This window comes from Peromyscus leucopus, chromosome 17 (assembly GCF_004664715.2).
Source record: "Peromyscus leucopus breed LL Stock chromosome 17, UCI_PerLeu_2.1, whole genome shotgun sequence".
Classification (NCBI taxonomy): Eukaryota; Metazoa; Chordata; class Mammalia; order Rodentia; family Cricetidae; genus Peromyscus; species Peromyscus leucopus.
The window spans coordinates 51261895-51323112 of NC_051077.1; the positions used below are offsets into that span (position 1 = coordinate 51261895).

At 44.3% G+C, this 61218-nt stretch overlaps 1 protein-coding gene across 5 annotated transcripts; it reads right to left on the reverse strand.

The window, feature by feature from the left end:
- Nucleotides 1-21420: 21420 nt before the first annotated feature.
- On the reverse strand, nucleotides 21421-55433 carry Slc18a1 (solute carrier family 18 member A1). 5 transcript variants are annotated; one of them, XM_028883836.2, is made up of 18 exons: nucleotides 55409-55433; nucleotides 50740-50841; nucleotides 49093-50624; nucleotides 47138-47405; nucleotides 45485-45839; nucleotides 44241-44299; nucleotides 39984-40067; nucleotides 38995-39087; nucleotides 37393-37482; nucleotides 37115-37158; nucleotides 34618-34678; nucleotides 34448-34543; nucleotides 27930-28008; nucleotides 26755-26806; nucleotides 24644-24707; nucleotides 24254-24373; nucleotides 23896-24029; nucleotides 21421-22617 (listed from the first exon to the last, which is right to left on the reverse strand). In XM_028883836.2, the coding sequence occupies exons 4-18, from the start codon at nucleotides 47259-47261 to the stop codon at nucleotides 22507-22509; spliced, it is 1566 nt and encodes a 521-aa protein (XP_028739669.1). In that variant the 5' UTR covers nucleotides 47262-47405; nucleotides 49093-50624; nucleotides 50740-50841; nucleotides 55409-55433; the 3' UTR covers nucleotides 21421-22506. The 5 variants fall into 5 exon arrangements, with proteins under 5 accessions (XP_028739669.1, XP_037067679.1, XP_037067677.1 ...); XM_037211784.1 differs by having other exon boundaries at nucleotides 21447-22617; nucleotides 50531-50624; XM_037211782.1 differs by having other exon boundaries at nucleotides 21447-22617; nucleotides 47138-47433; nucleotides 50531-50624.
- Nucleotides 55434-61218: the final 5785 nt, after the last annotated feature.

Sequence of the window (61218 nt, forward strand, 5' to 3'; positions counted from 1 at the left end):
CCAAGCACACGGTGCTGACACTCACGTGGCAGCTGGGGAGGGTCTTCATGGTGAAGCCTTAATATAGCCAGCCAGAGAAAGCATGACAGAGAGCTCTCTTTTTTTAACTGAATCACTCCAAAATAACCCATTAAGTCCTCTCTCTAATCCACTAATCTATGAACTGATGAGTTCACTAATCCATTAATTAACTTGTCAGCTAATCCATGGACTAATCTATCCATGAAGCAGAGCCCTCATGGCACAGTTGCCTCTTAAAGGTGCTACCTGATCTCAGCAGTTCACAATGGGGGTCAGATTTTAACGTGAGGTGCTTTGAGAGGGTGAGGGGGAAAGGCATTCAAACCTTAGCAGCTGGACTCTCTGAGTGAGAGCTCACTATTTCTCCTTGTAGGTGTATGGGTGGTTCAGCCATCACAGCAGCTGATGGCGATATATGTGTGAGATTGTCAGACCCAATTACTTAACCCAGTGAGACGGCTGTGCCCTCACTGGGGAGAAGGGTCCCACTGCATTTTCTATCTTTAAGTGGCTGTTAGTTACCTATAGAAGGAAATCAGTAAAGCCTTCCTTGATGATGGAGGCTTCACTGCAAATATATCCTGAAGAGCAGGCAACTCAGAGCAGCAAAGACGAGACATTTTAAAAGGAGACTGAACTGGCAGGTAAAATGGTCAACAGCAAAGAAGCCTTGGTAATCTGTCTACCCCACTGATGACTAAATACTCCCAGGAATCAGAGAAAAAAAGAAAAAAGAAAATGGACTCTGCTGTCCATCATAATGTAAGTTTTCTAGCCTGCTTCTGAAAATCTCTCTAAGGGTCCAGGCCATAGAGATTTGGAACAGATTCCCTGTAATCAAGAACCCCAAAGGACCTAATGGTGCCAGAGACCAACAAGCTTGCTGGATGGTTATAAGCCAGTAGCCAGCTTGCCACTCCCTGCTACACACAGTCTTGGCTCTGTGACACAGCTTTCTGGTGGCCATGATGATCCTGTCACCAAACATGCAGCCCAACCCACTTGATCTGAGTCCAGAAATGCCTCAAGAAAAACAAACCACCACCCTAGAAAGGAATCACATAGCTTTGCACTTGGGTTAACTCATCCTTGCTTTATTGAACTTCTAGCCAAGATCACTTTAACAGACTCACAGACAGTATTACTAGGAAGCTTTTGTTCTCAATACCAGAGTACCATACCCCCACTCAGTAATGCTGATGCAAAGTTTGGCAAGGAGAATCCCCTACATGGCCACTCCAAACCACATTCAGGCCCTGTAAGCAGTGTTTCTAGGAATGGTTTGCTCAATACTCCAAAATTCACTTTTCTTGTGTCTTGTCTATGAGTACCATGAAGGTGTGGTAGAAATGTCTGGAATTACAAGACTAGTTTGAACCTATTCTTCCAGGTCTGTTGAGCTTTAAGGCCACACTGTTCCCAGCATTTGGGCAAATCCAAGCCCATTTCCACAGCCCCTCTATGTCCTTCTCTGCCTACTGAGAGAAAAAGGCAAACCTTTTTTAAGTCCATCCAGCTTTTGAAAAGTGCATTCGTGTCCAAAGCCCTGGCCAAAAGCTCTTCAGAACTAAGAGACATGGGCAGCAACGAAGAGCCCTGCCTTCATTGCTGTTATTTTCCCTTCTCTCAGCCAGCCTTACACACTGCCACTGTATAAAGTGGGGGCTTTGGAGCCAGATGTATACAGTGCTCCAAGGTATGGTTGAGGGGAAGGTTTTATTGTAGATATGAGGGAGAGCACAGCCAGAGGCATCTGGAACAGTCCAGAGCAAGGAGAGAAAGGAATAGACTAAACATGGCCAGGAGACGGAACAGGACCATGAAAGGAGAGAGAGTGAGAGAGGACCAAGAGAAAGAGGCAAGAAAGAGGAAGATGGTCAAGGGAGAGGGGACCAAGAGGTGCAAGAGAGCACATGGCTGAAATGGCAGGGCTATGCAGGAATGAGAAGCTGGGGGAAGGGAAGCCCATGAAGCGGAGAGGTTTAGGGAACGGGAAGAGGTGAGAAGAGCCTAGTGGAGCCCCAGGTGCTGAGTGAGTCAGCATGCTAACAGGCACCATTTTCTTTTGGACCTGACAAGTATCCTGGAAGTTCAAGCCTCCCTGTGCTGGTTCGTTGCCTGTCAACTTGACACAAGCTAGAATCACCTGGGAAGAGGGAGCCTCAACGGGAAGAGGGAACTCCATCAGATCGCCAGGAGGCAAGTCTATTTCTTCATTAATTAAGATGAATGGGGGAGTGTCCAGTTCACTGCGAGTGCTGCCATCCCTGGACAGGTGCTCCTGGGTGGTCTAAGAAAGCAGGCTAATAACCCAAATCCAGAAAGACAGTCATGGTATGTACTCACTCATAAGTGGATTCTAGATATAAAATAAAGAACAATCAGACCACAGCCCATAGAACCATGGAGGCTATATATATAGTATGGAGGTCCCTAGGACGACTGTGGCTTATAATAAATTTCGGTTTTACTCAATTATTGAAAAAAAAATAGCCAAATGAATGGAAACACATGAACTATGACCAAAGGCTGAGGGGCCCCCAGCTGGATCAGGTCCTCTGAATAGGTGAGACAGTTGATTGGCTTGATCAGTTTGGGAGGCAACTAGGCAGTGGGACCAAGTCCTGTGCTCATTGCATGAGTTGGCTGTTTGAACCCTGGGGCTTATGCAGGGATGCTTGGCTCAGTCTGGGAGGAAGGGACTGGACCTGCCTGGACTGAGTCTACTAGGTTGATCGCAATCCTCGGGGGAGGCTTTACCCTGGAGGAGGTGGGATTGGGAGGTGGGCTGGGGGTAAGGGGAGGAGGTGGGAGGGGGGAGAATAGGGGAACCCGTGGCTGATATGTAGAACTGAATGGTATTGTAAAATAAAATAAAAGAAAAAAATAAAAAAGAATAAATGACCAATTTTCAGTGTTGTATTAAAAAAGAAAGAAAGAAAAAGAAAGCAGGCTAAGCAAGCCCTTAAGCAGTTTACCCCATGGCTTCTGCCTCAGTTCCCCTCTCAAGTCTCTGCCCTGACTTCCCAGCATGATGAACTGTAAGACAAAACAAACTCTTTCCTCCCCAAGTTGCCTTTGGTCACGGTGTTTACCACAGCAATGGAAAGCAAGCTACGGCACTCCTCTCGCCCCATCCATAATTCCCAGGAAGAACTTACGCTGCTCTCTTCACTAGGAAAAGCTTTAGAGACATCATCCTTGCAGAAAGGTTAAAATCAAAGCTCCTAAAACTAACAACATGCTGTTTATTATAAGCATAAGTGCTAACCTCAGCAAAATGTTGCCAGGCAGGATGTGTTGCTGTGTGCAGGATGGCCAACTGTCTGCAAGGGCCTGAGACGGAGTCATCTGCTGTTAGGTTCCTGTTAGGAGGTCAGTGGATTATAGGGAGGGCTTTCTAAGAACACTGGCAGGCCCAGTTTCCCTTCTAATGGGAAATGTATGACTTGCCTGGGCTTAGTCTCTGCTGACTTCCCTCTTGCCAAGCCAATAAAAATGAAAACATTCCTCAGCTGGGATCTGGGGAGCTCAGGTTGTCTAGCACTGTACTAAAGAGAAACCAGGCTAGCCACAGTGAGGAAACTTGACATTGATGAACCCAGGCAGAGCCACATGTTACACAAAACAAAAACCTTCTTCCCAAGCTAAAGAACTCATCATCAGGAACCCCCTTCTCGGGAGTGAGAAGGAAACAAAACAAAAAAGTCAATTGAAGTTCCACATCTAGGGTAGTATGGAAGTCTGGGAGACTTCACACAGACACACTCACCTTCATTTTCCCTGGAGGAAAGCTGAGACTCAGAGGTGATCCCTCCCTGTGACTATTGGCAGGGCTGGAACTGACCCCCAGGTCTGTTTACCTCCTCCCCAGGACTCAAAGCCTTCAGGCAATGCCTTGTCCAGGGCTTCATAAGAGCCCCAGGGTCATTCAAGCAAGGCAGAGCCGTGGTCTAGGATTTGAGAGTTGCAACCAACTGAAGTTCATGAACAATGCCTGGAGTTCATACCCTCATTTCTCCTGTGGCTGTTTGACTTGTAAATCTGTTTGTCTTTTTTCTGTCTTTTCCTACCCACTGGCTACATAGTGAATTCTAAGCTACAGAATAGGGAGTTTTAGGCCCTGTCTTTAAAAAATCAAAAATAAAATAAAAGTACAAATATAACCACATTAAGGCGACAGTGAAACATTTAAGTCATCCAGGGAAGGTGGTTCCAGGGCTTCTCCTGGGATACCAACACCCTCTGGTGCTTGAGTTTCCCCTCTGTCAGGAAAGCACTCCATCCTCATCATCTGAAAAGAATAAATCCGAGTTCCCACATCTCTACCTAAGTCCTTTTGCTTGATGATGCTTCTCTTTGGAAAGGGTTATGGGGACCACTGCACATTTTTAACCCTCCTTCATCCTCGCCGTGGCTGAAGTAGACTTTCAAGACACTCCTCAATGTCGTGGATCTTGCCGATCTTCTTTCTTCTTGGCCTTTTGTTCAGTGTTACTGGGCCCGGCTTCCCTGGACCATCTTCTTTCTGTCCCCAACAGCCTCCATTTCTTCCTGATCTATCCTTGCAGCTTTGTGCAGATCTATCCATCCTGCTTTGGGTCTTGAGCATCACACTGGTCTCTAACTTAAGGTCTCTCCTCTCCGGGACCAAAGGCATCAGCATAGTGTCCATCACTCAGATGGAGGCAGGAGGCTGTACAGTCTGACACCTCTTTCTCTTCTGAGCTCTCCGTATTCAGTTTACAAAGTTTTACAAAGTTGCCTTCTTTGGGTCACCTCCTCTCTCACCCTTGCATGTCCCTTTTTGTTATTTACATTAAGACACCTAGCTTGTCTTCCCGATCATATAGTGAGAGATCTTTACAAAGGTCCAAAGTCAGATGTGGTAGCTCATGCCTGTAATCCTGGCACTCAGGAAGCTGAGATGAGAGAATTGCTGTGAATTCAAGATCAGCCTGGACTAACAGTGAATTCTAAGCTACTGAATTTTAGGCCCTGTCTCAAAAAAACCAAAAATAAAATAAAAGTACAAATATAACCACATTAAGGCAACAGTGAAGCATTTAAGTCATCCTGGGAAGGTGGTTCCGGGGCTCCTCCTGGGACACCAACATCCTACGGTGCTTGAGTTTCTTATATAAAATAATATTCCCATATAATCCACACATATTCTCCTGCATTCTTTAAACCATCTCTAAATTACTGTGACGATTAATATGGAGGGGGAACTCAACAGAATGCAGAGTTGCTGAGGAGACAGGCCTCTGGGCTTGCCTGTGAGGGAGCTGCTATAGTAAGTGAATTGGATGAGGAGACCTACCCTAAGGGTGCGCAGCACCATTCCATGGGCTGTAACCCAAGGCTGCATGAGAAGCAGAAAGCTGGCTGAGCACCACCATTCACTTCTCTCTGCTTTCTGACAGCAGATGTCATGTGACCAGCTGCCTCAAGTTCCTGCCACCATGACTGCCCCATCATGACCATGACGAACCATGTCCTCAAACTGAGACGCAGTGAACTCTTCCTTGACTTTGTCTTTATCACACGTTTTATCATAGCAGCAGACAAGTAACTAACGTGTAATTATTTACACTGATACAATGTAAACATTGTGAGAGTAATTGTTATACTATACTGCTTAGAGAAAATGGCAAGAAAAATACATCTGCGTGCCCAGTACAGATCCAAACTTCACAAGCTCTAACTCCGTGGCACTCTCCATTGTCAGTTGAGCTGGTGAATGGGATGCACAGACCTCCATATGGAGGGTCAACTGTAAACCAAACTGACTGCATTTAGGCCCGAACTTCGTGGGTTAGAGTCAAGCCTCTTTGGAAAGGAAATTTGCTGCTTCCAACATTTCAAGCCACTTTAGGTCCATGCAACCTGACACCACTGCTCCCTCCCACTGCCTTTGCTCCTCAGCTCTCCTTCGTGAGAGTCATACACCTACCTATACTTCGTGATCCAATGTCCCTCTATCCAGGTGTCTCCCCACCTGCACCGTCTTCCTCCCCGATCAACCACTGGTCTTATGTGAAATGTCAGGGGCTGATATGTGGGCACAAGTGTGTGGAGGGCAGAAGACAAATTTTGGTTTTTGACACAGGGTCTCTTGGTGGCCAAGTAGGTTCACTTAGCTGGACAGAAAGCCCCAGGGATCCTCCTGTCTGTCCCTACCTCTCCATTGGTGAGATTACACACACACACACACACACACACACACACACACACTCACGCACGCATGCACGCACACATGCACGCACGCATACATACATGCACCATGCCCCCGAATTTTTACAAGGGTTCTGAGGATCAAACTCAGGTCCTCACGTTATGACAGGGCTATCTGCTCAGCTCCATTCTTGTTCTTCTAGAATGCAACTGTGTCTAGCATGGTAACTGATACACCATAAGAGCTTCATGAAAGATAAGGATGACCATGGAAGTCCACAAATGAGGGATTAGTAAGTATAAACTGATGTTTCCAGGACTTTCTGGAAGGAATGAAAGTGAGAGATGGGAGAAGGCCAAGACAGAGAACACACTAGCCTGCTTACATCAGGGAATCATTCACTGACTTTAAACGGCAGGATCTGGCAAAACAGAGGTCAGAAGTCACAGCCAGCCAACGGCAGGGCCTGTGGTGACCTGTAAGGTCAAAACTGAAAAGTGACAGCAGACAATTGATAAAAACAACAGCCACTTTATAAATTTCCCTCAGGCCGTTTGTCAAATAACAGTTTCACAGGGTTGGTAGACTGGGGTTTTGAAAGTCAAGAGAGCTTTTTCCAAGAAGTCAGATTTAACAGTGTGGTTAGGGTGCCACCCAATGGATTTACACAGAATGAGTAAAGACTCCCAGTGAAGGTAATCCCAGCCTTCCAACCAAACTGAGTTCCAGCCTGAACTACAACAACAACAACAACAACAAAAAAAAAAAAAAAAAAAAAAAAAAAAAAAAAAAAAAAAAAAGCAACACAAAAAAACCAGCCAAACAACAAACAAAGTATAGCTAAAACAATCCCGAATCATAAAAGAACTGAGGAGACAGTGCTAGCCCTGGTTACAAGTTGTAAACAGACATGCTGGTCCATGGGATCAAATCGAAGACCCAGACATAAATCTACCTATGGACACCTGGTTTTCTAGAAAGAAACCAGAAACATACTCTGGAAAAAACACAGCATCATTAACAAATGCTGATCAAACTACAGCTGCATGCAGAAGCATGCAAATCAATCCATACTTAGCACCTTGCACAAAGCTCAAGTCCAAATGGATCAAAGACCTTAACATAAAACCAGATACACTGGGCCTGATAGAAGACAAAGAGGGAAATAGCCTTGAATGCTTCAGCACAGGAAAAGACTTTCTGAATAGAGCACTGTTAGCACAGAGGCTAAGGTCAACAATCAATACAAGGGACCTCATGAAGATGAAAAGCTTCTGCACAGCAAAGGGCACCACCATCCCAACAAAGCAGCAGCCTATAGAGTGGAAAATGATGTTTACCAACTGCATATGTGATAGAGGACTAATATCCAAATATATAAAGAACTCAAAGAACTAGTTATCAAGAAAACAAATAACCCAACTAAAAAATGGGTTAGAGATCTAAAAAGAGAATTCTCAAAGGAGGAAACTCAAATAGCTGAAAACACAGTTAAAGAAATGTTCAACATCCTTAACCATCAGGGGAATTCAAATCAAAACTACTCTGAGATTTCAACTTACACTTGTCAGAATGGCTAAGATCAATAAAAACAAGTGACAGTTTGTGCTGTTGAGGATGTGGAACACTCATCCATTGCTGGTGGGAGTACAAACATGCACAGCCACTATGGAAATCAGTTCCCCAGAAAGATAGGAATTGATCCATGTCAAGATCCAGCTATACCACTCTTGAACACATACCCAAAGGATGCTTCATCCTACTACAGAGATACTTGCTCAACCACATTTCTTGCTGCTTTATTGATAATAGCCAGAAATTAGAAACAACCTAGATGTCTCTCAATAGAAGAATGAATAAAGAAAATGTTGTACATTTACACAGTGGAGTATTACTTAGCTATTAAAAAAGAGACATAATGAAATTTGCAGGTAAGTGGATGGAACTGGAAAAAAATCATCCTAAGTGAGGTATCCTACACCCTGAAAGACAAATATTGTATGTATTCATTTATATATGGATAGTAGCTATGAAGTCAATGATAACCAAGCTACATCCAAAGAACCACAGAGGTTAGGCATAAAGTAAGCAATGGGAAATAGAATAGATAGTTATGGATGGATGGGGGGACTGGAATAAGAGGATCACGTAAGGAGGGCGAGGAGAGAAGGGGATGAAGGAGGAGTTAGGGGGAGAGATAAATTAAGGGACATTTGAGGGGTAGTATGGAAACTTAATACAGCAGAAACTTCCTGAATTATATACATATATGAAGATGATCTAGAAGAGATCACCAAGTAATGGGGGAGACAGAATCCCAACTGGCCATCTTTTGACACCAAATGAAGCTTCCAGTACCAGAATTGGGTTACACCTAGTTGATTTGTTGGCCAAAGGGGTCCCATGGGAATCTGCAAACAACCCAGGTGATTGCCAAGACTGTAGGTTGCTCTCCTGAAACTGAAGCCAAGGCCCCATTGCTGAAGGCAACACCTGTACAACTCAATGAACATGGAGAAGTCAAGCTGGTGCCTACATGGAGCCTTCACCGCTGTGTTCTAGCACCTTTGGTACAGGAAGTTACTTTTCACACTTCCAACAGAGAAATGTAAATACCAAGCCAGACACAAACCCTTTGATCTACAATGGTTTTCTGCCTGCAACATATGCTAGGGCAACGGGGCACAAAGCTTGTGGGAGTCACCAACCAATATCTGATTTGACTTAAGGCCTATTCCATGACATGGAACCCATACCCAACACTGTTTGGGTGACTAAGAAGCTGAGACTAGATAGCCCAGAGACATAGGGTAAAACCAAATATTATTATTATAAAAAAATAGCAATAAAATGACTCCTGATGACATTCTGCTATAGTGATCCATGCCCTACACAGCCATCATCAGAGAAGGTACCTCCTGTGGAAAATAGGAAAAAAAAAAAAAAGACAAAGACCCACAGCCAGACATTATGAGGAGAGTGGTGGAGCACTCAGCCCTACATGGAATTTCTCCATCAGACCCTCCCCTCAGGGATCAGGGAACCCTTAAAGAGGTGACAGAAAGACTAACAGACAGAGTGGATATAGGACACGAAGAAAACAAGACCCTCTAAATCAACATGAACTCAGAGACTGGTGCAGCATGCGCAGAGCCCGCACGGTTCTGCACCAGATGGGGTCCTAGAGCTAAAAGGAGAAATGGACACATCACCCCAGCCCAGACCCAGAAGTCATCTCTAATTGATAACCACTTGCAAATGAAAATTGAGCTTCCTCCAAGGGAGTCTCACTGGGAAAACAAACCTCTCTTAAGGGTAGATCACATGGCCAGCAGTAGATGGCCAATAGAAAATGAAGTCAAAGGGATCTTTGGAGGTTCCTTGTCTCCTAATGTCATGTATAAGGCTTTTCCTTTTTAAAATTTTTTTCTTATTTTTAATTTTATTTATATTTATTTATTTTTCTCTTTTTACCCTACAGGTACTTTATATATATAAAACAGCTTCCAGTTTAGTGGGGTTTTGTTTGTTTGTCTTGGGGTTTTTTGTTTGTTTGTTTGTTTGTTTGTTTGTTTGAGGCAGGGTTTCTCTGTGTAGCCCTGGCTGTCCAGGAACTTTCTGTGTAGACCAGCCTGGCAGGTCCACCTGCCTCTCCCTCCTGAGTGTTGGGATTAAAGTCGTTCACCCCCATGCCTGACCAGTTTAGTGTTTTTATAGAATTTCCAAGTGTGCAAAAAAGTAGTGGATCTGTTTCTTGTGCTTTTTCTTGGGCTCTTTTCCTTCTGTGTGTTTATTTTGTCCTATTCCAATGTGTTAGTTTTCATCTTAATCTTCTATTTTATCATTATCCCTTAAAAGCCTGTTTGTTTTCTAATGAACAGAATGGGAGTAGATCCAGCTGGGAGAGGAGGTGGGGAGGGGCTGGGAGGAGTAGAGGGAGGGAAAACTATAATCACGAGATATTATGTAAGAAAATAGTATATATTCAATAAAAGGAAAAATGCCAAAAATAAGTAAATTAATTAATTAAATGAAGCCAAACCAAAATGTACAAGTTTATAATTCACTGGTTTTTCTTAAGCTTTCATCTTATTTATATGCATGCGTGCGTGCGTGCGTGCGTGCGTGCGTGCGTGCGTGCGTGTGTGTGTGTGTGTGTGTGTGTGTGTGTGTGTTTCTGTTGCTGCTATAACAAATTCTACAAACTTTGTGGCTTAGAAACAATACATTTTAAAAAATAAATTCTTGCTGTTCTGTAGAATAGAAATTCAAAATAAATGTCACTGGGCAAACATCCAAGAGATGGCTGGTGTTCTCCTGCAGGATAAGAGTTTGGGGAACCTGTGTCCTCACTTTTTCCAGCTTCTTGAGACCTCCATAATCCACAGCTCACAGTTTCTTCCACCTTCAGAATCCTCTGACCTTTCTCTGGCTATACTTCAGACTCCCACCTCAGCTGGGATAGGTTCTCTTCCATTAAAGTGTCTAGATAGAGTCCATCTCAAAAAAAAAAAAAAAAATCCAGAATAATAGTTCCATCCCATGACTCATAATCTCACCAGCAAAATCTCTTTTACCACAAAAAAATGTATTATATTCTCAGCTTCCGGGGATTTTGATGTTGTTGTTGGGGATCTCTCCTGGAGCTGTCTCCTCCAAACCCTGCCCCTAAGAAATCCCGCCAAACATAGGCTCCACCCCCAGAGGGTATTTAAGATCTGGCCCAAGACTTCCCCTCTTGGTTCCGTTTCATGGCTTCTCCTCTTCCTCTGGGATCACCCAGCAATGCTCTGCTCAGATTAAACCTGGATTTGCTAATCCAGCCTGGTCTGACTTGTTGCATCAGTGGTGGTGCTGCTGGGGGATTTAAACTTTTCAGTTGTTGGGGATCAGGCAACTATTCGCCGGGATGGCTCTCTGACACACTGTCAGGCCCAGAGAAGTTGCTCAGAGTCCAGGTTCCTCCCACCTTGCCTGGCTTGTCTCCTGAGCACAGGGACACGCTCACTCTGAACTCACTTATCTGACCAAGGGGAGAAGTCTTAACCCCACCACCACCACCATCAAATAACCCCAGAAGATTAACTGCCAAGATAAGAGATGCTATCATCTCCACACCTAGGACACCTGCCTGGACAGCTTTTCCAGTTTTTCTTCTTTCCACACATGGATGCACTCACTCTACCACTGAGCTACACCTCCGACTTCTCCTCCCCCTTGACTTTTCATCTGCTCTTCTGAGGGCAATTCCTGGCGATTGCTTAAGAGCCTTTATCTACCCACCGGCCAACCTTTGTTCCTCTGTACATTCCTTTCCCTATCTCTCCCACAGCTTGCTGACAACACCCTCCAGAGGATTCCAAGCCTTTTCTACCCAAGTCCCCTTTCTTCTCCGTAGCTGAGGAATTATGAAAGCCACAAGCATCAGAACTTTTAGGAGAGATTAATCCTTTGTTCTGGTCTTGCCCAGTGCATACACTCCCTTATCTGCTCCTTGCAGCAACTGAGGGCAGCCAGGGTGGGTTTGGTTACCGAGACTTAGACATAAAGGCATCTGCTCAGGCACTTCAAGGGCTAAATCTGGTTTGCCCAGGCCCCTGTGTGTATGTGTAACTTAGTCATCTCCTAAAAGGAATGTGCCAGAAACAATCGCTTTGTTACCCAGTGATGTCACCTAGCCAAATCTGCATCCCCACCCTAAGAACAGGATTTCTCCTGAAATGAAAGCCCAAAGGTAGACTAACCAAAAGCACCTGGATCCAAGACGGTTGTCAGAGAGGCCACCAAACAACCTACAATTCCATTATGCTCTAATTTCCATGCTAAGTGACATGCCCGGGACATTTGTTTGAAGAGAGCCTGGTGCAGCAAATGTTGGCAGTTACTTTCTGCTCGTCCGTTCGCCTCTAACTCCTTTCGATCCGACCAGCACTGAGTGGGTGGGAGCAACTCGCGCTGCACTGACATCATGCACCAGCTGCCACACTGAGCTACGTGACACCCAGTCAGCTCCTTTTTGGAACTGTGCTAGGGAGAAGACAACCTGCAGAAAACAAAACCCCACCCATTTGTTTGAGGAACTGGGAGGAGGGCAGGGCTATGGCCACTGAAAGAAAGAAACATCTGGACAAGGTAGGAGCAAAGAATGCCCACAGAGATCTCTGCTCTAAAGACAGAAGCTGGCTTCTGCCTGTAATCCCAGCATTCAGAAGGTAGAAACAAGAACTCTGAAAGTTTGAGGCCATCCTGGGCTATATAGTGAGATCCAGACCAGCCTGCTCTATGTGACAAAATACTCCCCAACAAAAAAATATTTTTTTACTTAAAACTTGTAAGCATAAAAAAATAAGCATGTGTAAACTCCACAATAATCATAATAAATAATAAACCTTCAATAAATGAGCTACATCCAGTTGATCAGAGGGATTTGTCTGGCTTCCTTTTTGGATGCCTTTTTCAATTTAGTGTGGAGTCTACTGTCCTCTTCTGGAAAGAATGGGAATTGAACCTTTGAACTTTGTGCTCGTGGAAGTCTGAGGCCAATTTCACTGTGAGAGTGAGCTAGAACAGGCAGGTGGCTCCAGACAACGGAGACGCGAGATGGAAACAGATGAAGGTGGCAGCATCGTTCGTCTTTCTCAAAATAGGAGGAAAGGTTTCAATGGCCCGTTTAAACTTGAATAATGATTCATCTAAAAAATGGAACTGAGGTGGCGATTTGGTTCATAAAGTATTAGATGGAGATCTGAGTTCAGATGACGAGAACCCAAAAGCTGCATGCCTGTAATCACTGAGCTAGAGAGACGCAAAGGTGGACTTCCGGGCCTTGCTGGTCAGACATTCTACAGTGTTCTCCAGATTCACTCTTTCTCCAAAAATAAGGTGGAAATCAATTAAAGAAGGCACCCGATGTGAACTTCTAGCTCCCACAAACATGTACATACACATGTACATGCAAATGTAGCCATATACATAGGAAAAACCTCTACTAAATGTCATTCATGAGCAGACCGCATTTATAAGGATCCTGGCTTAATAAGGAGGGGACTCAGACTTGGGAGTCGTGTTGGTCTGAGTTCAACACAGGCTCTGCTCTTTGCTGTGTGAGAAGCAACGATCTGAAATCAAGTTCATCATTTAACATCCAGACTCAGTTTTTCCTCTGCAAAATGGTACCATCATGCCAAACCCAGTGGAATAAAGTGAAAGGCCATTTAGAGTACCACACATCATGAATTTCCTCTTGAGATATGTAGTTAAGGAAAATTATTAAAACCCTCAGGAAAAAAAGATGAAAAGGAATCTAAGTTGAAAAATGCGTGAGATCTTTGAAAGTCAGCACAACTCATTAGTAGGGATAGAATTAAGATTCTTGTAGGAGTGACTGAGTAACTAGGAAGAAACATGAGAAAAAAAATGTGTTTTCTTTCATCAGAATATATATATATATATTAAATTTATCTCCAAATTAATCAAGTATACACTTAAAACCTACACATGTTGAATGTGCTACACTCCAAATTAAAAGAAAGTGATAAGGAGAGAAGACTAGAGAGAGAAAAGAAAGGAAAGGAAAACACTGGGGTGGGGTGGGGCAATCTTAGCTGTGGTGTCAAGACAATGATCTCAGCTTGCTCACCCTGCCCCACCACACCCTTTCTAAGTGTCCTTGCACCATCTGTGGACCCTGGAAGAGACAGCCTCATGCAGAAGCTATGCAGAATCTCTGCTGGGGCAGCTGTGGGCAGAGTCAAAGCAGCCGAACGTGTAACTTGACACAGGGAAAGGGAAGGTTGGTGGAGAGAGATGGCAGCCCCTGAAGGAAACACCAAGATTCCAGCAAAACAAAACGTGGTTGAAGAAAATTCCACCCCCAGTTCAGCGGTGAGAAATAATCAAGCAAATAAGTATCATTTAATTTAGAAAGTCAAGATAAAACTGTATTTGAAAGCTGAAGGACAGGAAAGGGGCCAGCCAAGATATTTAATGTCCATCTACCATTAAAAGGAAACTGTAGATTATATCAAATTGCTATCAAATCAAGAAAAAGCTGGGCAACTTCCATACTATAATAATCCTGCTGCAGTATCACAACAATAGTAATAATAGTAATAGATAAGAATATGAAAATAGAGGATGGCAGCAACTGATGGGAGCAGATACAGACATCCACAGCCAAACATTAGGTGGAACTTGGGGAACCCCTCAGATGATGGGGAGGAAGGATTCTAGGAGCCAGAGGGTCAAGGACACCACAAGAAAATGGCCCACAGAATCAACTAAGCAGGGCTCATAGGGGCTCCCAGAGACTGAAGCGACGATCAGGGAGCCTGCCTGGGTGTGTGCTAGGTCCTCTACATATATGTTCCGGTTTGTGTAGCTTGGTGTTCCTGTGGGACTCCTAACAGTGGGAGTGGGGTGTGTCTCTGAGCATTTCACCTGCTCTTGGGACCCTTTTCCTCCTACTGGGATGCCTCGTTCATCCTTGATATGAGGGTTTATGCCTAGTCTCATGGTAATTTGTTATGCTGGGCGGTCTGTTCTTTTCTGACGGGAAATGGGGAAGTGGATCTGGAGGAGAGGAGATGGGGCAATGGGGAACTGGAAGGAGTGTAGGGAGGAAAAACTGCAGTTGAGAGCTGATGTATAAGAGAAGAATAAATTTTTAAAAAATAAATGAAAGAAAATAGAGGGTGGGATTCATTAGCCATAAAGAGTGGCTCAAAAACTGTTGAATTTTTGAAAGATTTTTGAAAGTGTATTTGTGTGTGTGTGTGTGTGTGTGTGTGTGTGTGTGTGTGTGTGTGTGTGTGTATGCTATAGGCATGCATGCAGGTGCCCATGGAGATCAAAGGCAGGTACTGAGGTTACAGGCGGTTATGAGCTGCCCAGGGTGGCTGCCAGGAACTGAACTTGGGTCCTTTAGAAGAGCACTCTTAAATGCTGATGCATCTCTCTAGCCCGAAGCTGTTGCAACTTTAATATGTGCCCATTGGTGGGATAGTGGCACAACTCTTTCAGTTAGTTAACTGCTCTCTGGATGGATTTGAGGACTGTTCCACAGGACAGTCTCCATGCCTAGTATTGTAAACTGAGTCAAAAACCCATGATGGCGGGGGTCTTAGGACCTAAGTGAGAGCATACTACTCCTGCATCGCTGAATTGACACAGCATCAAACCACCTTCTAAATAGCTATATTTATATGATAAACAAAGGCTACTCTCCACCTCAATTAAAGAACATTTCTGTGGTGATATTTTAATTGTGCTGAAATGTGATTTTATTTGTATGTTAATAAAGTTTGCCTGGAGATCAGAGGTCACACAGCAAGGTCACGTTGCCACAAACAGGAGTCAGGCGGTGGTAGCATACACCTTTAATCTGATCACATGGTCAAGGACACAGCCAAGTGTGGTGACATGAGCCTTTAATCCCAGTACCAACCATAGAGACCTGGAGATCTGTATAGACAGGCAGTGACAAGGAAGTGATGTGGCTGGGCTTAGAGCCAATGAGAAGGCAGAAATGGAAGGCAATAAAAGTGCAGGTTAGGCAGGAAGAAGCTCTCTCTGGGGAAGTGACGGCTACAAGATAAGGTAGTCTCTCTTTGGCTATTATCCCTGTATTTGGCTCTGTGTTTCTTATTTAATAAGACTGTTTAGAAATTCATCTACAAATTTCTCTTTGCAGTGAGTGGAGGTGAACATGGAACCCATGGCTGCACAAGATGCTAAGAATTAGGCTGTCCAGGTCTCAGCCCTAAACAACACATCTGTACCCACCTCCTTAAGGCTTAGTGATCATCTTGGAAGAGGAGGCAGAAAGAAAGAAAGATCTGGGAGACAGAGAGAAGAGCTATGAAATGCCACCTTCTAGGCATGAGATGGCCATGGTAATCATGAACTAGCAGCAACTGTGTTTACCGGCGCTAGGTCAAAACAGGACTGTTCTGGCCAACAGTCAGCTGTCCACTGGGGAGGGCGTCGTAGAACTCTATCACCTACTGTTAAACTACTGGCAACTAACAGATTCTAGAGGGGGAGGCATAGTATCTAACTGCGTGCCACCTAGTGAGCCTACCATGCAAACCCATGGTCACACAGATGACCCTCGTTAAACTCAGTCAGAAACAAAACAAAACAAAACAGTCATGAGTGGGAAAATGAGATTTGTGAGGAGGTGGGACTTGCATGGGTGAGAAGGAGATATGAGAGAAAGTGGGAGAAAGTAACTAGAATGCACTACATAACATATATGGAATTGCCAAGAAACAAAAGTTACTAATAAAAACCTGTCATATTTTTCATATATGAGGCATTTTGTTTTAGCTATGCATTGTTTAATAATTACAGTCTATCAATCCATTATGATGAAAGAATCTTTAGGTATTTTCCCGGTTGTAGGAACACGAACTCAGACAGAGCCTAGCCTGGTGGTATAGGCCTGCCAGCCTAGCTTCACAGGATGGAGGCCGGAGGATCCTAAGTTCAAGGGGTGTGTGGGATATGGAATGAATTCAAGACAAGCCTGGGTGACAGAAACAAAACAAAAAGCAAACACAAAGACTGGAGGTGTAACTCAGTATACGAGCACTGCCTGGTTGACAAATCCTGAAGGTGTTGCCCAGCAGACTCCTGGGCTACATGGTGTAGCCTTCTTTGTTCCCAAGCCACAAATCCGCAGGGCTCATTTCTGTACTGAACACTAGAGACAATGGTAGAACAATTCAGGTAACTCCACAAGTGGTTAAGCATCTGAGTATCTAAATGTATCCAAATAAATAAAAGGTACAATGGCAGGACAGTATGAGAGCCTCAGTGGCACACCCACGGGGGCACGTCCCCTTAGGGAGCTTGCAGGACTAGAAGTCTGGGAGTCAGGGACTGGGTGGGGAGGGAATGTGGAAGATGTCACCATACCCTGCTGAAGGCCTTACGAGCACTGTACACATGGACTTCGCTACATCTATTTTTAAATTATTTTTAATAATAAACTAATTTAGGTTGCTCTAACATTTTTACTTTAAAAAGCTTCTAATTTTTCTGGGTTTCTAAAATATTTTTTGTCAAATAATACTTGGCTAAAAAATACAACTATACAAAAATATTTTTCTAGGTGAGCATAGTCATGCGTGACTGTGATTACAGGATGCAGAAGGCCGGGGCAGGAGAATTGTTGTGAGTTCAAGGTAAACCTATGTTACTTAGGACAACCATCTGCAACATACCTCCAATAAACAAAAATAAAGCCACTAAAACATTTTGTCTTTACAGATTCATTATATAAACTTGTTGCTACTTTTAAATTTAATTTTTTTTAATTAAAAATGAAGACAAAAACATATACAGTAGTCAGGCCTGTACGAGGTCTTCTACCTTTTTCATACTGGAAGCTCTCCAAAGGTAAAAGCTTGCCTGGAGCTGTCATTGCCCCTACAATCACAATGCCTGAATTCTTCTGAATTCATTCTTCTGAATGAATCCTCAAGGACCTACCGGAAGCTATTTTAAATACAGTAAGTAGGGGCTGCAGATAGAGTTCATATTAGATGCACAAAGCTAGGGGTCCCAACTCCAGCAACAATATAAACAGTGTGGTGGCACATGCCTGTAATCCCAGCACTCAACTCTGAAGAATAAGGAAGGAGGATCAGAAGTTCAAGGCCGGCCTGGTTACATGAGACCCTGTCTCATGTGTGTGTGTGTGTGTGTGTGTGTGTGTGATCATCATAAAAGGTATATAATGGGGGCTGGAGAGATGGCTCAGCAGTGGTGGCGCATGCCTTTAATCCCAGCACTTGGGAGGCAGAGGTAGGCGGATCTTTGTGAGTTCGAGGCCAGCCTGGTCTATAAAGCTAGATCCAAGAAAGGCTCAAAGATCTTTGACATGAAGGAAAGGCAATGTAACCTGTCCACATAGCACTTTAGATCCCACAGATGGCACGCAGCAGGAAGTCTGAGGGATCTTTAGTTAGTTCTTGTTAGTTGTAACTGGGTAGGCAGAGCTACATGGGCCATCACCAGAATCCATAGGGATTGTACAGCTTAGACCTCCTGAATTCACCCTACAACCTTGTGTACCAGACACACACTCTCTGGATAATAGAAGAATGCAGCCAGACAGTTCTCCAGTTATGCTGGGAGGGGCTCAAGAGAAGAAACCCTGTCTCAAAAAAACAAAAACACACACACAAAAAAAGAGAACCTGAGTTATACTTCCAGCAACCACAAGATGGCTCACAACCTTCTGTAACTCCAGTTTCAGGGGATCTGTTCTCTTCTGACCTCCAAGGACATCAGACATACACATGGTACAAGGATGTGCATGTAGGCAACACAGTCATACATAAAAAAGTAAAATAAAGCATTAAAAAGTGCAACATGGTAAATACATAAACCCACTAACATGGTTATTTATTGTCATTATTAAGTATCACACACATAACTGTGCTCAACTTTTATATGACTGGCATGGAAGGTTTATATATACCACTATCTCCATAGACAAGTGTGGCATTAAGACACATCACTGGGAAACGAGAATATTTGAGCTTTATTATAATCTCATGGGACCACTATCATATTCAATCCACCACTGACTAAAGCATCTTTATGCAGGAGACTGTGTAATGACTCAACCTGGTGGACAAATCTGAACAGACGTTGATCACTCTCCTGCCTCTGCTAACACTGTGTTCTTCATTCTCTAGAACAAGAATAAAAGGGGGAGGAAGAGAAAGAGGAGCTGGAAGGACAAAAGGAGGGCAGGGAAGAGTAGAGTGGGGAGGAAAAGGAGAGGTAGAAGCAGAGGAAAGAGGGCAGAGAAGAAAACGGGCGCGCGCGCGCGCGGGGGGTGGGGGGTGGGGTTACAATTGTATTTCTGAGATGGAGGCGCGCGTGCGGGCTTACTGCCTCTCGGCTTTGCTAAGGGCTCTTCGCAGAGGCCCTGTCCCTGACTCTCTGGAAGCTATCCCCACATCTTATACACGCAGAGGAAACACAGAAAGCCGTGTCTGCGGACGCTGATGCTTTGGCACAGAGATGTGACAGGACAACGTCCAGCTCACATAGATAGGCAGGACAGGCAGGTGTGTGAATTAGTCAGCTTTCTTACCTCTGTGACTAACTCCTGTAGGACAGCTGGAGGCTCCTGGTTTCAGAGGGCTCCAGCCCATGGCTAATGGCCCTCCATATTGGGGCAGAATGTTAGGATGGCACATGGCAGAGGTCCTTATTCATCTAAAGGTGGCCGTGAAGCAGGAGAACAGGAAGGAGCCAGTACAAGGCAGCCCCTTGAAAGACCCCCACCCCTGCGGCACACTTCCTTCAACCGTGCCTCGCCTTACAGTTTACAGAACCTCCTAAAATAGCACCATCAACTGGGAACCAAGCATTCAATACATGAGCCTCAAAAGGGATATTTCAAATTCAAACCTAACACTTCATTTACTCCTACCCAGTTACTTATGACTGCTCTTCTCTTGAGCCCCTCCCAGCATAACTGGAGAACTGTCTGGCTGCATTCTTCTATGATCCAGAGAGTGTGTGTCTGGTACACAAGGTTGTAGGGTGAATTCAGGAGGCCCAAACTGGATAATCCCTATGGATTCTGGTGATGGCCCATGTAGCTCTGCCTACCCAGTTACAACTAACAAGAACTAACTAAAGACCCCTCAGACTTCCTGCTGCGTGCCATCTGTGGGATCTGAAGTGCTATGTGGACAGGTTACATTGTCCTTCCTTCATGTCAACCTCAGAGGACTTACACACGAGAGTGACAGAGTGCAATCTTTTCTAACAGTCACTTCTTCAACTCATGCCTTACCATAGAAGAATGGATCCCATAAGGAAGACAATACACTGGGAGAAAATATTCTTCAAGTCACCCCAGTCTCAGCTCACTGACATTGTAGGACCACTCGACTGTGGATGCACCCTGAGGCTCTGAGGATACCATAAGCAGACCTTTCTAGAAGGTGCAAGCCATGTTAATCCTAGCTTCTTGGACTTGGGTTCCTCCCCATATGAGTTTTCCTGTCTCTCCTACACCACTTTCCCTGCCATCATCCTAAATACCTTTTCTGTATTTCTCCAACTCCTCCTGTTTGGTCTGCCTCTCCATGAGATGCGGCAGTGCCACACATTTGTATTGGGAAATGAAGCCTTTACATTTGTCTACACTCTGAGAGTGTCCAACATCTCGCTGTCATTTTCTTCTGCCTTCTTTGTTCGACCGTCATTGAGTGTTTTTACACTGCCTCCTTGTATGAGGAGAAAAGTACATCTCAGTTGTTTTGTGGGGCAGATCATCTGCTTCTTGGAACAGCTGCTGCTTTTTCACTGGATTGACATTTTCAATTTGTGAAAATTGTTATGACCTGCCAATGTTTGAGGCTTACCATGCATTCTTTTTGGTTTGTTTGTTTGTTTTGTTTTGTTTTGTTTTTCGAGACAGGGTTTCTCCGCATAGCTTTGCGCCTTTCCTGGAGCTCACTTGGTAGCCCAGGCTGGCCATGCGTTCTTTTTATGTTTCTTACAGGACCACTAATAAAGACTAAGTTTATCCTCCAGATAACTTCAGCTAAATTCTTCCTTTGTTTTGAAATGCGCACTAGCTGTCCCTGTAACAAGGCCGACTTTTACTACAAACCCCACCCACATGGATGTGCCCCCTCACTTCCCTCTTTAAAGCTCTGGTGGCCTGCATACGCCTCTCTCTCTCTCTCTCTCTCTCTCTCTCTCTCTCTCTCTCTCTCTCTCTCTCTCTCTTTCTCTTTCTCTCTCTCTCTCTCTGCCTTCATTGGGAACTATGGCTTAGATATTCAGGTAAATAATGTGCTAATTTCACCTTTAGGCTTCTTCAAAATGTGAGAAGCATGTCATTTGCACTAAATGATACAGGTCTATCTGGTTCTGCAAATCAAGGAAGTCTAGTTTTAAAGCCAAAGTCCCAAAAACACATCCACTAATCAGATTATTCATTGTCTAAGTGACACAGATTCATTGAGAGTCAGCCAAAATGAGTTCTAGTGAATTAGGGTTTGTCCTGAACCTACCCAGCTCCCCGGGAAGAACATAGTCACCCAGGTGTCACTCTGGGTCGAGGCTGAACACCTCTGTGTGACATCAAGGTACCTCCACAGCATCCTTTCTCCACCTCTGTCTCTGCTATTATCCCCCACCCAGACCTGAGCATCCATGAATAGTATACACTCACTCGGGTTGTTTGCAAATTTTATTCTGTTTACTTAAACAAATAAAACTGCTTAGGGTGAGTGTCATGTCTCCCGTACCCTTGCGTCTCCATCACCCAATAATTATTTCAAAAATGTAGCAAAGTTTGTAACACCCACTGTATTTTCCCACACACTCTCTCCTACCACAAAGAGGCATCTGGCTTATCATGTCTGAATTGGATAATGACTTACTCATTGACACGTGTGAACAATGAACGACTTATTCTACTCCTAGTGTTAGGAAACACACATTGGGAGACATTTCAAGTTTCTCTTCGCTTCATGCAGAGAACTCTTGAGTCTAAAGCAATGTTCTTGGTTTGGGGTTTTGCTTGCTTTTTGGTTTGTTTGTTTTGTTTTGTTTTCTGTCCTTGAGCTACTTTTATTTTAAGAGTTTAAGAGGTTCAGGAAAGATACAAACACATGAGAAATCACAAAAAACAGACATAACTCAAGCCTGAGAAAGCTGCTTGTTTTCCTTCAGTTGGGTAATGAAAAAAGTAGGAAGGCTTTATTTAATGAGGGTGAAGTCATTTTACACATACACCTACACATAAAGATATATACATATTTTAAAATAAGCAAAAGACTATCTATTGAAGCTCAACTGGGAAAATCAGGGGGAACAAATCACAGGACAGAGATCAAATCTCATGATCTGTTGAAAATATGTCAAAGAAAACCAGAGAGCAAAGCCAGGCTTGCCATTGGTCCCTCTGGTTTCACAGGCACATTGTTCAGGACTGCCTGCAGGAAGTGAGTCATCCCTTGCAGAACTTGTCACAACTCAACTTCAATCAGCCTCACTTTGGTCTGGCAGGAGGTAGCACTGTCCTCCCACAAAAAAAATGGGCCACCTATGGCGTCAAAGCACAGAGGGAGAATGGTGGGTTGCACAGGTGAGTAAGGACAAGACATCCCTGGGAAGGGAGGAAGGGAGACACCCAGATGAAAGGAAAACAAAACCCGTCGAACGGTCCACAGTGATCTGGTCCCTGGAGAGCAGGTGGTCACTGAAATCCAAGCCTTATGGAGTCACCTGGGATGGGGCACAGGTATCACCCTCTTCAGCTACTCCTCACTTCCAGGATCATCACTGTTCTCCCCTAAGGGAAACTCCTTTGTGGGCTTCTGGGTTGCATACATCTGGGTCTCCATGGGGCATTCTTGGTTCAGAATAGCCTGCAGCAAGAGACAAGTATAGATATTACTGCATAGCTTTGACCATCTTGTTTCGTGTCCACACTAGCATATCCAAGTTTAGTGTTAGGAAAACTCAGGATGTAAGTATAGCGTCCTCCTTCTGCCTCATGGATAGGCCCAGGCCTTCCAAAGTACCTGGGCATATCAATCCAGTCAGGGAAAACACCTGATGTGCTTGTGTTGGAATCCTAGCATCAGCTGGTACAAGGCATAGCAAGAAGTTGTGTGAAATGGGTACTCCTCCCTCCAGACCGTCTGCCTACTCCTGTTCCTTTGAGTAACTTCTACATCCTACCTGAATCCATGAGGCCCCTAAGATGCTGGGATGTTCATGCTACAAGAATAGCAAAGTAGCATACAGTGTGCAGGATCTTCTACCTGGAAACTGTTTTTTAACTTTACATGACATGGCCTAAGCTGCAAGCATAAGGACTGAGCTTGAATCCCCAGTGCCCATATAAAAGACTGTGCATGATCATATGCCTGTAATCCCAGTACTGATAAATAGAAACAGGCAGGTCTTGGGAGCTCACTGGACAGCCAGCCAAGACAAACGGGCAAGCCTCTAGTACACTGAGAGACCCTGTCTCAAGGCAGTAAGGCAAAGAATAATAAAAGACAACATCCTCCTCTTATACACTAACTTGCATGCGCCGTACACAGACAAAATAAATGAAGTAAATTTTTTAAAAAGGCATCACCATATAAGGATAAAGGCAGATTCAAATGAATGAGCATGTGAGTAGATGAATGGACATACTCAATGAAATGCTGCTATTTATAGAAGAGATAACTTAGTAAATTGAGTCTTGCTATAGTAACCACGGGATGCCTTTTACAGCCAATATTCCTAACTCTTTTAAGATTCTCATTTTTTTTCTTTTTTTTAAATTTAGTTTTGTTTTGATTTGATTTTTTTTATGAGTGGGTCTTATGAAGGCCAGGCTAGCCTTTAATTCCATATGTAGCTGAGGATGACCTTGAACTTCTATCCTACCACCTCTATCTCCCAAATGCTGGGATATCAGATGTGGGTGACCATGCCTTGCTCCCCATTTTCCTTCTTTTCTTAAGGTCCAGATAATAGGGGGCATGGTTGCTTAGAGAAAGAAGGGAAAGTAAAGGATAAAAGGGAAGGAGAAGTGTGTTAGGAAGAACAGAAATGCTACAAAACAGAGAGATGGCCAGCAGAGAGGAAATGAGCTCAAAGTGAAGGGTCAGGGGAGCCCAGGAAGAAACAGACTCAGAGTGCCTTACAAGCTTCTCCTCCTTAGCCGGGGGGTTCTGCAGGAAGCAGCAGAGAGGCGCGTAGACGATATTGATGACACCAATGATGACCATGAGCCACGGGAAGCCAATGACCTGTACAACAGCACCCCCGGTAGACGGGCCTGTGGAAAAATAAATCAAATTCCAAGTGTTTGTCGAATCAGTCACCTGTAAAACACTATGCTAGGGATAGTGGGTAAACACAGAGGCTGTAGCAGATTCCACTATCTTCAGATCCCTAAGAGAATAAGGCATCTGGTTCCACATCCAGATGTGGAGCTACAATGGAGAGGGGAGACTGGGTCACTTATACCTGGGAGCTCACATCTGCCCCCAACCAACATACCAATAGCAAAGCCCATGCAAAATGCCACATCAGCGATGGCGTAGACACTCCCATACACAGAGGTGTGGCGTAAGTCCACCAGGTATCCCATGATGGGCATCAAAGAGGAATCCACCATGCCTGTGGCCAGAAAAAAAGCAGGATACTATCAGTCAGCTTACCCATAGCTACAGCATCTCCCTCCACTCTGCCTCCCTGGCTTGCTGTCCCCACACTCCGCACCAACACAGGTCCAGGTAGGAACCAGGATCCCACCTCTGCACATCTGCCAGCTTCTCTCCCCTTCCTGCCTTTCCACCATCCTCTTCTGATGAGGAAATGAGGAGGAAAGGAACCCAACCCAGAGGAAATTTTCAAAGGCTTCTTTTTGACTTTGAGGGCACCACTTACCTATGGCAAAGCCAAGGCCTGCATTGGGGCCAATGAGGCCAAAAATATTGTGAGCCAGAGGCACCTGGAAGGGGATGGAAGAAGAGTTCTTCAGAGTGCCACTGGGATGGGAACACGGGGGGCAGAGTTTCCATATGACATATACTTGAGACATGTGCCACATTCGTTACCTCTGATTTCTCACACCTTCTTTTGAAGAATAATCTTCCATTCCACTTTGATCACATGAAAACTGGACGGGTACCAACCAAAGTTATGAAGCCAATAAGCAGCAGTATCAATTTTGAAACTCAGACTCAATTCCATTATATCATAGCGAGGAACCCTTTCTTCTTCATCATCTGCCTGTCTCTACCAAATGCACACTGCTGTCCTCATTGGTCATGTGGTCATCTTTCTTTTCATCATTGACATCATTGAATTTGCTTGTTATTTATTTTACAGTACTGGGTATTGAACCTAGGGCCTTGTACACATTAGGCAACTCTCCCCCCCCCCTTCTACTTCTTTTGAGATTAAGAGGTCTCACTAAGTTTCCCAAGATAGATTTGAACTTACTCTATAGCCAGGAAAGCCCTGAACTTCTGATCCTCCTATCGTAGCCTCCTGGGATAGTTGGCATTAAAGGCCTATACCACTCAATTAAGTCCTAACATCTTATTTGAATCCCCAACTTGGTAGCCCTAGTAGCCAAAAAGACAAAAAATGAGCTCAACAGTTCATAGCTCATCAACTGGAGAGATTGGTGACATCGCTTGGGTGCCACAAGAGCAAACTATGGCATGTGTTCACCCTACTGAAAGCCTGTCCTTCCCTTTCAGGCAGTGTCCCTACCCTTTCCTTGGTGCCTGTTACCCCACCCACTATTCCATCACACAGCCCGCCAAGGTTTGGCATGCCATTTAGCACTGACAACTCATTATTGCTGTGGGATGGTCTGTATGTCAAATTACTCTGATTGGTCAATAAATAAAACACTGATTGGCCAGTGGCCAGGCAGGAAGTATAGGCAGGACTAACAGAGAAGAGAAAAGAAAGAACAGGAAGGCAGAAGGAGTCACTGCCAGCCGCCATGACCGGCAGCATGTGAAGACGCCGGTAAGCCACAAGCCACGTGGCAAGGTATAGATTTATGGAAATGGATTAATTTAAGCTATAAGAACAGTTAGCAAGAAGCCTGCTGTGGCTATACAGTTTGTAAGCAATATAAGTCTCTGTGTTTACTTGGTTGGGTCTGAGCGGCTGTGGGACTGGCGGGTGACAGAGATTTGTCCTGACTGTGGGCAAGGCAGGAAAACTCTAGCTACACATTATACTTAATGGGCAACCCCTCAAGAGGTGCTCATATTTATCAATGGCAGGGCTGACTTGCTGAGGGCTTTTCATGTGCCCTCTCCATGCCACAGTCTGTGTGGATTACCTCGAACATCCTGTGAGATGCAAGCAGAATCCTCAAGTGAGAGTACTGAGCAGGGAGGTGGCTCAGTAGCTCAGGGCCACACAAATGGCAAGTGGCAAAGCGGGCGTGGAAGCCTGAGCTCACGCCTATTTCCAGGGGTTCCAGCTCGTCCTGGGTGCAGTGCTCAAAGCTCTCCATACCCCTTGAGCCTGGAGCCAAATGGACTGATGAACTGACGGTCTCCACCGAGACCAGGAGATAGTAAAGGCCTAGGAGTGCAAAGGCCTCCTAAAGATGGAAATCCCTGCTTTCTTCTTCTTCTACTAACTTTTCTGGTTCTAGAGACTGAGCCATTGGTGGTACCTGCCCTGGTGGCTGGTGGGAACTGTCACAGTAGATTGAACAAATGGAGTCATAAAACATCATTGGCTGGCCAGCTCCAGAAATAGATACCAACATGTTTCACTTCACATGTCTATGTGCACAGCCTCACACCTCTGGCTCCTCCCACCCACAGCCCTACGCCTCTGCTTTTTCTCCTTCTTTTGATGGCATGCCGTTTCAGTTGATGGCACCTCCTCCAGCACCAATGTCTGTTCATGTACAAATAGTTTTCTAGAAACTCCTACCAAGTCAGCCTGCTGCTCATTTGAAGCAAAATTATCTTAAAATGTCCAGTGTGCTTCCTTTTTCAAGTGGGCCTTGTACTTACACAGAGCAAGCTGATCCCTACTGCCACCATTCCAACGAGGGAGCACAGCCACCTGGAAGAAAAGGGCATCATCACACACTGTCTGCAGAGAGATGGCTACTACCTGCCACCTTGGCCAGTCCTGCACACCCTAATTTAATCCCTTAGATTAGGGGAAGGAAGTGCAGAGACTACAGGACTAGGTTGAACCCTTTCTGTCCCTGTCATTTGCTTGACCTCGTCTCTTCCCTGACCTCATAGCTCTCCTCACAGCAGTGTCTGGAGTAGGACAGTGGGACGTAGCTTGTTTTCCTTAGAACTGGTCTGCTGGTTCCAAGGTACTCGGCTCCTGGGAGATGCTCGTGCCCTTGATTACAGGTGTTTGCCTGTTCAGGTTACTTCCTTTTTATAGTTTTTTATTTATTATTATTTGTGTGTGTGTGAGAGAGAGTGTGTGTGTGTGAGGGGGGTGACGTGAGAAGAGGCACACCACAGCATGCACGTGCAAGTCAGAGGACAACGTTGTGGAGTGAGTCTCTCTACCTTTATGTGGGTTACAGGGATTGAACTCAGGTCACTAGGCTTTTGCAGCCAATGCCTTTACCCACTGATTCCTCTCTACAGCCCAGTTCACACTCTACCTACTCATAATACACATGGTCTTACAAATCCATCTCAAACACCACATGTAAATATGCCTACCTCTTCATACCTATAACAGTGCTTTCAAATGTGTTTTTAGAATCTTTGTGCTGAGTTACAATGATAAAATTAAAACCAAAGCTATTTCATCATTGTAATAGGGGAAGATAATCTAGATTTATACTTCTTGCCCCCATCGTAGGCTTCTGTTGTTCCTGTCTAGAATACCCTAGAGTTCCATGGAATAGACTTTGGCAACTGCTGCCCTAAAATACATACTGCTTCCTTTTTCTTTTTTGCAGCTGTTGGCTCTTGGGCTGGCATTACCCCTTTAGCTGGAAAGGAAGGGCTAACTCTATGTAACCACTGCAGTCAGTTCAGGATAACCCATCCTCTATACTGCCCTTATCACCTACCCATCAACTTCTCTCATGGCAATTTTTATCATTGTGTCCTAGACTGTCTCAGAGAAGCTGTCCCAAGTACAAGAACAAGCTCAAAGGACACTGTTAAGTGATAGTTCAGTCATTCTTCCAGTTTCCCAGGCTACATACCGACCCATCTTGTTGGCCAACACACCAAAAAGATTCGTGCCAATGAGGTAGGCCACACTGGCAGGCAAGAAGGCCAGACCTGTGGAGGACACAGAAGCTCACTTTAGGATGTGCTCAACTTAACCTAAAGCATCTAATTTCCTACAGTTCAGCAAAGTACTCCTGATACCTCCAGGTCCCCAAGCCACTTTGTTGTCTGCTTTGGAGATCTTTGTGCAACTCCAGAGCAAAAGTCTCAGGACCCCCACAGCCCTGCTTTCCTCGGGACCAGGGCTTTTTTTAGCCTCAATATGTTTTTTTTGGTTTTTTGAGACAGGGTTTCTCTGTGTATCTTTGCGCCTTTCCTGGATCTCGCTCTGTAGACCAGGCTGGCTCGAACTCACAAAGATCTGCCTGCTTCTGCCTCCCAAGTACTGGGATTAAAGGCGTGTGCCACCACCGCCTGGCCTCAATGCTCTGAACTCCCAGACTTCCTGACAAGAGACTCAGTAAGCCACTGGCATGTATAAAATTGACTTGGTTATCAGCACTAGAGTATGAGATTCCTGGGAAGTCAAATGCCTCGCTTGCTTGTGACCTGTCCTCTTGTTGCTTTGCCTGTGGTCTTTGCCTTTCTGAGCCTTGGCTCCCACATCAGAGTAGAGGGAAGCTGTCACTATATGACGCCAGGTAACGGTGGGAGCAAGTTGGAAAATGTTTGTAAAAGCCTTTCATTAACTGCTGCCCTGGCCACATGCCTTTATGACAGTAGAGTGAGATGATCGGGAACATGGGTTTTGGAGCACAGAGTTTGGGGTTCCATGTGTGGCTTGGCCACTTGTGAACTATGTGACTTGGAAATTGTACTTGTTATTTTCGAGTTCTTCCCCCCCCCCCATCTCTTTCCTCCTTTCTTGTCTTCTGTCTGATGAGCTTTTACCATCGGCAGGTAGTCTTAAGGCAGTAATTGAGCAGTAAGTAAGAGCAACACAGAGGGGCTGGAGAGAGGGCTCCGTAGTGAAGAGCACTGGCTGCTCTTCCAGAGGACCTGGGTTCAATCCAGCACCCTCATGGTGGCTCACAGCTGTCTGCAACTCCAGTTTCCTGGGCACTAGGCTTGAATATGGTGCAGAAAACATACATATGGGCAAAACACCCATGCACATAAAAATATAAAATAAAATTTCTTTTAAAGGATAAACATAGAGCCGGGCAGTGGTGGGCTCTCACCTTTAATCCCAGCACTTGGGAGGCAGAGCCAAGCAGATCTCTGTGAGTTCGAGGTCAGCCTGGTCTACAAAGCGAGTTCCAGGAAAGGCACAAAGTTACACAGAGAAACCCTGTCTTGAAAAACCAAAAAAAAAAAAAAAATAGAAACAAACACAGTGCAAGTTTGTAATCCCAGTACAGGGGAGGCCATAGGAAACACAAGGAAAATGTGCTGTCTTCTCTACCAAAGCATTAAACAAGAGAAGGGAAGCGCTATTTTAATAAAAAAAAAATAGAAAAAATACAAAATTGGCAGATGTAGCTTATCTGGTTAAGTTTCTGCCTAGCATGTACAAGAGGCCCTGGCTTCTAGCCTCAGCATCATATAATCTCAGCATGGTCACACACACCTGTAATCCCAGTATTCTGGAGGTAGAAGCAGAAGGATCAGTTCATTCTCAACCTCAGATACACAGTGATTTCGAAGCCACCACATGAGACCCTGCTGGAGGTGGGGCCAGGTCCTTTGATTGTCAGGGGGGTTTTCCTGGAGACATATTAAGGTGGCTAGAACTCTTCTGGAGTGAGTTAAAGGATGGAATTGAATCCTGAATTGTAAATGCTGCTGCCATCCAACGAAATCCCTGGTTAGACCAGCACTATGGTGTTGGTGCCATCCCCCAGAGTCCCTGGTTAGACCAGCACTATGGTGTTGGTACCATCCCCCAGAGTCCCTGGTTAGACCAGCACTATGGTGTTGGTACCATCCCCCAGAGTCCCTGGTTAGACCAGCACTATGGTGTTGGTACCATCCCCTAGAGTCCCTGGTTAGACCAGCACTATGGTGTTGGTACCATCCCCTAGAGTCCCTGGTTAGACCAGCACTATGGTGTTGGTACTATCCCCCGGAGTCCCTGGTTAGACCAGCACTATGTATGGTGTTGGTACCATTCACCTCCAAAACTTCGTAAGTTTATGAAATCAGCCCACTTCAGATGTTTTGTTATAAAAATAGAATCAATTAACACAGGGACAGGATGGTCGTGATTCACCAAGAAAATACTGCATAGGCTCTCAGTTCTCATTTTTTAAAAAAAAGCTTCTTCTTTTTGTAACAGATGGAGACTATTACAAAGTCCCACAACTGGTCAAAATACAGAGAATAAAGGACTCTGTCCCCAGATGGACAGAGTAACACAACCTTATATCTAAAACTCAGGGAGCATTGTAACAGCGTGTAAGAGCCCGAGGACAAGGAGACTGTTGCTAAATAGTGTGCTCTAGATGTGACAGGAAGCTGCATCCATGAAACCTCACTAATATGGTTGTCTGCACGAGACCACACCAGGCAGTATTCCAATGTACCTGGGGGAAGGGCTCACGAACAAGCATTGGAAGGAAGGGGATTCAATTTTCTTCGAGGATGAGCCCCTTTGAAAATTGTCCATGCCCAAGTAGTCAGCCCAACACTCATGAGCATATGAACAACACTATTGGACTCACTATTGGACCCACACATATGCATGTACACACACATGCACATGTACACATACATGAGCACATACACATACACTAAAAAAAAAAATTAAGGGCAAGGCCATCATTTTAAAGGGAGGATAGGGTAACATGGGAAGAGTTGGAGAGGCTGGGGGGGGCTGGTTATAATAAAAGTACTTATGAAATTATTTAAAAAGTTAAAAATGTTTGTAGAAAACAAAAAATAATAAAACATAAAAATAAGGAAAACACTGCATATCTTTTATACTGGCTGGGCACAGAAGTGCCCTGTGAACACTTGCCTCAATTATTATCATGACCTGTGATGGTCAGGGTGAACCCAGGCATTCCACTCCAAGGCCAGGTGTTCCCCCTACCCAAGCCCACCAGAGTGACTGGTGGCCAGCTCTGGCCTGAGGGTCTGCTTGGAACCAGAAGTGTGAGTCTCTTTGGGTCTCACTGGCCCCGCCCTGTGCCGCTTTGGACCTCGAGGAAACAATATAACCCAATAGAAAGCATCATGACTCTGATCCCAAAGCCCAATGTAAACAGTTGGCCAGGGCCTGGCAGCAGCTTGTTTGCTTTTAATATTGTCTTCTCTGCAGCAGAAGTGAAGCATGCCCTCCTGTGTTTGCCTACTTTATCGGCCCAGGGTCGCAATCTGTTTCAAACTGTACCTGTTCATGTGTGCTTAACTGCTTGTGAAAGTTTAGAGGTAATAACTACTGAATGGTGTAGCTGATACATAGAAAGAGGAAGCTCACTGGCCTAGCTCCCTGTCTCCTTGACATCCCTGTAAATTGTGTGAAATTTCCTAAATGAGGCTTTCCTTAAACACTCACTTGTTCCACAGCACCTGACTCTAGCTGGTATTTCAGCAGTACTTTGTGTTCTAGGCTAATCAACACCCACATACTGTTCACAGCCTGTCTTCAAGGGTGGATCGCACATAGCCATGGTTGTCAAGATAAATTACTAGTTTAGTAAATCCTATAATCCATGCACTGCCCTAACCTCCCTGAAATAAGTACAAAGACCAAGACACTGAAAGATATCTTCATTTTACAAATGAAAAATGAAGAAAGGTATGGTGGTGCACATCTATAATCCCAGCACCGAGGATTGAGACAAGTCCAAGCTGTATAGTGAGATCTTGTCTAAATAAATAAGAAAAGAAAAAAGCAGAGCTCTCCAACATGATAATTGATAAATGGATGTGCATAGATTCAAACCATGGTGCACCTGTTTCCAAAGTCAGTGTTATCTTCTATATGTAGTAGCAGTACCCAGGATGCATTGGCCATGTGGTACAAGGTCTAATTCAGACCACACATCACTCTCAACAGTTTTTGTTGTTGTTATTGTTTGAATTGTTAGTTTGCTTTTTTACCTTTGCTCCTTCCTGCAAACTGGAGAAGTATTCTTCATGGACATTGTTTTTCTAAGGGTGATTGACAACAGGTGTGGTGTATACCATTGTCCCCCTGGAAACTTATTAGAAATATCGCTTGTTCCATGGGGAGTGTGAGCACATGCCTCAAAGCCTAAGGTACTAGCACTTGGAAGATGGAAGCAAGAGGATCAAGAGTTCAAGGCTAGGTTGTCTACATATCCAGTCCAAGGCCAAAACAGGCTATGTGAAACCCAGTCTCAAAAAAGAAAAATCAAGATCAAAAAAGATGGGAGTATAGCCCAGGCTGGCCTCAAACTTGTGATCCTCCTGCCTGAGCCTCCTCCAGCAAATCATACCAGGGTGTGTCATTGCAGCTGGGAGTCAGGGTGTCTCTGACTCTTTTATCTGCTCTTGGGACCCCTTTCCTCCCACTGGGTTGCCTCACCCAGCCTTAATATGAGGATCTATATTACTGTATCTTGTTATGCCATATTCATTGGACATCTCTGGAAGGCCTGCTCTTTTCTGAAGGGAATGGAGGAGGAGGGGATCTGGGAGAGAGGGGAGATGGGTGGGGGAGTGGAGGGGAGGAGTAGGGGAAACTGTAGTCAGGATGTATTGAACACAAAAATAAATTGGAAAAAAAAAAAGGAGTGGGGTGGAGTTAACCTGTTTTGCCAACTTGCTTCGAAGCCTCCAGCATCATCTAGAATGTGTGGAGTTTATAGGCGCAGACAGCATTGGGAAAAGTAATAAGAGATGCTGGAACACTGTGACCAAGTGACTTGTAACTTGTAAGTGAGGCTGCTAACTGGATTTCCGGGCTAGTGCTGCTCCAGGCTGTCGTGCGCTCATTAGTACCAGGAGCCAGAGTGGCCAGAACCCCCTCGGAAGTGATGTTATCTGCACCGAGCTCTGCCTAACTCAATTAATTGTCTCGGTCAGAGGCAGTTACAGCCCAAGAAATTCAATTTGAAGTTGGGTGTGCAGCTGAAGCCCTGCTTAGAATGGGTCCCTTGAAATTAGATTCTGTATTTTTTTTATGGTACATTGAGCTATATCCGGTTCTTATCAGCTTCCCCTCTGGCACCTCCAGCCTCTCCTGCCTGTAGTGACGGAGCTGTTTGCACGTAGCTTCTCCTGCTCCCCTCGTCCTCAGGTTTCCTGGAAGAGGCCCAGGCATTCTCTCTAAGCTCACTCAAATTCAAGGCCTCCGTGGAGCAGAAGAGGCTGGGGGCCTCCATTATGGACCGGATGGAGGCTGAAGACCCTTTCTAGAGTACAGAAGACAACAAAAGGAGGTGTAGTGACAATGTGGTTGGTTGTGATCCTACACGGTGCTCAGGTGCAGAGCACCATTCATTCCTACAATTGCTCTTGGAAGCAGATAGCACTGCCGTGCTCATTTCAGACACTAGTCAAGTGGTACTCAATTGGGAAACCCAATTACTTCAAAGTCATGTGGTACAAAGTCATGGAAAAACGTTCAGAGGCACCAAGTTTATTACCAGAAGACAGCAGGGCTGGGGCTGGAGCTCAGTGCTAGCATCTCGCCCAGTTTGCATGGGGACCCTGGGATTTAGCTCTAGAACTAGCCAAAAATAAAGAGCAGACAGCATGGTTGTCTGTAAATGGAGCTGATATTCTCCGGACCATCTGCCTCACTGGCTGGAACAACAAAACAAAATTTTACCTTATAATTTTATAAAAATAAAGGATTCTTTAAAAGTGATGCTTAGAAAGTGTGGTAGTTAATTCTTATCAATTATTGGATTGTTATCGCTAAGAGACACACCCTGGGGAGTCTGTGAGGGTGTCTGAAGAGAGGTTTAGTGAAGAGGGAAGACCTACACTGGATGTGGGAAGCACCGTCCTTCAGGCTGGGGCCCTCGCCAAAACAAAAAGGAATTTGAAAAAACACAAGATGAGTGCAGGCATCCCCTGCCCTCCATCTCATGGTCCCTCCAGAACTGAGGCCACCCAGCAATATTTAACTCTGCAGGCCTTCCCCACCAAGACAGGCGACATCCTCCCAAATCATGAGCGAAAAGAAATCCTTGCTTTGTTAGGTTGCTGTTTGTTGGGTAATTTGTCACAGCAACGAGAAAAGTAACACAGAAAGAATAAGTGGTTTCCACAAATTTATATTGCCAGCCGATGCTCCGGAAACAGAAACAGGCCTTGGGCTGGCAATACTGAAGAGTTTTACGATAGTACTAGGCCTGACCTTTCCATTGCCCACCATCTTTCACAAGGTGACTCTCTACCCACCCATCTGGACTCAGCTCATGGGTGTGGACATGGGGCTGAGTCTATGAAGGGAGTGTACTGTCCCTTGGAGAGGTTGATGACCCAGACTTGATGGCTGTTGATCACCTTCAAAAAGGCCCCCAGCACCTGCCTGGTGCCTCAGCCTTTGCTGGGGACCCAGGTCACTTACCTAGCTGCCACTCAGGGGAGCACATGGTCTGCATCATCCAGATGGGCAGTGTGGGCTCTAGTATGGCGACTCCCATGTTGGCCAGGCAGATGGAACCTGAGAGATAGTTCTGTGAGTCAGTACCTAAAGCCTGACTCTTCCCACAGAGAGGGAGGTCGGGGTCAGCTTACCTGCTGCTACCAGGATGTAAGGGTCTTTGAGAAGTGTCAGAAGTGGAGTCCCCATGGCACTCTGAGAAAACAAATAACAGAACCTTTCATTTCTACAGACTTTACAACCCTTCTGTTTTCACAAGATCTAAGATACAATCTTTTTTTTTTTTTGGTTTTTCGGTTTTTCGAGACAGAGTTTCTCTTGTGTAGCTTTGCGCCTTTCCTGGAACTCACTTGGTAGCCCAGGCTGGCCTCGAACTCACAGAGATCCGCCTGCCTCTGCCTCCCGAGTGCTGGGATTAAAGGCGTGCGCCACCACCGCCCGGCCTAAGATACAATCTTAGACATCATTGTCTCCTTTACTGTAGAGACCAAGAAACTCGGGTCTAGGGAAAGGTATCCCAACTGGAGACAGAGTCCATCTTGTGTACAAGTCCTGAGGCAATCAGAGCAGCATACCATGTATTGGATATAATTCCTACCTCCAATGACTGGAAGCAAGGCCAGGATTGTCAATAAGTGTCCAGGGCTTTTCCACGACATCTCTCTGTAAACTGTTTGCCCCACAGGCAGCACTTGACAACAGGCAGAGCACTTAACCTCAAGGTGAGTGTGGAAGTGCTACAGGAGAAGGCACCTCAAGCTGTCTGGGTTCTTCCTCTGATCCATTCTGAGCTGCGCTGTGCAGTCGGGGAGCTTGAACGCCTGTGTTTACATGCTAGTCCTAATGACCAGCCTTGATCACCCCGCTCTCATGGCATTACCCTTAAACCAGCTATACCCCACCTTCCTTTTGTTACATTTACCTGAATTACCACCCTTCTCATCTCCAGAGTTCTCCATCTTACCTGTTCTTCCAGATCAAGTTCAAATCCCACCTTTCCCACAGTGTTCCCTGACTCAGTAGTTGGAACCACGGAGTATTTCCTAACCTCTGGTGTGCAATCTACTCTATCACATGCGAGATTTAATAGTCTGGATACAACAACCGCATATGATGCACACACAACAATGGGTAAATATAGAGATGCCAAAACCAAAATTATAATACCCTCACCCCACATGCAAATCAAAGTGAAGAAATGGATGCAAACAGTAAATACATACACAGAGAAGTAAGCCAGCATCACAGTTAAAGATACGTAATGATTGCTGCCAGAGCTGGGTTATGTACAGCTCGGTGGGGGAGTGCTTGCCTGGGCTGTGCGAGGCCCTGTGTTGAGTCCCTACTACAGTACTGCCAGGGGTGGGGAGGGAGGGAAGACCGTCAGACAGAGAAGCAAGCACCACCTCCAGCATTATAAAATGCATGTTCATGAGGCTAATAACTGAAGTCCTGTCTGTGATGGCAACGTACTGAAAACCACCTAAATGCACAAACAGGAAACAGAATGACAGGTTTTCTTCCCTAATGTGGATCACACAACTGCACAACAGCGACGGGATGTTTTTTTCAGGATACATTATTAAATGGGGGAGGGGGGATGTAAAGAAGCATATAGAATATGTTTCCTTTTATGGAAGAAAAGTGGGGTAACCATAAGAAAACACACAAATCATTTGGCAGAAAAACATAGAAAAAAATTAAAGGGATCACTTTCAAGAGCTAGAGGTGAAGGAAGGAAAGGGAAAAACAGCAATAGAGAGATTAATACTCTTTGAATATATCTTTCTAGATAGCTTTGGCTCCCAGATGGTAATGATTTATACATCCCCAAAATACTATACCAATGTTACAAAATGATTGTGTCCCTACCAATTCATACAGCAAAGTATTACACTACATTCAAGGAAAACTTCTTTATAGTCTCCCCACTGACACTCAGGCCACAGTATCATCATCCGCACGCAGTATGTTCTTTCTATCAAACTTTGTAGAGGATCTCACTCCCTCGCTCTTCAGATCTAGAATCTCCTCCAGCTCAGATGCATCCTTCCCCTTCCAATGGTGTCCAATCCTTCTCTACCTCTATTGTTACAATCCCTTCTCTGTTGGCTTCGGACAATTCACCAATGCGAGGGGGACCTGGCCCAGCAATAGTGGGCACATTCATCCCTTCTCCACTGGCACCACGGCTTCTGTCACACGAAAAATGCTTGTGCCCCAGCACCTTCTTGATCGCTGCTCACACGCTGGGCAACTCCTTGCTCAACGCTGTGCCCACATCCCTCAAGTATAGCTCGATCTGGAGTTCTCAGAGCCATCTTTGGCTTGGGGTCAGACGAACACAAACTCTGGTATTTCTTGACTAGAACTGAATGGTGGTCAGCGGGGGATGCTCTTGGTTGTCCGGAGGTCTCCGTCGCCTTCCTCATCCCTTAGAAAACACTTGATTCTTTCTATAGCCCCGCTTCTGCTTCCATCTTTGTCTGACACCAAGCCAGACTCCTTTGCTACCCTACGTGTAGGCCTGCCTGGAGTCCAAATCTGGGGTTCACTTTTCTTGACTTCCCCTTTCTCCTGTGCTCAGCCGCGCTACTTATCCCAGAGCAATGGAGTTTCGTGTCCACTTACCTCAGAAGACACTTTGGAAGGCCATAGGATGCAAAGCTGGAGAGCTGATAAAAAAAAGGGGGGGGGGAGACAGAGGGACAGTTCTGTTTATTCATTGATTATCTGGGGCTTTACTAATGGCCGCTTAGCTACCACCCTGACTCCCTCAGTTCTTCCTTTTTTTCTAGAATGGGGTAATCCCTGACCCATCTAAACATGTCAAAATAGACGTCATGGCATAATGCATTTCCAACCTGAGCTGAACTATGATCTATATAGAGGCACCAGCATTGACCTACCTCCATCCAGAAGTGCCAAGAAGGCCAAGATGAGGAATGGAGAGGACTTGCCCACAAATTGATACATCACACTTCCGAAAGGTGCTCCCACTGAAAGGAAAGACATTACAGACACCTGCAATGCTACTCTTCCAGATCACCCACTCAGCCTTTACTGGAGGCCTGGAGGGTCTAAGCTCCACCGAGGCTGGGGGGCGGGTTCAGAGGTGAAGATTCAGACTCTGTCCTCAAAGACTTCCTTTCTAGTAAAGGAGATTTAGCAGGGCATGGATGTGGGAGGCAATAGCACAAGTAACTGAAATGTGGCCAAACGCTCCACAGTAAATGATCTCGTGCATAAAGTGCTGTGTAAGTCCAGTGGAATAGGTCAGAAAGGCCGGGGTATCGAGACCACTTTGCCAAGTCCACCGCACCTGGGGCGATGTGTAGGGGCAACACTGAAGGGTCTGAATGGGGGCACACGTGGGGGTGAAGACTGGTGTCAATGCCGCATGAGTACTGGGGAAATGTGAAGGTGAGAATGGTTGAGGCAACCAACATCAATGAAGGGCTCCCGAGAGCCAGATGAGCTATCTATTGATGTAACCAACAATAGCCTTGTTGGTTATTGAGAAACAGGGTACTTTCGAGCAGAGAAGAAACGCCACCAGGTGTAGGCTCTTCTGGTAGTGTGTATCATGAAGGAAGGAGCAGGTGTGAAGGAGAACCTGTAGGAGGTTAGTGCCATGTTCAAACCAAGAAAGAGGGAGGGGCTGACCTCGAAGGGGCTCTCAGGGATGTAGCATGCTCATTCTACTAAAAGTGATTGTGATGAAGGAGTCTAATGTGATCCACATCCAAGGCTGGGTATCCACATGGCTACTAACAAAAAATGGGGCTTTCTTCCCTCTCTTCTCTACCATGGTGGCTGGTAGGGGAAGAATGAGACTTGGATCTTCCCCTCAGCAAGCTTGTAAACTGCCTTTAACCTCTCTGCCATCTGCGCCAGCATTGTGCTTGGCATGGAGAGAGCGCTCAGCAAAAGGAAGCAGCTTGTTGAATTAGTCAATATGAAGTCTAAACATCAAGGAAAAAATAAGTATATTTATTATTTGGAGCTGGGACTTCTGAGTACAGAAAATCGGAGTCCTTATCCCTGGCCCTGGCATTACTTTGGATAGCTCCTTAATCTTTCTAATATCTCTAGCCTGGGGACAGCCATTCATCTTCACAAGTTGGTGGTAAGGATTAAAGGACATTACTTCTATGAAATCAGCAGAGACTCTGGCAAAAGCTCAGCTCTCCTGTGGAAAGCACCGGCTGTGCATAGACGTAGAGGTGAGGCAGGCAGTGCCCAGTAATGTGGGACATTCACTCCCTTGGACAGGTTGACCTTCAGGACTTCCCCGGGCCCTCATGCATGTCACAGCCACTTAAGGAGAAAGAAACGACACCTTTCCATGGTGATCTTTCTGAAAGAGTCAACACACTTGGGCCAGAGAGGCAAGGAAAATACTTACTTGTCTTCCACGACAGGGAAGTCCCTACCTCCTGGAGCCATCTTTGTGGGGTTTGCAACACCCCCATCTCCTGAACTCAGGCCTCTGTCTAGGTGCTACTTACCCAGAAGCCCCAAAGCCAGGCCCCCCAAAGCAATTCCCATGGCTTTCCCTCTCTCGTAGTTGTCGGTATAGACACTGGCCAGCATCCCGAGCCCTGAATAGGAAAGGACAGCTGAAGTTAGCACATGGGAGGTTGCTGACTGCTTCTTACAGCCCGTGGTCCCAGCCCTATAACAATATCCTTTGCTGGATATTTCGTTTGCAGGCTCTTATAAAACTCAGCCCACAGTATATAGCAAATACTGCCTTCCACAGTCGCCTTTCTCTCCTCCCCTACACATAACTTATTAGTTTGGTGCTGATGTTGTTATATCGTAAAAAACAAAAAGCCTTCGAGGGAGGGTAATACAATAATACTATTGTCTACTTATTTCATGTTTCATAGGATTTTGTCATTTCCTAATAGATCTCCTCGCATGTGGAGGTCACAGACCAGGCCAGGAAGGGAAGACATATGAGTGGACTGCTGTATTCAGTATGGCACTCAAGGAGGAACATTAAAATATGAGGCACCTGGAAGAGAAAATGGGCTGGCAACATCTAGTAACTGTGCCATCAGGCCATTCAGTTGGGTGAGTGGCATAGCACAGCAGCCCCATGGGAGACTGTGACATCTTTGCTTAGTAATACTTTGAAAACTATGAGGACATTACTGAAGTAACAGTTCCCATTAAATAAAAGCAATGCTAAGGAAAGGCCTTGATGTGGGAGTAGATAAGAACCTTGAGCTTCTTCTGATTTGAGCCAGCTGCACCTGTATACCTTCTGAAGTTAATCCAGGCCAGGGATCTACGGGCCCCTCCCACAAGTCCACAATCACTTTCCTCCTGAATCTTAATTGCTACCTCCCTGGATGGCATTTCCTTTTATTTCCTCATATAAATTTTATGTAGTACCTAAAGTAATTAAGTAGTGGTTAAAAAAAAAAGGTAGGGGTGTGTGTGTGTGTGTGTGTGTGTGTGTGTGTGTGTGTGTGTGTTGCAGCTTTACCTGCAACAGATGAAAATGAAGATCCGATGCCTTGAAGGGTTCGAGCCACAAATAGCAGGGCATAGGTGCCAGAGAAAGCAAACACTGGGGAAGAAAAGAGTCAGAATGATCCTGGTCGGCGTGAGGAGAAACATTCCCTCAGTGGTGTAGCCTCTAGTAGGCTGCTCATGCTCCTGTAAATGGCCCCCCACCCATGCTTCTGTAAGTAACCCTAATGAAACTTGTTGGGTCACCAAAACATACATGGAAGTAGAAGGGGGCTCATTGGGAAGAAGAAGAGGGAGAGGGGATAAGAGAGGGTAATTGGGGATGGGGACGAACATGCTCAAAAGTGCATACTATAATGCATGAAACGATCATAACAAAGCCCATTATTAAATATTAGATTAACTAGTTTGTCACAGTCAGATTCAGCAATCAACTTGACATAGCCCAGAGTCATCTGGGAAGAGGTAACCTCAGTTGAGGAATTACCTAGGTCAGATTGGCCTGTGGCCATGTCTGTGAGGCATTTTCTTAATTGTTAATTGATACAGGGGAGCCTAGCCCAACATGGGCAGTGCCATTCCTTGGCAGGTGGTCCTGGATTATATGAAAAATGTAGCTAACCAAGTCATTAGGGTGTAGCTAGTAAGCATCTTTCTTTCATGATCTCTGCACCAGTTTCTGCCTCTGGGTTTCTGCCTTGGCTTTCCCCAACCATGAACTATACTCTGTAAGCCAAAGAAACTCTTTTTTCCACCAAGTTGCTTTTGGTAAGAGTATTTTATCACAACAACAAAAACCAAAATAGGACATTAATAAAACAACAGTTTTTTAAAATTCTTTTTTTAGGCCAGAGAGAGCACCAGTGAGTAAAGGTGCTTGCTGTAAAGACTGCGACATGAGTTTGATCCAGAACCCACATGGTGGGAGAGAACCAACTCTTGCAAGTCGTCCTTTGAATTTAATGCATTCGGTGGCATACATATGCACGTATAGTAAATAAATAACACAATAAATAAATGTCAAATCTTTCTTAGGAAAAAAAAAAAGAATTAGCAAGCTGACTCAGATTCCACAGAGAGATGAGTCACTATTACATGGATCTTAAGCATGCATGATGAGATGAGACCCATTATTTAAATATAAAAGGGAGAAGAAAGCGTGGTGATGTTTGCTTTTTGTTCTTGAAGTTAACTACTTAATCACTCCAAGTCTTCAATTAGGACCGATTTTGAATTGATGAAAACGCTGAGCAGCCACAGATGCATGAATCAAGTCAGTACACAGTGGAAAGAAGGCGGGGTCTCTGTGCTTCTTTGCTGCTAGTCTGATGTTCTTCCCACTGAAATTGGGAACTGGTACCTATCCCTACTCCTGAATTCTGCATTACAATGGCCCCTTGCCATTGCTGGGCCATCCTGGGCCATCTGTTGTGTGCACCTCGAGGGCCATAGACATCGGATAGAAGACATCTTACATTCTATCTGACCTTTCCCCTTGATGGAAGATGCTTCCACCCAATCAAATTGGGATTTACTAAATGATAGAGTGTGCTGGACTGCTAGCAGATGTGAAAAAGAAAGAACACATCAGCTGACGTCCTTGATGGACCATCTACTAGAGACTAACACAAATGAAGCTGAGAGGCTAACTGGAGAGTGCTGTCTCAAACCAAATTACAGGTTGTAGAGGTTGTGTTTTTAGACCCAGACATTGCTCATCCTGGACTCCCAAACAATATCTCCAAAGAAAAAAGAATCCTTCCCAAGGTGTCTGAACCAGACAAACTTTAATTCTCCTGACCACTTATTATAGGTGTGTTTGGTTGTGTTTTATGTTCTTCAGTTACAGCCCAACATGACCACACCCAACTACTCATTGTCTCCCCAAAACACACATTCTCTGTCCCTCTTTTTTTGGCTTCCAATGCCCATTCTCTGACTTTCTAATATCTAGTGTGCTCAAACACCACTATTTTTATGTCCTTAAAGAATGGAGTAGCCTATTTGTCTTTCGTTACCCGGGACAAAAAATTAGTTTCAAAACTGAAAATCACATTGTGGAAAACCTCAATCTCAGGAAAATCAAGACAATCGATCACAATTGAAAACAAGCAATCATTTTTCTTTCCATTTTTTTCTTTTTTGTTTGTTTACTTGGTTTTGGTTTTTATTTCCGAGGCAAGTTTTCTCTCTGTCCTAGAATTTGATTTGTAGGCCAGGCTGGCCTCAAACTCACAGAGATCCACCTGCCTCTGACTCCCAAGAGATGGGATTAAAGGTGTATGCCACCACCACCTGGCTCCTTTTCATTTTTCTAAATTAATATGGGCCATTATTTGTCTCCCAGTTACATCAAGAAGTCCCAGATAGGGGTTTTGAGAGGAGTGATAAGCGATAAGCACTGGCAACTTCTTAATATATTTTTTTTTTTTTTGAAACAGAGTCTCATGTAGCCTGGGCTGGCCTTGAACTCAGTATAGCTAAGGATGGCTCTGACCATCTATGCCTCCTACTTCTCACTCCCAAGTGCTAGGATTACAGGCCTGTGCCAGCATGCCCAGTTTTTACTTATTGTTTTATTCAAAGCCCAAGTGAGGCTTACAGAGGCTATCCTAATAGGCAAATATATTTTCTGTTTGTGTAGGGCTAGGCTTGCTCAGTAGAGCAGCATTAGCGACCTCCTGGGAACTGTAACTGTTATTAAACACACACAGTTCAGGAAATAGAAACAGGTTTTAATCTACTGCTTCTCGGCAGAGGAGCAAGCAAGGATTTTATGCTAAATACCTCGGGTCACAGATGCACTTTGTAGTCTTATTTTGCAGGGTATGGTCATGATTCCCAAGGCAACCACTGCATCCTCCTCTAAATACCTAGAACATATTTTATTCTTTATATGTGTTCCAGAAAAAAATTTTAATGAATTTCCAAGTCACATTGGATGACTGTGTTCCTTAATTTGCTCTCTAACACGGGCTGAACTTACGGAAACTAATGAACTAAGTTGAACTTCCCAATTTTCCTCTCTTATAGTAAATTTTGTTCTTTCACTGCTTCATACTTGTACACTCTGGTTCCCACCCCACCACCCTCTCCCATTTCCCTCTGGATCCAACCAGCCCCTCTACCCCTCTAAGTCTCTTGCCTTCATTAACTGGTTTAGGGTTTGTTTAGTGTCCCACGGAGTTTGATGAGGACCTTCTCTGTGACCCTGAGTTTAGAAGAGTGCAGCAGAGCCTGGCGACTTCATTTTCTTTTAATTACCCAAGCGTATTTCCAGTTCTCAGCAAGAACATCCCATTTCAAGCTCTTGCACTCCAGCCTTCCTTCTATCCCTAAATGCAACTAGTTCTTGTCAGACTTTAGATTGGGTCAATTCTTACTCTGGGGGTGGGGGAGAAAATCTGAGGAGGAAGAGAGAAGAGGATGTGTGGTAGAAAACTAAGAAAAAATCAAGAGGGAGAAACTGTGTAATTGGGAGCAAGGAATTAGAGAAGTGGTAGGAACCAATCGTAGGTCTACAGGTGTCTTCCCTGCATTAACCCCTAGAAGTGGACACCCCACCTTGTGTGCTTTATCCCTTCATGTCTCAGGGTCAAACACGAGGCCTATTCATCTCACTGTTTTGGCTCCACCTCCATTTTATTAGGAACATCAAGCGGATACTGGATAGGCTTTGTCATTTACTTTCCTGTTTCCTTAGCAAATTGACTTTCCTAAGGTGTAGGCTAAGGTGCGCTTAGTTGGGAAACAGTAGGATTTAGGGACTTTTCTAGTTACTATGATACAGCATTCTTTTGTTGTTGTTAGTCACCCTTTACCATAGCATACTAAAACAATATCTTTATCATAGCATACTAAAATAATACTATCTCTTTTTAAAAGATGGGAGGCTTGCAGTAAGCTTGCTCAAGAGATTAGTTATGTACACACACACACACACACACACACACACACACACACACACACCTGAACAAGTAAATGTACATATACACATACATATACATAGTGTGTACAATCAAACAGCTTCATGGTTTTCACTGAAGTAAATTAAGAATATGTTCTCCTGTAGAAGAGGAGAATGATTCCAATAAGAGGAGGTGGTTACTAACACCATCCCAGCCCCTGTTCAAATGACTACAAAAACCTTTCAGCCAGTGTCCCAGTTGACTTGTTCAGATGTCTTCTTTTCCTCTGGGAAACTCAGTCCTGCTCCCAACATTTACTTGATGGATCAAAGATGTGTAGTAAAGGGAGGCAAATGACTTACTTAGTGTGGAGAGAAACATGATCAGAAAGCCAGCAAACATGGGGATGTGGTAGCCAATCCTACGACAGAAGGGAACAAAGAAAGACAGCCTTGTAGCACACATTCACATGCTGGGACAGTATGCTTTTTAATCTCAGTGGGAACGGATACGGGGTTAATCTGAGAGCATTCTCTTCATATGTGAATGCATACACATAAATAAATTGACAAGCAAATCTACCCCCAGACAAGGCCCAAATTATCCTTTCCTGAAAAGGTATCTCTCAAAACCTCAGGATCATCCTAGATGACGTTTCCAGATTGCCAGTGCTTCACATTGTATTCAGACTGTCCTGTTCTCTCCTCCATCCCACTCAAACCATGCTCACCAACTTCCAGCTGCTCACTGCCCTGTTCTCAGTATTCAGTATTCACATCATTGAGGAAATGTGATGCCTCTAACATTTCACCGATAACCTGTTATCCTTTGGGATAACAAGCTTCCAAACTGCTGGCTCCCCTGGAGGCCAGAGCATTCCTTTTTTTCTCTTCTAATCGCCTATATAATCAGTTCTCAACTTGTGGGTCATGACCCCTTTGGGGTTGTATATTAGATATTCACATTACAATTCATAACAGGAGCAAAATTACAGTTATGAAGTAGCACCAAAATAATTTTATGGTGGGGATTGGTCAACCACAACAAGAGGAACTGTATTAAAGGGTTACAGCATCAGGAAGGCTGAGAACTACTGACTTATATGTAACCTAGGCCTCTGTGCTAAGCCCGAGTCTGTACTTTGTGGATGGGACACTGTGGCATTTGAATAAGAATGGCACTCATATATTTGAACACTTAGTCACCAGGGAGTAGCACTTTGAAAGGATTAGAAGGACTAAGAGGTGTGTCCTTGTTGGAGCAAGTGTGTCACTGGGGGTGGGCTTGGAGGTTTCAAAAGTCCATGCCAACTCCAGAGTCTCTCATACTATTCTCTCTCTCTCTCTCTCTCTCTCTCTCTCTCTCTCTCTCTCTCTCTCTCTCTCTCTCTCTCTCCTTATGGATCAGGATGTAGCTTTCAGCTACAAGTCCAGTACCAACTTGCATCCTGTCATGCTTCCTGACATGATGATAATGGACTGAACTTCTGATACTGTATGCAAGCCCCAAATTTAAATGCTTTCTCTTGCAATAGTTACCTTGGTCATGGAGTCTCTTCAAAGCAATAGAGCAGTGACTAAGACAGACACTGTGGCTACTGAGTTACCTGTTGGTAAGAGGTCCTACAAATGGGTTGACCAGAAGTTGCATCAAAGCCTTCGAAGCAAATAGAACCCCAACCCGGATGTTTTCTTCTTCCAAGAACTCTATCCCTTGCAAGCAGTTGTTTTTAGGTACTGAGACAGCTTCAGTGACTGGAGGAGGGATGGTGCCATTTGTCCATGCTACACGGAAGGGTACATGCTCTTCTACAGTCATGGTGGTGTTGTCAAAGAAGGAGAATATGGTAGAGAAGGCAGGAGAGGTGAGAGCTTGCTGGGAGCTTACAGGAGGACCTCTATGCAAAGAAGAGTTGACGTCTTTGAACTCTGTCGCATACAGGAAGGTGGGCACAATGGGCACTGAAAATCAATGAGGATATGTGAGAAAACTCAAGGACAGAGATCCTGTCACCACTACTAAGTTCAAAGGCATTACTATGAGGTCCAGTTTGATGCAGAAAGAAGACTCCTAAGTGACATCATTTAAAGCCTACTCAAGATCATGCCTGTTCAAATCATCCTATTAGCTAAAGGACCAAATTCTAGTCATCATATAGCTAGTCTTCGTGAATTTGTGACATCCTTACCAGTTAATTCACCTACTTGTAAAGAATCAGGTATAACCGAAGAGTCAATGCTTGATGATGATCTATAATGATTTTTCACAGATGGGTACACAATGAGAAAAAACATTCATCCAATACACATATTCTAGTTGAAGCAGAACAAAGCTCATGCTGCCTCATGGAATCAGCTCCCAGATGACCAGAGGGTTGAAAAGGCTAAGGACCCGGGCAGTGTACTGTGAGAAGCTCAGGCTCTGAGGCAGTTCACAGGTAGTGAATTCCAGCCCCAGCACTTGCTAGTGGGCTGCTTGGACATGACATTTAACATCTTTGAGCCTCTTATAAGAGACAGAACCTACCAGGACCCATTGATGTCAAGATTTAATAATTTCTGTGGTGGAGTGAAGAGTGTGTATGCGTATTTCCCTTTGATACAAAGATTTCTTACTTGCTATTTCAGTGTTTGTGAGAATATAATAATAGGACTATAATTTTATTGTAGGATTATAAATTATAGAGCCACAAGAAATGAGTATTGGCTATATTGGACTATCTACTTCTCACAAGAAGACACTTCTTTAAAGCATGCATTTCACCCAGGAGAGACAACATGCGAGTACGTAGTCATATACTTCTGTAATGTCATGTAAAAGTTAATGAAGGGTCAGCCAGAAAATGCAGGAGTGTGAGGTAATGAACTGCAGAAAGGCTGGGCTTGGTAAGGACTTGCATGTCCTACGTTTGCAAAGGACAGTCTGGAAAAGCATCACAGGAAAACAGTGCTCACTGCCCCAGGTGTCTCCAGAGTCACCAGCAACCATGGGAAGACATAATAGTGAAGAAGTGACATTCTGGTTTTCCTGCCAGGCACCTCTGAACCTGTTTTTGTTTGGACCTCTGGGGTCATTAGTCTTAAGCTTGACAGTCTTCAGGCCCTACTGCCTACAGTTCCCTCCAACTCTCAACAACCTCCATGACTTTTCCATATGAAAAACTGAACAAGTCAGCTCAATGATGAAATTAAGCAGGGTACATGCTGCCTGCTGTGACCCAAAGCAGATACACCCTCAGCACAGAAAGCCCCAGACGTACCCACCACAGTGAGCAGCATGTTGTCCAGGAGCAGAGCCACAAACACCACCACCAGCACCAGCTGCCGGGACTTCCTCGCTTCCTTCAGCAACTGCTGAGGAGCACCCAAAACAACCTGGAACATGGCAAGGCTGCAGGAGTGGGCTGGGGAGGGAGTGGGAGAGTGGGGGCCTTCTCCTCCAGGTGCTTAGGAAGGTCCCTTGACAGCTGTGGGTCTTCTGTCGCCTTTATAGAAGAAGACGAAGTCTGCCTGGTCCAGTAAAGCTCACTGTTCAAATCAAAAGTGTGAAGGGTTGCTGTTGCAAGGAACAAAAGAGTTTGAGTTTTTCATGCCTGTCTGCTCATTTCTTATATAGTCTCAATAAATCCACATCTCCCACAACACCTTGCAGAAAACTTTGCTTATCAGAGGTTTATGTCTGAAATTACACCCACTGCATTAAACAGCCTCCTCAGATGACCAGCCTCCTTGTTTCTCAACTGACAGACATCAGCCTCTCATCTGAATGGTGTAGGCATCACCTGAGCCGCTACAGCCTGTTTTCTTCTCATTTTTAAATAGGTTTAATCTGAAATACTGCACACATGTAATCCCAGCACCTTGGAGGTGAAGCCAGGAGGACCATAAGACTGAGGCCAGCCTGGACTACATAGAGATCCAGGTCACAGCTACACAGCAAGACCTGGCCTTAAAAATAATGTAAATACAAATAAAAGCAACTTTGTGACTATGCAAAAAAAAAAGTCTTATATTTATCACCCCTCAAAAAATTATAGCCTATGTAGCATACAAAAGTATGTGTCAAAAAAAGGGAGGGAGAAGTATGTGTCACCCAGGCTGTCTGTCCACTGAGAAGCATTAACCAGAAACAAAACAGTTTAAAAAAATGAAAGACTCAGGACCTGGAGAGATTTGTCCTGGTCACACGAATGGAAATAAAGGCCCAAGCTTCTTAGCTGGTATACTTGCACTCTACCTTTTCCTGCAGATATGCGTTAGAAGTACTTGGATTTTTGTATTTAGGCTACAGGACCCTGTTCAGAAAGGCACGTTGCTGTGTAAATAAGGCACTAACTTTCATGACGAGTTTCCTAAGTGGACTTCTCTATCAGTAGCTTCCTATTTAGGAACCTGTATCATATGTTACCATTAAGTCCCAGTTCCTTGTCTAACCTCAGGGAATTGAAATTTCTAAGAGGATTTTATTAGCTTTTTATGAGGTTTCTGTTAGAGTGCCAACAATACCAACAACGCCACACTTAAAAATGGACTGCTGTCATAAAATGTATGATACGGATATGACATTACATTCATAGCTTGACATTTGTATGTTAAAAAAGGTGTGCTTATTTTTTTTTAAAAGACTAGAAAGATGTACATTCAGGTGCTGGTTACTTATAATCAGTGATTTTACTCTTTTCCTCATTTATCATTTTAAAATATTCTATAGTGAACCAGTTTCATAGAACAAGTAGTAAATAATTTTGAATGTTTATCTCTGGGATTAAACATTAGCCTCAAATGGTAGAAGTGCTCCAGGTACTAGGTTACTGTCCTCTAAGTCCCGGGCTAGAAGAATATACTTCACACTGCAGTTCCAGGAGCAAGCTCCCAAGTGAAACAAATTCCCAGATAACTGTGAACCAGGAACCACATACAGTGACCTGGGAGCCTTCAATTCCTTGTATAATAAGAAATTTTGAGCTACAAACTTACTTAAGACACCTAAGAATGAAAATAAGGAAAGACTAAAAGAAAGCAACAGAAATGACGTTGCCAAGGAGAGTAAAATATGTAGGGAGAGATGAAACACACAACAAAATAACAACAAAAACAAAACAAGGAATCTGTTAATCCACCAGTAGTAAACTTCACAGTCAAAAATCCTCTAATAAGAAACAGAAATTTTAAGGAAGAGTTAAACTTGTCCAAAAAGAAAAAAAAAAAATCTTACCTTACAGTTCATCTTGATGTGAGGCACTCAGAGAAAAATTGGCAGCTGTTGGCAAGAAAGCCGAGACTGCTCTCTCCGAGTAGATGTGCTGATGGATTTATTGCTGTCTGTTATCTGAGGAGACTCGTGTGTGTGTGTGTGTGTGTGTGTGTGTGTGTGTGTGTGTGTGTGTGTGTGTGTGTTGCGCGCTGTGTCCACAAAGACTTAATTGGAACCTCCAACAGGTTTCATTGAGCCCCTTAGCTCCCTGCATCAAAGGCAGGCAGGGCTGGGGCCAGAGAGGACCAGGATGGAGGGGGTGGACGGAGGCTCTGGGCTGTGCTGGTTTTCATCTGTGCTTATCTGTCATACCGCTCACTTAACTCCTGCCTGGATCTGAATAGAAAACTAGAATGCAAGATGGAACCAAGGTGCACCTCCTGTCCTTTGCCACGTAAAGATGCCTCCTGTGCTCCAATTCTTTCCTTAAAAGTAATAAATCTTGAAACATTTATGTGCAGACAGATTATGTGCCTACTGTTCTTTAGCCATAAAATCTAACATCTGGAGCTGGGGAAATGACTCAGTCAAAGGTTTACCACGCATGTAGGAAGACCTGAGTCTGATTCCCAGCCCGCATTTGCTGTTAGACTGCTCTGGACGTCTGAAGTCCACACAACTGTGCCTGAGTTAAAATGAAGGTATCCTCGTGGCTTTGTTCCTTCTGGAGGCTCTGGGGACAACCCAATCTTTCAGCTCCTAGAGGCCACCTACAGTTCTTGGCTTCAGCTTTCACCTTCAAAACCAGCAGCACTTGCCTAACTCTCTCCCTCCTTCACTAACAAGAATGCTTGTGGTTACACTGAGCATGCCCAAATATTTCAAGATTGGCTTCCTGTGCCCCGACGTTAACATAATCATACCTGCAACACCTGTACCTTTGAGCTCACAGAGAGTCACAGGTTCATGACCAGGATCTGAGCACCTCTCGGTGCCATTGCCCTGTCATCACAGAGGACAGACTCCCCCCAAAAGGGTATATGAAAATGGCAATTTGGGGAACTGAGGGCTTAGGCGGACAGGTGTGACTGAAAGACGGTCATACTTTACATTAACAGGAATATAGTAACAATGACAACTGCTGTTAAATGCCTACTCCATTTTCAGCATATTGCTAATATGTAGCCATATGTCATATGTAATATATATTATATTGAAAACACGCATATATTTTTTCAGCTGTGCAGTGCTTATGTTCATAGACAGGACAAGTAAGTCTTCACAGATACCGATGAACACAGGAATGAGTGCTCATCTTCCTCTGGTTCATTTTTTCATTTAAGGGTGTTGGGGGTGCGGGTACATGTGTGCCATGACACATGTGTCAGCGGACAACCCTGGATGTCATTCTTTACCTTCTACTTTGTTGAGACCTTTTTTTGTCTGTCGCTGCACTCACCAGGCTGGCTGGTCAACAAGAAGGTCCAGTGAACCCAACTCAAGTCATCAAGCTTGGCAGCAAGCGCCCTTACCACTGAGCCGTATAATGTGCTCTGAAATATAAATGTGTGTGCACATTTTCAGGCATGCCCACACTTTTCAAGAGCTGAAAGCAACCCTGATGCCCCCTGATGGACGAATGGATAAGCAAATGTGATAAATACTCACAATGAGATCTTATCCAGTGTGGATTGATCTTGAGGGTATTATGCTAAAAGTATGTCATTCACCACAGGTAAAGCTCTCTTAGATTTCTTCTGTATGAGGTTCCTAGAATAGTGGAATCATAGAAACAGAAACTGCAGTTTGCAAGAGTCTGGGGGAAGGGGGAATGGGAAGTGGTTCTTCAGTGAGTACAGGGTTTTGGTTTCACAAGATGAAAAGCTTCTACAGATTGGCTGAACCAATGTCAGTACACTTAATACTGAACTGTACATTTAAAAATGGTTAAGATGATAGGTCTTAGGTCTCTTTTGAAATAACTAAACTTTCTCAAAAATTGTATGTACATTGTGGTTATATATACTATATATTTGAATATATGTAATATATATTGAGAAATACACACACATATTTTTTAAACCAAGCACAATGGCTCACATCTATAATCCCAGCACTCTGGAAGCTAAGGTAAGAGATCTCCATAAGTTCAAAGCTGGACTACACAATGAGTTCTAAGATAACCTACGCTACAGAGTGAGCCCATGTCTAAGAAAACAAACAAGACGGAAACTACATATTCTAGCAAGTCTCCAACTCACAATCCCTCTGCCTTGTCCTCTCAAGTATATGATTGTGTATCTTAACTCTACATATATTCCACATAATAGTGGAAAAATCAAAACTAAAGTGTAACTAGTAAAAAGCAATAGTGCCATCTAGATACAGATATGCCAGTGGCCTCTAAATCCTTGTAAAGTCCTTGATTTCTGGTCAGAGCAAAGTGGAAGTGTGAGGCTCTCCACCCGTGGTTCTGTTCTTTCCAGTTTAAGTGGCTGGCAGTTGGGACCTTCAGACAGACAGCTTTTTCTCTACATAACATAAAACGATGACTGGATCTGAGGTTTACATGGCCTGCCACAAGGGGCGTGGATCCTATGACTCGGATCTGGGGGGTATTTTTGTTTCTCATTTCTTCCTGTTTCCCTTAGTTGTTTAAATATTTAACAATCACTTCATAATTCCTCATATTTAGCAGATGTCAGGGTTGCAGGCCCAGACTTCAGAGGCTTGGTTCCCAAATCAGAAGTTACGTGCAGGCTTCTGAAAAAACAACAACAAAACAAAAAACAGGGATATTTAGGGGGAGGGACTGTAGCTTTCTATGGGCATGAAGGTCCTATGGAATAGGGATGTGCCCAAAGGGTAAGGACTCACTGTTGTAAACAAAAATAAGTGCTGGGTTTAGACCCAGGGGAACAAGGCACTTTAAAATGCCAAAAACCAAAGCCGGCATGATACTCAAGCTTCCTTCCCTGAGCCAAGTCCCCTCAACTCAGTCTGGATATCCTTCAGCTGTGGCAGAAGCATGCAGGTGTCTCAGAAGAGTGGAGAAGCCAAAGCAGGGTTCTCTGGTAGGATTTGAATTTGAGGGCTGTCCTGGCTGTTGTTTCTCACCATGACCTCGGTCATGACCTTTACTGTAGACCTAAGTCTCATGCTCACACTCCTACTCACTTCTGCTTTCCGTTTGCTGTCAAGCGCCCTTCATCTCTTTTGCTCGGTGAGGAGCTTCCCGTCCTTCCATGGGTTCCCTGCTTCCCAGCATGCCATTTGAAAGAGCCTCTTTTACTTCAATCGCTAGATGTCTTTTTAAATTAAATTTTGAATTTATGCATGCATTTGTGCACATGGAAAGATGATCTATGCACTATGACTCAGTCTGAAGGTCAGAAAAGTGCATTGGATCCCCGGGACTGTAGTTACAGGTAACTATTCCTTTAAGGCAGGGTCTCCTCCAAGTTGGGTATCTTAGTTGGGTTTTTTATTGCTGTGATGAAACACCATGACTACAATGCAAGTTGGGGAAGAAAGGGTTTATTTGGCTTACACTTCTATATTCATTGAAGGAAGTCAGGACAGGAACTCAAATAGAGCAGGAACCTGGAGGCAGGAACTACTTACTGGCTTGTCATGGCTTGCTCAGGCTGCTTTCTTATGGAACCCAGGACCACCAGCCCAGGGCTGGCACCACCCACAATGGGCTGGACCCTTCCCCATCAACCATTAATTAAGAAAATGCCCTACAGGTTTGCCGCAGGTAGATCTTAAAGGAAACATTTTCTTAATTGATATCCCTCCTTTCAGATTACTTTATCTTGGGTCAAGTTAACACAACCAGACACTGAGGTTTGGTGTATGCATGGGATGCCTGCATTATTACATGGGCCATAGCATCTGAACTCTGGTTCCCATGTTTGCAAAACATCTTCACCTCTGAGACATCTCTTCAGGTCCCAAGTCCTAGAATTCTCAATGCCTCCAACTGTTCAGATTGTCGGAGCACAGTCCACCATGGCAGGATTGTATGGTAGAGGAGGTTTGTCTGCTTTATGGCAGCTGAAAAAGCTAGCATCCCATATACTCTTTGAGGGCGTTCCCCCAAGGACCTAACTTCCCTCTCCTGGACCCTCCCTCTGATACTTCCCCTACCTCCCCTTAGTGTCACAGACTGGCCTCCAGGTTTTTGTCACAGAAGCTTTTGAGGAACATTTGCATAACAATAACTATATGTTCCTGTTTCTATTAATATTACTGATTTTAAATCATTGACTCTCCAGGCTTCACAGAAGCTGGGCTGAAGTACCGAAGGCCCTGAAGGGGACTCATGCATTCCCAGAGCCTCTTTGCTTAAGAATGAGATTGAAGAAGCATCACCTTCCATGTAGACTTCGGGTCTGAAACCCACATATGCTGGGCTGTGTAGGCAGAATTCTACCTCTAACAGGTGAACTCTCAACCCCAGTATTGGCTCCTTATGAAATCTGATCCTCGTACCATTGGACTAGAGAACTGCTGGAAATAGTTGGGACTTTGCTGGAGCAGGAAACGCAGGGTCATTTAAGGACAATGGACATGTATTCCCTAAACTCAGTTCTCATCAAACTCATTCCTGGTAAGTACACTGTCTTTGTTAGGGGTTTCATTGCTGTGAAAAGATACCATAACTATGCCAACTCTTATAAGGAAAACATTTAGTTGAGGGGGCTTGCTTACAGTTTCAGAGATTCAGTCTATTATATCATCATGGCAGGGAGCATAGTGGCGTGCAGGCAGATGTGGTGCTGGAGGAGTAGCTGAGAGTCCTACATTTTGCAAGCAACAGGAAGTCAACTGGGACACTGAGTGGTACCCTGAGCATAGAATACCTCAAAGCCTGCCCCCACAGTAACACACTTCCTCCAACAAAGCCATACCCACTTCAACAAAGTCACACCTCCTAATAGTTGTTGTAATTTAAAAGCAGCAAGAAGGAATCATTCCATACAACAGGGCTCACGTGGGAGGTTTATTGGGGGAAGGGCAAGGAAGAGGGCAGAGAAGAGGACAGAGAAAGGGGCAGAGACTGGTCCCTAGGGAAGAGAGTGAAGGAAGAGAAAAAGAAAGAGATGGGAGGTGGCCAAGGCCCGCCTTTTATAAGGAAACATAGCAAATGTGCACAGGGGATGCTCTTAGTGACTGCAGCTGATGATATATCCTGTCAGGACCCTAAGGGCAGGCCAGTACAGATGCCTAAATGCTAACAATAGTGCCACTCCCTATTAGATTGTGGGGGCCAATTACATTCAAACTACCACATACACATTTCAGTCCTTACTTGGAAAGTGGGGGGAGGGCAGTCCCTTTAACCATCAGTTTGGGTCCTAATTATGCCATTGAGAACTGTGGGACTATGGGCAGCTGTTTTATTTCTCTATGCCACTGACTGATAACTTGTAGAGGTTTTGTGAAAGATCAATGAGTTAGCAGCAAGCATTTAGCAGGCCATGGTGATGCACACTTTTATGGAGGTAGATGCAGGATGATCTCTGATTTCCAGGGAAGCCTGGTCTACATTATGAGTTCTAGGCCAGCCAGGGCTATATAGTGAGACCCTATCTCTAACAACAACAAACACTTACAAGAGTGTCTGTGTCACAGGCCTCCAGATCTTACCACAACTGACACCATGATGGAAGTACTACTCAGGCCTTGGAACCCAGCATGTAAGCAGCAACACCAGCCAAAATGAGAACAAAGACCATCATCAACATCCATAATTCTGGGAAAGCCCCTAAATGTACTAACCTTGCTTGTGGCTTCTGTAGATCTGCTTCTGGCTGTTTTTGCTAACTCTTGTGTGTCAAGCCGGGATGTGGATTTTGCACTTAAAAGCATATCCTGAGAAAGGATCAGGGCAGCCCTCAGGTCCTGAGCACCCATTGTAGTAGATGGCAGGCTAATAAATACTTTCTATTGGCTCGAATCCATGTCTGATTGGTCTTCTCTGGTAGATACCTCACAACATCTGGGACATAGTAGGCATACAGTACTATGATATAAGAACTTAAATATCAGAAAAACCTGAATGGATTCTGCTCTGCAGAGCCCCTCTACTTGTGGGGAGAATTTCCAAACACTAAGTTCCCTAAGTGAATTTCCCTTTGAAGTACACCATCTATCCTGACCACTTCAGAGCTGTTACTTCTTCCTCACCACAAAAATTTACAGATTGCTCAAGACTTAGATGAAACACCCAGCACTCTGTAGATGTAACCAACCGTCTTATTAAATAAGAAACACAGAAACAATGTAAAAGAGAAAGCCAAGAGGTCAGAGCTCAGAGCTAAAATCTCACCCTTCCTCCTGCTGTACCAGCTTCCCGAAAGCGAGCTATTTCCTGTCTGTAAGTCGCTTTTCCAGTCATTCTGCCTTCTCATTGGTTGTAAACCCAAACACGTGACTGCCTCATCACTGTCTGAATGTACAGCCCCCTAGGTCTTAAAGGCATATGTCTCCAATGCTGGCTGTATCCCTGAACACACAGAGATCTATGGGATTAAAGGCGTGTGCCACCACCGCCACACTCTTGCTATGGCTCTAATAGCTCTGACCCCCGGGCAACTTTATTTATTAACATACAATCAAAATCACATTTCAGTACAATTAGATTACCACCACAGCACTCTTCTTCCCATCTATTTCTTCTCTAAATTCTTTTTGTCTTTTTTGTCTTGTTTTGTTTTTAGTGCTGGAGATAGAATCTGGGATCTTTTACCTGCTAAGTGAGTGACCTCACCAAGACCTAGCCCCTCTTCTCTAAATTCTAACTGAAAGACCTACCTCCTCTCTCTTCCTGGCCTTAATCAACCCTAGGTGACTTTTTTAAAACCAGGTACACAGTCTAGCATTTCATTTTACAATGTTTTATATGTCATCTCTGTGGGATCATATGTGTTGATCTTGTCTCCACTGCTTAGCCCTGTGTTCCTTAGAAATATTGTTCTACAATAATGCCATCTTTGCTTTAAAGATATGGCATGGGCCCACAGACATAGAACTGGTTAAGAGTGAGCCTGGCCTGCTCCACCTAGCTTGGTGCAGTATATTCATGGCTCAGAACAAAAATGTGCCCTGCAGTTCTCTAGAGTTTCTCCAGGGACCACACTATGCTGAGTTCATTACTAGTGTTCACGTAATAGTCACTTGCTTACAGAAGGCTTCGTTTGAGTTTTGATTCTCTGATCTTTTGATTCTCTGACTGCTGTTGTCGAATAATCTTTCAGTACACTGTGAAGATATGTTGCTCTCATTGGCTGAATGAAGAGCTAAATGGCCAATAGCTAGGTAGGAGGAGGTGTAGACAGGAAAGCCAGACAGAAATAACTCTGGGGAGAAAGGTGGAGTCACCAGCCAGATGGAAAGTGAGAAAGACATGCAAGAGGACAGGTAAATGTCATGAGTCATATGGCAACATGCAGATTGATAAAAATGGGTTAAAGTTGTAAGAGCTAGTTAATAACAAGCCTATGCTATCGGCTCAGCTTTTATAATTAATAATAAGTCTCTGTGTGGTTATTTAGGAGCTGGCTGGTAGGACAAAATACTCTGCCTACAGAGGGCATTGCAAGAAAGCCAAGGAATGAGAGCTTTCATGGCACTGAGATTCAGGCTTAGAGACAGTGCAGGTAATGACAGTGATGGGAAGGCAGAGGTGAACCAAACCCTAATGTCTCTGGAGTTCCTCTGTGAATCCACAAGCTGTAGTTCCAGTTTTTCCCCCAGTTCATCTTTGATATTAGAGAAAGGGCTTTTAGCAGATTCTTGTTGTGAGCCTGGGGCTTGGATTCTCATTTCAAATCAGAAGCATCCACTCATCTTAGAAATGATTTGATCTTCCCAAATCCCCCATTGATAATTTGTGTCAGAGGTGTTTGTAGTTTGATCTGAGTTTATACAGAAGAGATCAGCAAAACGTGTGCATATGAAGTCAAAAGGCATGGTCTACAGTCTAAGAAGTTCAAATTGCAGGGAAATCGCATTCCTTTCATGGACTTCTGTTTCAGGGCCTGTAAATGGGAGAGAAACATCTACTATCGCTGCCTTCTAAAACTCTAACAATTAAAAACTAGTCCTACAAGAAGGACAGTGACATAAGGACACTCGGTATCTTACCTGTGAACTTACAAACATAGTAATAAAGTGGAAGCACAGGAAGGAAAGAGTGTGAGCTCAGCTGCTATTTACCCTGCTGTCCGTCTGTCACACTCCCCTCTGACCTCATTCCTTCCGGGTGTCTGTGTTCCAGGATTCTTCACTGACCCGACGGCATGCTTATGGTGCCACCAGTCACAGACCTGCTCCATCTTACAACAAACCTAAGCCGGGCTTGGTGGCGCACATTTTGTGACCTCAGCATGCAGGAGGCAGAAGCAGGAGAATGCTTGAGAGTTCAAGGCAGCCTAGTTTACATAGTGAGTTCCAGGCTGGTCAGGGCTGCACAGTGAGACTCTTCCTCAAACACACACACACACACACACACACACACACACACACACACACACCAGCCCACCCCCCACCCCCCCAAAAAAAGGATCAGTTTAAACAGAAGCCCTATAGCACCTTAATATTCCCCATTTTACTTCGGCTTCAAGAGTATAGTGGAAGCTCAGCAGGTAAACCTGAGAAAAAGTTGGGTGCAGTAGCACACACCTGTAATCCCAACACTTGGGAGCCTGGGGCAGGAGGATTGGGAGTTGGAGGACAACTTGAAATACATAGCCAGACCTTGTGTCAAAAAGTCAAAAGGGGGTCCTAAGAGCAGGAGAGCTGTTCCTGCCCCTCATCAGCTGCAGCAGTTGGGAGAGGGTTCTCTACACCTTGCCTGAACAACACAGTAAGAGCTGGCCCTGAAGGTGTAGATTTGGGAGAACCGCCACTGAGGATATGAAAGCTGGAGAAATGGCCCCGCCCTTTGCTCATTGCTGCAAGGGGGCATGCTGGAGAGCTCACCCTGGTGGTGAGGACAGGGGAGAGCTGGCTGGCTGACCAACACTGCAACTACCCAGGCCCAGAACCAGGGTTATGTGTTGCCCACCCCAACATCCACCTCATCTGTGATCTCCTGCAGCACAGGGCTGGGGTGGGTGCGGTCGGTCCTGTGGACCCAGGGCTCCAAGATCTCCATGACACAGGGCAGCTAACCAGATGTCTAGGAAGAGTCCCAGTGAGGGCCCAGCGTTGATGGTGTAGCAGAGACCAGGGACCTCAAACCAGATCAGTGATTCTTTGCGATGAATGCCTGCATGTAAAATCTATAAATAACAGGATTTACTGCATGGCTCACTGAATCACACTGCAGCTTCCAATACGAGATTATGAGATTCTCCCTTTCTTCCTTTTCCCCACTTCTCTTAAATTTTATTTTGTTGGGGGAGATGGGTGAGACCAGGAGACATGAATGATGTGGAGACATGATGTGAAAGACACAAAGAATAAATTAAAAGAAAGTTTTTAAAAAGTCAGAAAGGGAAGAAGAAGGAAGAGGAAGATCACATTTTATAATTCAGAAACAGTCACTGTCAACACAGTATGTATATACTTTTCTGTGTATTTATATATCAATAATACAAAATACATGGTATATATTATTTTATATATTTGATTCTAACCAATACTATACTGCGACTTTTTCCTCAATGTTTAAAATAGGATTCTATCTGGATTAGTGTCTGTAATATTCTGCCAAACAGACATATCAGCATTTATCAAACAAGGCACATGAGAGGACCATCTTGATCTGGCAGCAGGAGAAAGCCTTGTCAAACAGCATTTGAGTTTCCAGGACGCGCACTTCCACTACCAGGCTTCAGGGCAACACCCCCTGGCAAGGGGACTCCAGCCATCCAGCCTCTGAGATTTATGTTTAAACAATTGCACTGCTCTCCCTCTCAACAGCCACTGTTCTGATAATAGGGGGCCCTCTGCTGTTCCTCTCTTTTTCACAACACATTTGTGACCCTCGTGATAATGACAGAAATACGGAACAGAATCAGAGATCTCAGTTTTCAGGTCAGAGTCATTTCCAGCCTATAAATTTCACTGTTTCTGATGGTCAGGGGGAAAAAAGGAGGAGGAAGAGAAGTCAACCCAACAACAAAGAAATAATTTTAAAATTTATCTTCTCTCCCACTTTATGTTGGAATTTTTATACTGATAATTTTATGTTGCTTTATTCCATTTCACATAATATTTTCCTTGAGTCGGATTTTCCAGCAAATAAGAAAGATTCACGTTAAATGGGGAAAATTAAGTCACTGGCATGAGCTCTTCTTGCCTTTCCTTCCTTATTTTTCTTCCTCAATAATGTCTGTAATAAAATACAATTTTACATTCCTTCCAGAATTGCTGAGTGCTACAAGCCTAATTTTAAATCCTTAAGAAAACCAGGCTCAAAATACCAGCTTTAGGAGATGGAGACAGGAGGATGAGGAGTCCAAGGTCAGGCTCACTACACAGTGCCATAGCAAATTGGAGGCCAGCTGGGTCTACAAAAGATGGTCTCCAAAAAAAAATCCAACTAAACAAATTCTTAAAAGATACACATAACATCAAATATTCCCTACTCACAGATGGCAAATGAGAGTTGTCTCAAGGTCACACTATGTATTCAAAGAGACAGTCAACACTGAAACCAGGCTCGCTGACTCCGAGTCTCATGCTCTGACCACATTCTCTGTGGCTGGGCCAGTTACTCTTGCATTCCTTGAGAGTAAAGGAAGGCACCTTAAAACCATTCCATGTAGAAGAACAAAGGTGTGATGCATTCCACTCATCTGATGGATATGAATTAATTACTAGATGCAAATTAACTCCTCAGGTGCTTCAGATAAAAGACACAAGAAAATAGCTGTTTAAACAAATTGGTTAGAGTGACATGTCATTTAGTTCTTAGAAAATAACCTAACACAGCCGTCCTCAACTTGTGATTCATGACATCAGATAGCTGCATATGATATAGTTACATTACAATTCATAACAGTAGCAAAACTACAGTTATGAAATAGCCACAAAATAACTTTATGGTTGGAGTCATCCCAACATAAGGAACTGTATTAAAGGGTCACAGCATTAGGAAGGTTGAGAACCACTGGTCTAATACATAGTAATTCATGTGTAAAGGTTTATCAATCAATAAAAGCACATAAGTAATCTCAGCTAAGAAATACATAGACTTAAATGCATAAGACCTACACAAGATCAAGCTAACCAAAATCCCAGCACAAATGGGGAAGCAGTTCCTCATGATTTACCCCACGCTGAGGATCTATTGGCAAATGATGGCTGCTAAGGCGAGAGGAGAGTCGATTTTGTTCAGAAATGTGGTCCCCAAGAAACCACCCATGTAGATGGGCCATGCACATACGGCAGTGCAAAGAGGACTCAGTAGGCTTAAAAAAAAAGCACATGAACTTGGGAGGGACAGAATGGCAGCAGGTGAGGTAAGAATTGGGGGAAAGAGAATTAGGGGTTAGATTTGATCAAAATGTAATATATGCATGCATGAAATTCTCAAATAATAAAAAGTTCAAAAGAAATACAGAACTTACTGTTTGCATTCTTTACCTCTTTTAATACTTTCAACAATTTTATGGAGAAGGATTTGAAGGATTGTTATGCATGGAAATGAGTAGACTCCAAATAACCCAGTAATATGTACTTCACTCGTAACACCAATTAACCAACTCTTAGCTGAAATGCTTGGGACCAGGAGTACTTTAGGTCTCAATTTCTTTTTTCATTTTGGAATATTTGCATTTACACGATGGTATGTCTTGTATATCGGCTCCAAGTCTAGAGATAAAACTCATTTATATTCCATGCATATGTCACATATATAGCCCAAGGGGAATTGTATAACAGTACAGTAATTTTGTGAATGAAGCAAAGTTCCATGCTGTGGAATTTTCTCATCTGTGACATCATGTTGGCACTCAAAGTTTTTGGATTTTCTATCATTTCAGAGCAATTTCTATCATTTGGAACCTGCACACCACTGTGATATAGAGTTCAGCTCTCAACTCCCTCTTCCAGGTTAAAAAAAAAAAGAGGAGGGTGGAGAGGGATTAATTTTTGTGGTCAAGTGCCTCTTTATAGTTGTTTGAGACA

What these genes read in the sequence shown, in the direction of transcription:
- Slc18a1 (XM_028883836.2), bottom strand. Translation starts at nt 47,261, where the DNA reads ATGTTCCAGGTTGTTTTGGGTGCTCCTCAGCAGTTGCTGAAGGAAGCG. An exon ending in GTAGGACCTCTTACCAACAG is followed by an intron (nt 44,300 to 45,484) that starts GTAACTCAGTAG and finishes CTTCTGTCGTAG; the next exon opens with GATTGGCTACCACATCCCCA. An exon ending in TAGGGATCAGCTTGCTCTGT is followed by an intron (nt 24,708 to 26,754) that starts GTAAGTACAAGG and finishes ATCCCCTTCCAG; the next exon opens with GTGCCTCTGGCTCACAATAT.